Source organism: Camellia sinensis, chromosome 10 (genome assembly GCF_055761805.1).
Source record: "Camellia sinensis isolate YWXY chromosome 10, ASM5576180v1, whole genome shotgun sequence".
Taxonomy (NCBI): domain Eukaryota; kingdom Viridiplantae; phylum Streptophyta; class Magnoliopsida; order Ericales; family Theaceae; genus Camellia; species Camellia sinensis.
The window spans coordinates 146,889,443-146,961,531 of NC_138970.1; the positions used below are offsets into that span (position 1 = coordinate 146,889,443).

Below are 72,089 nucleotides of genomic sequence, written 5' to 3' on the forward strand. Positions count from 1 at the left end.
AAATCAAGATTCTAACCTCAAGACACGGATTAAACAGCTCAAACTCTAAAGATCAAGCTTGGGATCTAGCTCTCTTACTCCAACTTCCTCTTCTCTTCCTAGAGCCTCTCTCTCTACCATGCAAGAGATATGACACAAAATGATATAATTCTAACTCTGCCGGCTGACTAAACCCTCTGCTGGGACACGTGGCAACGGCTGGTTAGATCTCCTCAAAAAAGTGACAGAATGACAAGACAAGTGTATGACAATGTGTATATAACAAGTAAGGTAACATGGGTACTCCGACATGTAAATATCTCGGCTAGGACAAAGCTTCGGCAAGTAAGGTCTCAATGATCTCGTCTAGGAAGGACAACACTTGGCCTAGCTATCACGACCCAAACCCGCCCCTATGGGTTTAGCACCGTAACCGGCCAGTAATCCGAGATTACCGAAGGCCTGCTTAACAGTAATACAGAGTACAGGGGCTGGCGGAAGCCAATACAGTAATTAAACAATGTCCAATGAGCTGTAACAGTCTGCATGCCAAAAAGACTTATTATTCAAATATATATATACAGTCGAACAGAACAGTATGCACATATATACAATCATTCAGTCAGGGACCTAATCCCTATTAAACAGTACAGTACAGTAAACAAAACAGTTACAGAGACAGAAGGGGAAACTAAACACCCCTAAGCCATAACTTGACAGGCTCGGAACCTCGTATTGAGGCACATAGGTTGGCTTGACAAAACTGGAGTTTACCCCGACGCTTTTAGCTGCGGTCTGGTGCCTGTACACCTACATATATATATAAGCAGTGAGCTAAAGCCCAGTGAATAACACAATGCGTAAAGGGGGTTAAGAATGAATGTCCTTACAGTAATGAAAACAGTTCATTAAATCAGTATTTCAGTCGTTCAGTCAATGCAGTCATATGTGGTACATCCATTAGCATAGCAGTACAGTAAACAGTAGATCTAAAAAGACCGAGCAGTAAATGATGGCCATCAGTCAGTAACAGTAGTGGTTCCAACAAGGGAACCGACAGAGATCTCTGTAGCAGTATCAGTAAATAGTAGGTGCTAAGAATGCCACAATACAGTTCAGAATATAGGACATACATTCATTCAGTTAATAGTAATCAGTTCAGAAAGCAGTACAGTTCAATTGTTGAGAAGATAATCATTTTGAACATATCTTTACACAGATGTTACTCACAGAGTTCTGGGCTACAGTAAAGCTAGAGCGTGTCCCCAGTCGCCAACCCTACACAGTTACAGATTAACACACACTAAGCTACACAGTTGGGAAAGATAACAGCTTAATCCCTAATGCCTCGGTGTGTTTCTACATCTATATCCTCCTTAGGATGTCTTAAACTAGGCCTAAGGATGCCTAGAATGAGATGAGGATGTAAAGATGCACTTTTAAAAGCATTTTTAGACTTTTCGGAAAACAAGGGTCACGCTCGAGCGTAGGCTACTCCGCTCGAGCGGACATGCAGACAAAGGTTTCCGCTCAAGCGTAGACTTACCCGCTCGAGCGTTCTGTAAAACAGAACAAAAGTGCTGGATAGATGAAAATCACGCTCGATTGGGCGCTCGACACCCGCTCGAGCATGAGACACAATGTCCCGCTCGAGCGTCAATTAATCCGCTCGAGCGGACTTCAAAACAGAACAAAAATGCTGGGAGCACGATTTCCACGCTCGAGCGCCAGTCACCCCGCTCGAGCGTGAGTCCAAATTCTGGAAATTCTAGATTCGAACCTCAAGCTCAAAACCAAGTTTTAAAACATAAATTTCGATCCTCTTGGGCCAATTTTCCAGAAAACACATCAAAACTCATACTATAACATGATTCTAAAGCTCAATTGTAAAATCAAAGCCTAAGGGTGTTTCAACTAAATCCAATTCAAACCAATTTCATGAATACGAAAAGCACGCAAACATGCATGGATTAAAACTATTTCAAAGCTTCAATTTGATGCTCTAAGGAGCCAATTGTTCCAAAACAAGATGAAAACATGGACTTAACATAGCCATGAGCATGCATGAGACAATTCTCCATGGAATCAACTCAAATTCAACAAGTCAAACATGCATGCATGGAATGAGTTCCAATTCAACATTAATGAACCAATTCATGCCTTAAATCACTAAAGGCTCAAGAATTATGCAAGAATAAGTTCAAATACACAATAAAGAAGGTCAATGATTTACCTTAGGTCTTGGATTATGGGTCAATGTTGCTAACAACCTTCAATTCTATCTAGATTCAAGCCAATTCACAATGAAACAAGTTGAAATCAACTCTTCTAGCTCCTCTCTCTCTCTCTAAGGTCGGTTGTGTGCAAGAAGTGGAAGAAGAAATGTTTTGTTTGAGTGTATGAGGAGATCAAAAGGGGTCAAGTAGTGGGCCACTCTAGTGGCAAAATGGTAAATAAGACCAACTATGCAATTTAACTCATTTTAATCTAATTTAATCATACCTAATCAATTTTCAGATAAATATGCTATAAAATCACATAAATTACGATGATCATAAAACACTAATCGATTTCCGGTTCGGCCGCTGATAAGGCCTTCAATTAGCAATTCAAACATAAAAACACAAACAGATAATCAAACAATCAAACAGATAGACATACAATTGAACAGATATACTAAGTCAATTCAGTTTCAATTTCAGTCAGTCAGTTCAGTAGTTTATTCAGTTCACTTATCAATCATAATCAGTTCAGTTTAACGGTAATCAGTAGTTTATCGGTAAACAGTAACGAGGGTTGTTACACTAGCAGTGCCACACCTTGGCCTAGATGTGCCATACCTTGGCCTAGGTCGTACTAGTCCAGGGACAAGATCACTTTGGTATAACATCTCGGCCTAGATAATACACATCTCGGCCTTGGTGATAAACACCTCGGCCTAGATAATGACATCTCGGCCAACATGTCAGGGTGAGGATGGAGATCAACCAATGTGGTTCCAAGATGGTCCTAGGTGTAAGAAGTTCAAAGGTGTAACCTAGGCTTAAGATGACCTTGACTAAACTCACACCAACCAAGGAACAAAACATATAAGCAACACTTAAACGAAACTAATCAAAATATGCAAGGATGCAAACCTAATCAATACAAGGATCATGCAAAAATGTACGTAAGAATGACAAGGATAAAGTGAGGGTTGCTACAACAGTGAAGATACACATTCATACAAAAGAGAACTTACTAAATAGAAACATTCAACCAATCATATATCCATAGGATGCTTTCAGAAGAGAAGTTTCAGAATTTTTTATGCAAAATACAATGAAGTTGTTAAGAATATTTTAGTGAAATCAGATGAAAATGCAAAATGCAATGATGTTGTAACTACCTGAGGAGTGGAGATGTGGAGAGTGGGACGTGGGAAAGTGGATTTGGTTGTTTTAATTTACAATTTTACCCCTAATTAAAACTGATGTAAGTGTAAGAAATTAAGGTCATTTTAGGAAAAATTGGAAAAAATTCCTGAGACGTGGCTTCATGACACCAAAACTGCTGTTCCCTTTTAATAATAGAATAGATATATTTTAGAGGAACTGTACACAATACATATACATGTGTATATTAATTGCTGCCATGAGTTGAAAGTCTTGCAATAGAAATAATGGTTGATAATGGTGTTGGTATTTTTTTCATAATAATATTAGGAAAATATATAAAATTAAATTAAATAGAAATGAGAAGGTAATTGTTTTTTATTATTAAATAATGAAATATAGAATAAACTACAGAACTAAAAATACATGAATGAATTGGATTATATCATGAAACATATTACAAAACGGATTTATATAGACATACAAAATAATATATAAGAAATAATTTCAATCTAAAAGTTTGAAGAATAAAGGATAAGAGACGCAAACTGAAACCTGTGTAATACCACAGTTTCTTTAAAATAGACTCACCGTCTCTTAATGGGTGCTGAAGGTACACTGGCGTCTGTCTGCCAGAATACAACGGTCGAAACAAATTCATGCAGAAACACCTTCCGAATAGTTTCGACGAACTTGATAATAACAGCTCTCTCTCTCTCTCTCTCTCTCTCTCTCTCTCTCTCTCTCTCTCTAATAGGAATCAAAGAAGGGGCTAGCAAAAAAGATAGGAAAATTTTTCTTTGGTATAAAAATCATCTCCAACTTTATTATCTCAAAATACCATCTCATTTTCCATAAAAAAAAAAAATCTCTTCAAAATTATCTTACTAAGTTGGAGGGGAAAGTCTCTATTTATACTTGTAGAGGAGAACCTTAACATCAATAAGGCTATCAAATTAACCAAGGCCATACAAAGGTTCAAAATTCAAGGTCATTAATAGAGTCATCAACTCCATCATCAAAATATGAGAGTTACAAAAGTCTAAAACTTTTCATGTGCTTAACATATACAGATAAATATGTATATAATGATGTTTGAATAATTCAAACAAATAGGTCGCAAAATGGATACAGGTGTTGAGTCACAACCCGATCCAAACCCAATCTCAAATACATATATAAGCACAGCCCAGTCCAAGTTCAAGATTAAGTCCAAGTCCAAGATCAAACCCAACACCATGCATAAGCACAAGCCTAGGTCCAATCCAAACAAAGATTAAGTTCAAATCTAAGCCCAACTTGTATTAATGCCCACTTTATGAGACAATTCTCATTCACAACCTAATGGTTTCGGCTCATTATTTTTGTATTGCAATCTTCTCACTTAAGAGAATACAAAATCACTCAGACTCACTTTATTCAGCGACTGGGTCCTATTTTAATTTCTCATTAAAGTTGTCAAAAAATCATTATCTTCCAACGAACGGGTATTCTATTTCTATGAGAATGATGATCGTGCTTCGAAATAGAAAAGGCAACAGTGAGGGTAGATGGGTTGGAAGAGGAGCAACGGTGGTGAGGGCCCGTCTTAAGATTTTCGGGATCAAGGCAAAATCTTAAAATTGGAAGCCCTTTAAATATATATATATATATAAATTATTTATCCAAAATTTTAGCTTAAAGGTGTATAATGTAAATTCAAAATTAATTTAATACAAACCATAATTATTAAAAAATATTGTAGATAAATGATAATTAAGTGCTTGTAATTTTGTTTACTAATACTGTGAAAACCCCACATTTAATTATTCTTAAAAGAAAATAAATTAATTAATTTTATCTACAGTCTATCTGAATTGTATATTAGTGTAAAAGTTAGTTTTAAATTAACCAAATTCAATCACTAACAAAGACATTATTAAGAATAATAATTTTGTGGGTGTTCAATATTTGTTGTTTGTAAATTATTTTAATTAGGATTCAATATGATAATTATTCTTAGTAAATACCTTAGTTAAAAATCTTAGTGTATCAATTTTCAGAAACCCACACAAATACAAATACAAATACAAAAAAAAAAAAAAAAAAAAAGGGAATCAAACCTTTGCAGAAATTCGGTGGAGGCTTTCCACATGTTGGTTTGCATGCTTGTTTAGGGAAGAAGAGCTGATTATACTCTTGGAATTGAGGGAAAGAGAACTTAGAATGAAAAGAAAGAAAGAGAAAGAGAGAGAGATATGTGCTCAACAAGCATTGTATATATATATATATGTATATGCATGCAAGCCTTCATTGTATATAGATGTGCATGCAAGCATTCGGTGAAAAAAAAAAAAGAAAAAAAAAAGAGAGAGAAATCCCTGAAGTAACCAAGCTTAGTAATAGGAGAGGAAGAAGAGTAGGAGATTAAGGAAGCCAAAATTCTCAACCATTTTGTCACCCTATTACTAAGTAAGAAAACCCTCTCAACCCTCTCATTTTTTTTATATTTGAGATTTTCAGATTATATACATATGATAAAATGTCTAAACTTGTAGATAGAATTTTATTTATAATTGTATGAAAATTTATGATGGTACATCAAATTTGGACTTGCATGTGTAGTTTATGCCATTAAAAAGATTATTGAAGATGTTATTTGGCCCTTTAAATCTGCCATAAAGTTGTATGAATTTTTAGAAATTTTTATACTCAAATTTTGAAGATGATTTCTTCTACAAAGTTATTGATAATGATGTCTAGTTCACCCAAAAAACATTTCAACAATTATTGAGTTTTGTACGAATTTATAAATATTTTTAACCAAATCTGGAGCTATAGGCAGATTTTATTATGTGTTTGAAAAATCATTAAAATTTTTATATTAAACCAAATCTGATAATTTCTAAGAAAAAAATGAAATTTGAGAAGTCTAGTTTCATAATAAATTTTTAGATCATGGAATTTATTTATAAATATAAGTATGAAATTAATTTAAGAAAATGTGATAAATCTGTGTCATAAACACTCTTGGAATTTTTAAGAATTATTTATAATTTATTTTTGGAAAATTCTTTCCGAAAAATGACAATAACATGTTTATTGAGTATTTTGTATATTTATATGAATTTTAGAGTTGTATAAGTAATTTATTTTTAATTGTAATTGCAAGATATACATTCTGAAAATTTTGACAGATTAAGGAGGAATCAAAAACTATCTCTTCAATTGTTTATTTATAACTTATTTTTGGGAAATTCTTTCTAAAAAATGACCTAAACATATTTATTGAATATTCTGTACATTTTCACGAATTTTAGAACTGTATAAATAATTTATTTATAATTTTTATTACCTAAGGTATAACCTGAAAATTTCTGGACAGATTTAAGATCATCACTTCAATTATTTATTTGGATAAAAAATCAGTTATTGTGTTAGTCTAATTCATCAAATATTGTAAATTAGTAATTCATGAATGGGTGTATTATGGTTTATTTAATATTGTGCTAGTTTAATCTTATAGATTAAAAGTCCACGCATATGTGTAATTATGATTTATTTCTTTTTTCTTTTTTTTTGGTATCTACATTATTATTTCATACCATAGTTTAAATAAATTATTTATTTAAATTTTGTACAATTGTTTATTATTGTGTGACATATGTAATATTTTATGTCGGGATTCTAATGAGTTGGTATAACATTATTGGTAATTAAAATTTAAATTTTTGTGAATATCTCAACAAGTAAAGAATCACGAAATTTAACCAATGATACATTAAAATGTAAAAGTGACAGGGTGAGCCCGGTTTAGAATCTTGCGCAAGTGAGTTGCGAACCCTAACATGGCACAGGAAGGTATTTCGGCTCTTATCGATGTAGGCGATATAAGGTTGGTGGTGCGGGTGTCACAACATAGACCGTTCCCTTGGGGCAGACCGTGATGTCACGACTTGGGTACGTAACTTTGGTACGTGGGCCTCATTGGTAGTTACAGTAAGTAACATTTAAATATTTGACCAAGGGGGAGTCAGAATTGCCCGTGGCCATTGCTTAGTGGTTGAATGGAAATAGTGCTCCGCGGGGAGTTACTAAATTTATCTGAAAAACTAAATCTATGAAAACTTTAAAAAAAAAATGTGGACATATTCCTTATGATGAAATGCTGTCTCCGTTTGTTATATTTTTATTTGATTTATTATTATTTATTGTTATTATTTCAACTGATACCATTTATTTTATGCTTACTAAATGTTACTAGTTATTCTGTTATTACACATTATTCATGAATTGTGAGTATTATTATCGGGATGGGTATTTTTGGGTTATAGTATCTTATTGAGCTCGTCACTCACTGTAGACGTCCCCGAACGCCCCGGGGGAGGAACAAGTCCCCCCCGTTCTGTTCGATATTGGGCTCACTACAGTTCAGGACTCTAAAATTGTCACGGTTCGTAATTTGAACCAAATAGTCCAAATCCGGCAAATCGTTTTGAGAAAAACAGATTTTTTTGAAAGAAGTGCCAAACATGGACTGCTTTGCCAGATACAGAGTCGCCACCTAAATGTTTTATTTTGGAGAAATTTAGGAAACCCTGACTCGTTTGCCTAAGGCCACGTGTCTGTCATTACCAAAGTTGCCTCGGCTCGGGAACTTGGGTACGATTAGGGAAGGTCACTTCGTGAGCACCCCCGCTCGCCCGATCAAAGATCGGCCTCTACTAACCATGATATCTATTTTTGAAAACATTATGCGTTCTTATTCCGGTTATTAGCCTAGATTACTATGTGATGCGCACAGCATACAAGTATAGACTGGATCGCCTGAATTGGAACAAAACATTTCCTGTTTGTTTTTGAAAGATGGTTTGCTACTCGTAAGTAGGCTTAAAATGCAGATTTTGCCACCCTCAAGTGGGCTTAAGAAAAGATGGTTTTGCCACTATCTAGTGGGCTTAAAACTCACAGTTGATGATTTGTTCCAATCCAAATAACACAACCTTCACACACAGGCATTCAGGCAGTTATATCACATAAGCAAATAGCCTCATGGTAAGCATGCTATTCATGGCAGTCACTCACACGCATGCAAGGATGCTAAAGCATAAAACTTACCGAGTACTCCAAGCCAAAACAGAAACTAATTAGAAATCCATACATGATCCTAATTATGCAGAAATGCCTAATGCAACACATGCAAAAATGCAACTATAGCAGGCTCGGCTATTCTAAACATGGCATATGAAATGCTACAGCTAACATGTATTCAACTTGGAATTGAAAATACAATGCAGTTAGTATGATGCGCCGAGCCCGGTGCATGCAAAACAGATGAATGAATGCAAACATGCTATCATACTGTATGCTAATTGAAACATGCCCTAATCTAACCATCATAAGCTGGTAAATAAAAGGGAGAAAGACGTGGGGTTGGAAGACATACATCACACACACACACACTTATTACAATATTGCCCTCGCGCAGAGGGTCCGAAAGAATAATACAGTCCCAAATAATACAGTCCGAATAAATAATACAGTCCAAATATGTACAAAAATCCTAATTAATTAACCAATTAAACTAGGAAAACAATAAACTGGCATGCAAGCCAGGGACTGCCTTGACTCTTCTTCGGATGATGAATGATGCATGCTCGGGTTGCCTTTGCACGGAAATCCACTGCGATGCCCCAATTAGCCTCTGTTTTGCAATGATTTCTTGGAAAGCGCGCCAAGCCCCGGAAGACTGCTGATTCTTGATTTGCTGCAACAGAGAGCAGGAAAGGGACATGGCAATGTATTTTCACAAATGTATGCATGCCTCGATCCTCGTGCCACCAATCACGCATATCGATGCATGATGGCCGAGGAGTCAAATTGCACGACTCAATATGAAATGAATGCACATAAAAAACACAACAAAGCCTAAACTCCATCATGGATAATCCGGAGTGTCGGCGACCAGGAATTGAGACACGTTCCGTCACTCGGAGTACGAAACGTACCTCGTTTCCCGTGCTCAGGCTAACTCCTATCCCAAGCACTATGCAATATGCATGATATGCGTGAAATGCAACTAATATACAACCTAACATGCAACATGCTATGAAATGGCATACACGATGCACGAGATAACATGGCATACACAATGCGCTAACATACAACCTAGCATACGTAATGCTATGAAATGAAATGGCATACACAATGCAATATGGGCTTACACCAACATGAGTGGACCTCATCCACACTCACATAAGAGGCCATAAGATGAAAATGAGACACTCGAGATGCGTGCACACGTGCACGCAAACCGATGACCGACCCTAAGGCACGAAATGCCACTCTAACAAGACATGGCAAAACATGGAATATGGCATACTAACATGCAAATTTCAGCAGCAAAAAGTGATATAAAACAGCTCCGAAACATGAAAGCATGGCACTCGAAGCATGGAATGAGACCCGAAATGCAAAACTAGGCATACGCAATGACCTATAGCTATACAAAGCATGCATTTTTTGATCATGAAGCATGAAGACAAATTCAAGATAATCCCAAAATAAGCATGTTTACAGTTTTAAGCAAGACCAAACAATGAACACAAATAGGGCTAAACCAATATGAAAAAATGGCCCTAAATGTGAGATAAAGAAGCAAGTCACAATTGCAGGCCCTAAATGGCCAAGAACCCTTCAACAAAGTTGAATAGGGGCTCAAAATTAAGCACTTTAAAGTTTACAACAGGCCACGAAAACAAACACAAGTATGGCTAAACTATTGTACAAGAAATGGGCCAAAAAGGGGATAAAGAAGCAAGTGAGGGTTTCTGGTCTCAAACACAGGAGGGCCCTTCAACAAAGTTGAATAGGGGCCCAAAACATGATATTTTTCAGTTGGTGGCTAGACCCAAAACAGTGTACAAGCATGCTCAAAATGCTATGCAAAATAAGGCCAAAAAGAGAGCTATAACACAAAGTATAAAAAGGATACCTCAAACAGTGAAAGACCCTTAATAAAACATGAAGAGGGGGTCAAAATAAGGCCACTTACAGTTCGGACCAGATCCTAAAAAAATAAGCACAAGGGGCTAACAAATCATGCAAAAATATGGCCAAAAGTGAGATAAAGAGGTAAGTGACAGATGGAGGCCTCAAACAGTAAAGAGACCTTCAACAATATTGAATAAGGGTTCAAAATAAGCCACTTCACAGTTTAGCTCGGAGCCCAGAAATGCTTAAAAATAGGGCTAACATATCATGCAAGAATAGGCCCTAAAAGAGAGGTAAAGAACAAAGGGGGAGAAGAAGACTTCAAACAGCAAAAAGTTCTTAATCAAACATGAAGATGACCTCAAAATATGATCTTTTTCAGTTTGGATCGAAATCCAAAAATACTTGCAAGTAAAGCTAAACAATCATGTAAAAAAGTGCAAGTTTAAGGGAAATAGGGACTCACCCTTGAAGAACAACTTTCCAGCAGCTTTTAGTCTGAAAATCTGAGCTTTCAACCTCTTCAAATGTCCTCCAAGGTACTGAAATGAGTAATGGAGGTGATAGGCTAGGGGTTGTAGTGTAAAAATGGTCCAAGAACAAAGGGTTTTAGAGCTTGGAAGAGAGGGAGAGAGAGGTTGTGTGTATAATGCTTCAAACAATTTTTTTGTAACCCTCAAACACAGCTGGGAGCTGTTGGTTTTATAAGCAAAAGAGGTGGAAAAGAGGGGGGGGGGAAATGGGGGGGAAATTGAAATTCAAATTTCCCCCCAAAAAGGCCAAAAAGTGGGATATAAAGGCAAGTGATAGCTGTTGGACCCAAATGGCCGAGAACCCTTCAACAAAGTTGAAGAGGAGCTCAAAACAAGACACTTTTTAGTTTATGACCAAGTCTGAAACAGCTCACAAGTAAGCTTAAAATACCGTGCAAAAAAAGACCTAAAAGAGGGGTAAAGAAGCAAGTAGCAGTGGGAGATCTCAAATAGCAAAAGGTCCTTAATCAAACATGAAAAGGACCTCAAAATATGACTAACTCAAGTTTGGGTCGGAGCCCAAAAATGCAGAATGAAGGTTTGGGAGCCAAAACACGCAGTTTGGGGCCCCGAAAGTGGGCTGTTAGGCACCGGAAGTTGTGTCCGACCACGAAGTTGGTCTCTCGGACCGCAGTGTCCCTCAAAAGGGAGTAAATAAGATGCATGCCAAAAATTGGAGCAAACGGAGGTGGTTAAGCGGTCCCGAACCGAGGCACACGGCCAACGGCTCCGAAAAACCGGAAACCGGACTCCAACGGGCAAAACGGCCTACGACCACGAAACGCAGCCTACGGCCACTGAGAGATGATCTACGAGACCTCTCTCTCCCTTCAGGAAGAGAAAACAGAGAAAACGGAGCCTGGTTCGTAAACCGAGGCAAAGCACAAAAGAGTCCGGAGACAAGGCTCGCAACCGAGACTCTGAAACTTCTGAACGAGCACAATATGCAATATCACCGAGCGCTCAACTGGTGATGTCTGAGTCTCAAGGTCGGTCAAAAATGGGGTGTCTACACTCACTGACATTTCCGTTGCCCTGGCGTTTTATGCTAGGTACCGAAGAAACCGAAGGAGATACTGAGGCCTTGCAAGGCGACACTCAGCCTTGATTAGCTTGAAGAGTGCCCAAGTTCCATGAACCATTTCCTAAAAATTTTAGTTTTTTTTTCTAGTTTTCTTTTTATATTTATGTCATTTCGGTTATGTACTGAGACTAAGTTGTGATGTAAGAACTTTAAATTCTGGGTTGTTAATTAATGGATGTTAGTAATCTTGGTGGCAATATTGATTTTAAGTTTCTAAATCTTATTATAATGTCCTTCAATTTGGGGCGTCACAACATGGTATCAAAGCTTAGGTTGAGAAACCCTTGAGACCTTGGAAAACCCTAAGCTTGCTTGTTAAATAACTTATTAGTGGTTATAGTGAGCATTTTTAGTTACTACGTAAAATTTTGATTTTTGTAGATGGCAAACGAAAATCAAAATGGATGGTTGGAGGAAGAACCTGAGATGTTAGATGAGCCTATTGACTAGGAAGAGGATCCAGAGGAGGATCCAAAAGAGGATCCAGAGGAGGACCCAGAGGAAGAGCCAGAAGAGAACTTGGAATTAGAGGAAGCACTTGAGATGTTAGATGAACCTAGTGGCTGGGAAGAGGATCCAGAGGAGGACCTAGAAGAAGAGCCAGAATAGAACTTGGAAGAAGAGTTCGAAATAGGAGTTGAGGGTGACTCCGATCCTGAGTCTGACTCTGATCAGGAAATGGTGGAGTCTGATCCTGAACCCTCGATAGAGGACGGCCCTGAGGCGGCCTTGAGGCATATAATGGTGCCGCCCGTCCTGCCATATGGAAAGGCAGTATTTGTGAGGGTTACCCCTACTAGGATGTGCTATTGGAGGAGCTCACCTAGAAAAGATATGTTTATCGGGCCAGTCCAGATAAGAGAATATCTGGACAATAATTTCTATCGAGTATGGAACCTACCTCTGCAATATGTCACAAACAAGGGCGATGCGTTTCTACTACAAGATATCCGGACTACCAATCCTCTTTTCGGTTACGTTGTCCGAACCCTAGACCCATTGGTGAATTTTTATAGAGCTGCTACGTATCACGAGATTCCTACCTGCGTGATTAGGCGAATGGTGGGTTAGAATGGGGTGCGGATGGTCCTTGTCGCTGGGAGTGTTATGGGCTACCCGATGAGGCATGGGAGTTTGAGGAAACAGTGCGTCAACGTTATGCGTATTTGCTTAGTTAGGAAATGACAAGTGTAGAAGTTAGGACAACAACAAATTTTGTAGCACTTAATTGTAATAGTCCTAGCTTCTAACTTAGGGTTTTTGGTTAAAAAAAAAAAAATGAAGTAGACAGGGGTAGAATGAATTTTTTGTGTTTTCCTTTTTCTTTTATGAATGTACTGATCTTTTACTATCATTAATAAAATCCTAGTATTTAAAAGTTTGTGTATTGGACTATTTTGCTGGCATTTTATTTTTAAGCAAATATATATATATATATATAATAATTTAAATAAATAAATAAATAAATGGTGTAACCATAATATTCTTCGTACAGAAGATGGCAGGAAGAACTAGAGCAAATGGATCCAATGACAACAACAAAAACAACAGTGACGTTATGAATTTCGTTCTGGCAATTACTAATGAACTAAGAAACCAACCCAGGCGTGAAAACAACAACACAGAATTAATAGCGAAATTTCAAAAACTCAGGCCCCAAAAATTTTCTAGAGAACCCAATCCCTACGTGGCTGAGGCATGGATAAGGCAAGTGAAGAAAATATTGGAGACACTAAAGATTCAGAACGAGCAGGACCAAGTGTCCCTTGCTTCATTTCTCTTTGACGGGGAGGCCGATTTCTGGTGGACAATGGTTAAGGAAAGCCGTCAGGTGGCAGACCTCTCTTGGAGACAATTCGAGGAATTGTTTATGGAAAAGTACTTCCCAAACTCAGTAAGGCAGGAGATGATCCAAGAATTTCTCCAACTGAAACAAAGAGGCATAACTGTGACACAGTATGCCAATCAATTTGAGGCCTTTCTCGCCATGCCACAGCTATAGTGGCAAATGAAACAGATAAGATAAGGGGCTTCGAGTGGGGACTCAACTCGGGGATCCGAGACAAGTTGGTTGCAGTGCAGCTACCTACTTATGCACAGGTAGTAGATAGGGTTCTTACCTTAGAAAGAGAAAAGATGGACACTGCAAGGACTCAAGGTCAGCAGTCTAGAGCTAACCAGCGAAGAAGTGGAGGACCCTCAAGGAACAACAGGACCCCTACTGCCTCGGCACCTTATGCTAGGGGGCCACAACAACAGCAAAGGTACAATCCTGAACAGCGTAATAGGGAAGGGGCTAGAAGGTGTTATGAATGTGGCCAAGAAGGGCATTTTAGGAACAATTGCCCTCAGAGGTCAAGCTACTACGTCAATCAAGGGGAGGCCACTCAACGAAACAAATGCGTACCAACTCAGGGAACGCAAACTGCGCAAAATTCCCAATCTGGCAGAGGTCAGTCGCCAGCTAATCGAAATGTGGGGCAATCAAGGACTCAATAACCAGGAGATGCCAATGCAAGGAAACCTTGGATGCCAAACCAGAGTGCCACCGGAAGAGTCTTTGCACTCCAAGAAAGAGAAGACGATGGAAATCCTTCAGTGATTCAAGGTATACTCATCCTTATGAACTCTTGTGTACAAGTCTTGTTTGATTCTGGAGCATCACACTCTTTCATATCTGCTTCATGTGTTGCAACTTTGGGATTAAAGCCTGAACAATTAGAAACACCTATGAGTGTAGCTTCACCGCTAGGAGGTCAAACTTGAGTAGATCTCGTATGCAAATCATGTGAACTAGGAGTCTCTAGCTTACGTTTAACTTGCGACCTACGAGTCATGGAAATGTCAGATTTTGACGTTATCCTAGGAATGGACTGGTCATCAGCCCATAGAGCCACCATTGATTGCTATTGAAAGACAGTGACAGCTTACTCTCAGGATAGAATGCGATTCCAATTTAAGAGGGATAAACAAGATTCCCTATCACTAACATTTGGAAAGTCAAAGTGGCATGATCACCTAGCTGGGTGGCTAGCCAGCTTAGTTCTGGAAGACAAAGATTGTATGGAACTAGGGCTACCTCGTGTGGTGTGCGAGTATACTGATGTGTTTCCAGAGGAGTTACCAGGACTACCCCCAAAACGGGAAGTGGACTTTATCATTGAACTACAACCTGGTACATCACCAATCTCAATGGCACCACATCGTATGGCACCAGCTGAATTGAGAGAGCTAAAGACACAGTTACAAGAATTGTTGGACAAGGAATTTATAAGGCCAAGCATGTCCCCGTAGGGAGCACCAGCCTTATTTGCTAAAAAGAAAGATGGGACACTTAGGTTGTGCATTGATTACCGACAACTCAATAGAGTCACCATTAAGAATCGGTATCCACTACCTAGAATTGATGACCTTTTCGATCAGCTTAGAAGGGCAAAGTATTTCTCAAAGATAGACCTCAGGTCTAGGTATCACCAATTGCCTGTTCAGGAAGCAGATATTCTTAAGACTGCGTTTCGAACCCGTTACGGCCACTATGAATTCGTAGTGATGCCATTCAGCCTAACCAATGCACCGGGCGTGTTCATGAGCTTAATGAACAAAATATTCACGCCTTACTTAGATCAATTTGTGGTAGTTTTCATAGATGATATTTTGGTGTACTCCACGTCTGAAGGAGACCATGAACAACATTTGAGAATAGTACTTCAAACTTTAATAAAGAACCAATTGTATGCTAAGGCTAGTAAATGTGAGTTCTGGATAGGGGAAGTAAAGTTTTTGGGTCACGTGGTATCTGAAAAGGGAATATCAGTAGACCCAACTAAAGTAGAAGCAGTGACAGAATGGAAACAACCTAAGAACATATTTGAGATTCGTAGTTTCGTAGGATTGGCCGGTTACTATCGAAGATTCATTCAAGACTTTTCAAAATTGGCCAAACCAATGACACATTTGACTCAAAATGGGGTAAAGTTTGAATGGAACAAGTCTTGTGAAAATTCATTCCAAGAACTCAAGAAAAGATTGACGAGTGCCCCTATTCTCATAGTGCCAGAACGTGACGTTGGGTACAACGTGTATTGTGATGCTTCCAAAGAAGGTCTGGGGTGCGTATTAATGCAGAATGGCAAGGTGGTGGCATATGGATCAAGGCAATTAAAGAACCATGAAAAGAATTATCCCACCCATGACTGGGAGTTAGCAGCTATAGTTCACGCACTCAAAATTTGGAGACACTACCTGTATGGTGAAAAGTTTGAGATATTCACCGATCACAAAAGCTTGAAGTATCTGTTCACCCAAAGGGTTTTAAACATGTGTCAGAGACGTTGGATGGAGTATCTCAAGGATTATCAATTTACCCTTTCCTATCATCCCGGCAAGGCCAACATAGTGGCAGATGCCCTAAGTCACAAGAATAGAGGGATTGTTGCTAGTTTAGCACTTAGAGAATGGAAAATGGTTGGAACGCTCAACGAATTTGGGGTACAATTGGGGGTTCAAGATGAAGAGGCTTACCTTGGTGCTCAGATCGCTACGCCTAAAATTTCGAGCGAGATATTGGAATCACAAAAGTACGATCAGGGGGTAGCATTCATCAAGGCACAAATGGAATCTAGTGAAGCCATGCCTGATTGGGAAATTCACACTGATGGGAGTTTGAAATATCAAGGTCAAATGTTCGTGCCAAGCGATAACTCACTAAGGGAAAAGGTATCAAGGAATTCCACCATTCAGTGTTCGCAGTACATCCGGGAGGTACTAAGATGTACCAAGACTTAAAATGCCAATATTGGTGGGGCGGAATGAAAAGGGATGTAGCAAAGTTTGTGTCTCAGTGCCTGATATGTCAACAAGTAAAGGCTGAACATCAAAGGCCAGCAAGAACACTTCAACCCTTACCAATTCCAGAGTGGAAATGGGAGCACATAACCATGGATTTTGTGACGGGTTTGCCTCGGTCACCACAGGGACATGACGGCGTGTGGGTGGTGGTAGACCAATTAACTAAGACAGTCCAGTTCTTACCGGTCGGGTCATCAGATACGTTGGATTCACTCAGTAGATTGTTCATCAAAGAAGTGATCAGATTACACAGAGTGCCAGTTAACATCGTGTCTGATCGTGATCCTCGATTCACTTCTCAATTTTGGCAGAGCTTGTAGAAGGCAATGGGAACAAACCTATGCTTGAGCACAGCATTTCACCCACAAACCGATGGGCAGTCTGAAAGGACGATACAAACCTTGGAGGATATGCTTCGAGCTTGCGTTATGGATTTTAAGGGAAGTTGGGAGAAACACCTACCTCTCATTGAGTTCGCTTACAACAATAGTTTCCAAGCTAGTATTGGAATGGCACCGTATGAAGCACTTTATGGGCGACCTTGTCGGTCACCAGTCTGTTGGACTGAAGTAGGGGAAGTAACCTTGTTAGGACCAAACTTGGTTCAGGAGACCACTGAGAAGATAAAACTGATCAAACAACGACTAACCACAGCCCAAAGTCGACAAAAGAGCTATGCGGATCAAAGGAGACGACCCTTAACATTTGAAGTAGGGGATCATATTTTTCTCAAAGTTCAACCTCGTCGAGGTGCTACACGATTTAGAAAGAAAAGGAAACTTGCACCTCGGTATGTGGGACCCTTCGAAATCCTGAGCAAAGTAGGAGAAGTGACGTACCGTTTGGCTTTACCACCTCAACTGGCTGGAGTACATAATGTTTTTCACATCTCTATGCTACGGAAATACGAGCCACACCCTTCTCACATTATCAATTGGGTGGAAATTAATCTTGATAAAGATGTGACATTTGAAGAGAAGCCTGTCAAGATTTTAAATCGTCGCGAAAAGAAATTACGAGGTAAAACCATACCATTGGCTCGAGTTCTTTGGAGACATCGTGGGACGGAAGAGTCAACGTGGGAACGAGAAGATATGATACGTGCCAATTACCCTCAGCTTTTTTAGTCTAAAGGTACGAATTAATTTCGAGGACGAAATTTTTTTTTAAGAGGGTAGATTGTGAAAACCCCACATTTAATTATTCTTAAAAGAAAATAAATAAATTAATTAATTAATTAATTTTATCTACAATCTATCTGAATTGTATATTAGTGTAAAAGTTAGTTTTAAATTGACTTAATTCGATCACTAACAAAGACATTATTAAGAATAATAATTTTGTGGGTGTTCAATATTTGTTGTTTATAAATTATTTTAATTAGGATTCAATATGATAATTATTCTTACTAAATACCTTAGTTAAAAATCTTAGTGTATCAATTTTCAGAAACCCACACAAATACAAATACAAATACAAATACAAAAAAAAAAAAAAAGGGAATCAAACCTTTGCAGAAATTCGGTGGAGGCTTTCCACATGTTGGTTTGCATGCTTGTTTAGGGAAGAAGAGCTGATTATGATCTTGGAATTGAGGGAAAGAGAACTTAGAATGAAGAGAGAGAGAGAGAGAGATATGTGCTCAACAAGCATTGTATATATATATATATATGCATGCAAGCCTTCATTGTATATAGGTGTGCATGCAAGCATTCGGTGAAAAAAAAAAAAAAAAAAGAGAGAAAGAAATCCCTAAAGTAACCAAGCTTAGTAATAGGATAGGAAGAAGAGTAGGAGATTAAGGAAGCCAAAATTCTCAACCATTTTGTCACCCTATTACTAAGTAAGAAAACCCTCTCAACCCTCTCATTTTTTTTATATTTGAGATTTTCAGATTATATACATATGATAAAATGTCTAAACTTATAGATAGAATTTTATTTATAATTGTATGAAAATTTATGATGGTACATCAAATTTGGACTTGCATGTGTAGTTTATGCCATTAAAAAGATTATTGAAGATGTTATTTGGCCCTTTAAATCTGCCAGAAAGTTGTATGAATTTTTAGAAATTTTTATACTCAAATTTTGAAGATGATTTCTTCTACAAAGTTGTTGATAATGATGTCTAGTTCACCCAAAAAACATTTCAACAATTATTGAGTTTTGTACGAATTTATAAATATTTTTAACCAAATCTGGAGCTATAGGCAGATTTTATTATGTGTTTGAAAAATCATTAAAATTTTTATATTAAACCAAATCTGATAATTTCTAAGCAAAAAATGAAATTTGAGAAATCTAGTTTCATAATAAATTTTTAGATCATGGAATTGATTTATAAATTTAAGTATGAAATTAATTTAAGAAAATGTGATAAATCTGTGTCATAAACACTCTTGGAATATTTAAGAATTATTTATAATTTATTTTTGGAAAATGCTTTCCGAAAAATGACAACAACATGTTTATTGAGTATTTTGTAGATTTATATGAATTTTAGAGTTGTATAAGTAATTTATTTTTAATTGTAATTGCAAGATATACATTCTGAAAATTTTGACAGATTAAGGAGGAATCAAAAACTATCTCTTCAATTGTTTATTTATAACTTATTTTTGGGAAATTCTTTCTGAAAAATGACCTAAACATATTTATTGAATATTCTGTACATTTTCACGAATTTTAGAACTGTATAAATAATTTATTTATAATTTTTATTACCTAAGGTATAACCTGAAAATTTCTGGACAGATTTAAGATCATCACTTCAATTATTTATTTGGATAAAAAATCAGTTATTGTGTTGGTCTAATTCATCAAATATTGTAAATTAGTAATCCATGAATGGGTGTATTATGGTTTATTTAATATTATGATAGTTTAATCTTATAGATTAAAAGTCCATGCATGTGTGTAATTATGATTTATTTCTTCTTTTTTTTTTTTTGGTATCTACATTATTATTTCATACCATAGTTTAAATAAATTGTTTATTTAATTTTTGTACAATTGTTTATTATTGTGTGACATATGTAATATTTTATGTTGGGATTCTAATGAGTTGGTATAACATTATTGGTAATTAAAATTTGAATTTTTGTGAATATCTCAACAAGTAAAGAAATACGAAATTTAACCAATGATACATTAAAATGTAAAAGTGACGGGGTGAGCCCTGTTTGGAATCTTGCGCAAGTGAGTTGCGAACCCTAACATGGCACGGGAAGGTATTTCGGCTCTTATCGGTGTAGGCGATATAAGGTTGGCGGTGCGGGTGTCACAACATAGACTGTTCCCTTGGGACAGACCGTGATGCCACGACTCGGGTACGTAACTCTGGTATGTGGGCATCATTGGTAGTTACAGTAAGTAACATTTAAATATTTGACCAAGGGGGAGTCAGAATTGCTCGTGGCCATTGCTTAGTAGTTGAATGGAAATAGTGCTCCACGGGGAGTTATTAAATTTATCTGAAAAACTAAATCTATGAAAATTTTAAAAAAAAAATGCGGACATATTCCTTTTGATGAAATACTGTTTTCATTTGTTATATTTTTATTTGATTTATTATTATTTATTGTTATTATTTCAACTGATAACATTTATTTTATGCTTACTAAATGTTACTGGTTATTCTGTTATTACACATTATTCATGAATTGTGAGTATTATTATCGGGATGAGCATTTTCGGGTTGTAGTATCTTATTGAGCTCGTCGCTCACTGGCATTCCCGTTGCCCTGGTATTTTATGCCAGGTACCAAAGAAACCGAAAGAGACACCGAGGCCTTGCAAGGCGACACTCAGCCTTGGTTAGCTTAAAGAGTGCCCAAGTTCCATGAACCATTTTCTAAAAATTCTAGTTTTTTTTTTCTAGTTTTCTTTTTATATTTGTGTCATTTCGGTTATGTACTGAGACTAAGTTGTGGTGTAAGAACTATAAATTCTGAGTTGTTAATTAATGGATGTTAGTAATCTTTGTGGCCATATTGATTTTAAGTTTCTAAATCTTATTATGATGTGCTTAAATTTTGGGCGTCACAAATACACTCACCCTTTCACCAAATGTTTATTAAATCAATGGAGAAACATTTTGTTTATCAAATTTGAATTTGATGAATATTCAAAAAGATAAAGCATTGAAAAAATTTTCATCAAATTTGATGAAAATGAAAATTTGCGGTAAGAGAATAATTTTTAGAAAGATTTTGAAATTTTTTTGGTGAAATGGTTGGAATAGTTTATATCAAATCAACTTTTTTATTCAAATTTAGAATCAAAATGGATGAAAAAACTAATGAATAGTTGGAGATGCTCTAAGGATCTTTAATTTCGATTGCAAAGTTGAATTAGTTAATTTGGGTTTTCATTTTTAAACCTATTAATGTCATAGGAGTTAAAACTTTTTAGAGGCGCTTAAAATTTAACGAAATTTGGGGGGGTCCAAGGTGGCCATCTTACTCGCCTTGGGCCAAGGCGGCCCTGACGGTGGTCGAAGAAAGAGACGGTGACGATGTCATTAATTGTTAATTTTCAATGATAATTTAAAAATTGTCACAAAAAATGTCACTAATTATAAATTTTAATTACAATTTAAAAAAATCGTCACAAAAAAAATCATTAATTTTTAACCTTCAGCGGCTGGTTAAAAAATTCGTCATAAAAAAAGTCACTAATTGTAAGTTTTAGTGACAATTTATAAAAATTGTGATAGAAAAAAGTCACTAATAGTTAATTTTTAGCAACATATGTAAAAAATCGTCACAAAAAATTATTTTTAGCGACGATTTTAGTAGGATTTATTTTCAATAAGATTTGATGAAAATTAAGTCCAATTATTATGAGAGTTGGGGTTCCTACTGTGAGGCCTATTGAGGGTGTGTCCCGAGTCTTTTTAGATAATTCAAACCGTTCATATTGTAAGGTTCGTCGAATAGATCATTCATACAAAAATCAAGTAAATTGGACATTTGTGGCCTTATAATAAGTGCACATTTGTTTTTCAAAAAATAAACGAATAATATGATTTTAATAATTTTTTATAAAACAATTAGGAATTGATCATGTAGTTACAGATGTCTGATTAACTTGATTGTTTATATAAATGATATATTTAACAAGCCTTACAATATGAACGGTTAAGATTATCAAAATACACAGTCAAAAAATTTCTCTACAGGACCTCATAGCAGAGTTGCTATACCAAAAAATTTCTCTACAGGACCTCATAGCAGAGTTGCTATACCAAAAAATTTCCGATCCTGAGTCTGACTCTGATTAGGAAATGGCGGAGTTTGATCCTGAATCCTCGATAGAGGACGGCCCTGAGGCGGCCTTGAGGCATATAATGGTGCCACCCGTCCTGCCATATGGAAATGCAGTATTTGTGAGGGTTACCGCTACTAGGATGTGCTATTGGAGGAGCTCACCTAGAAAAGATATGTTTATCGGGCCAGTCCAAATAAGAGAATATCTGGACAATAATTTCTATCGAGTATGGAACCTACCTCCGTAATACGTCGCAAATAAAGGCGATGCGTTTCTACTACAAGATATCTGGACTACCCATCCTCTTTTCGATCACATTGTCCGAACCTTAGACCCATTGGTGAATTTTTATAGAGCTGCCACGTATCACGAGATTCCTACCTTCGTGATTAGGCGAATGGTGGGTCAGAATGGGGTGCGGATGGTCCTTGTCCGCTAGGAGTGTTATGGGCTACCCGATGAGGCATGGGAGTTTGAGAAAACAATGCATCAACGTTGTGCCTATTTGTTTAGTTAGGAAATGACAAGTGTAGAAGTTAGAACAACAACAAATTTTGTAGCACTTAATTGTAATAGTCCTAGCTTCTAACTTAGGGTTTTTGGTTAAAAAAAAAATGAAGTAGGCAGGGGTAGAATGAATTTTTTTGTGTTTTCCTTTTTCTTTTATGAATGTACTGATCTTTTACTATCATTAATGAAATCCTAGTATTTAAAAGTTTGTGTGTTGGACTATTTTGCTGGCATTTTATTTTTAAGCCAAAAATATATATATATATATATATATAATAATAATAATAAATTAAATAAATAAATAAATAAAGGGTGTAACAATAATATTCTTCGTACAGAAAATGGCAGGAAGAACTAGAGCAAATGGATCCAATGACAACAACAACAACAACAACAGTGACGTTATGAATTTCGTTTGGGCAATTACTAGTGAACTAAGAAACCAACCCAAGTGTGAAAACAACAAAGCAGAATTAATAGCAAAATTTCAAAAACTCAGGCCCCAAAAAATTTTCGAAGAACCCAATCCCTACATGGCTGAGGCACGGATAAGGCAAGTGAAGAAAATATTGGAGACACTAGAGATTCAGAACGAGCAGGACCAAGTGTCCCTTGCTTCATTTCTCTTTGACGGGGAGGCCAATTTCTGGTAGACAATGATTAAGGAAAGCCGTCAGGTGGCAGACCTCTCTTGGAGACAATTCGAGGAATTGTTTATGGAAAAGTACTTCCCAAACTCAGTACGGCAGGAGATGATCCAAGAATTTCTCCAACTGAAACAAAGAGGCATGACTGTGACACAGTATGCCAATCGATTTGAGGCCCTTTCTCGCCATGCCACAGCTATAGTGGCAAATGAAACAGATAAGGTAAGGCGCTTCGAGTGGGGACTTGACTCGGGGATCCGAGATAAGCTGGTTGCAATGCAGCTACCTACTTATGCACAGGTAGTAGATAGGGCTCTTACCTTAGAAAGAGAAAAGATGGACACTGCAAGGACTCAAGGTTAGCAGTCTAGAGCCAACCAGCCAATAAGTGGAGGACCCTTAAGGAACAACAGGACCCCTGCTGCCTTGGCACCTTATGCTAGGGGGCCACAACAACAGCAAGGGTACAATCCTGAACAGCGTAATAGGGAAGGGGCTAGAAGGTGTTATGAATGTGGCCAAGAAGGGCATTTTAGGAACAATTGCCCTCAGAGGTCAGGCTACTACGTCAATCAAGGGGAGGCCACTCAACGAAATACATGCGTACCAACTCAGGGATTGCGAGCTGCGCAAAATTCCCAATCTGGCAGAGGTCAACCGCCAGCTAATCGAAATGTGGGGCAATCAAGGACTCAACAACCAGGAGATGCCAATGCAAGGAAACCTTGGGTGCCAAACCAGGGTGCCACCGGAAGAGTCTTTGCACTCCAAGAAGGAGAAGACGATGGAAATCCTTCAATGATTCGAGGTGTACTCATCCTTATGAACTCTTGTGTACAAGTCTTGTTTGATTCTGGAGCATCACACTCTTTCATATCTGCTTCATGTGTTGCAACTTTGGGATTCAAGCCTGAAAAATTAGAAACACCTATGAGTGTAGCTTCACCGCTAGGAGGTCAAACTCGAGTAGATCTCGTATGCAAATCATGTGAACTAGGAGTCTTTAGCTTACGTTTAACTTGCGACCCACGAGTCATGGAAATGTCAAATTTTGACGTTATCCTAGGAATGGACTGGTTATCAGCCCATAGAGCCACCATTGATTGCTATCGAAAGACGGTGACTGTTTACTCTCAAGATGGAATGCGATTCCAATTTAAGGGGGATAAACAAGATTCCCTATCACTAACATTTGGAAAGTCAAAGTGGCATGATCACCTAGCTGGGTGGCTAGCCAGCTTAGTTCTGGAAGACAAAGATCGTATAGAACTAGGACTACCTTGTGTGGTGTGCGAGTATACTGATGTGTTTCCAGAGGAGTTACCAGGACTACCCCCAAAATGGGAAGTGGACTTTACCATTGAACTACAACCTGGTACATCACCGATCTCAATGGCACCACATCGTATGGCACCAGCTGAATTGAGAGAGCTAAAGACACAGTTGCAAGAATTGTTGGACAAGGAATTATAAGGCCAAGCACGTCCCCGTGGGGAGCACCAGCCTTATTTGCTAAAAAGAAATATGGGACACTTAGGTTGTGCATTGATTACCGACAACTCAATAGAGTTACCATTAAGAATCGGTATCCATTACCTAGAATTGATGACCTTTTCGATCAGCTTAGAGGGGCAAATTATTTCTCAAAGATAGACCTCAGGTCTGGGTATCACCAATTGCGTGTTAGGGAAGAAAATATTCTTAAGACTGCGTTTCGAACCGGTTACGGCCACTATGAATTCGTAGTGATGCCATTCGGCCTAACCAATGCACCGGGCGTGTTCATGAGCTTAATGAACAAAATATTCACACCTTACTTAGATCAATTTGTAGTAGTTTTCATAGATGATATTTTGGTGTACTCCAAGTCTGAAGGAGGCCATGAACAACATTTGAGAATAGTACTTCAAACTTTGAGAAAGAACCAATTGTATGCTAAGGCTAGTAAATATGAGTCCTGGATGGGGGAAGTAAAGTTTTTAGGTCAGATGGTATCTGAAAAGGGAATATCAGTAGACCCAACTAAAGTATAAGCAGTGACAGAATGAAAGCAACCTAAGAACACATTTAAGATTCGTAGTTTCTTAAGATTGGCCGGTTACTATCGAAGATTCATTCAAGACTTTTCAAAATTGGCCAAACCAATGACACATTTAACTCAAAAAGGGGTAAAGTTTGAATGGAACGAGTCTTGTGAAAATTCATTCCAAGAACTCAAGAAAAGATTGACGAGTGCCCCTATTCTCATAGTGCCAGAATGTGACGTTGGGTACAACGTGTATTGTGATGCTTCCAAAGAATGACTGGGGTGCATATTGATGCAGAATGGCAAGGTGGTGGCATATGGATCAAGGCAATTAAAGAACCATGAAAATAATTATCCCACCCATGACTTGGAGTTTGCAGCTATAGTTCACGCACTCAAAATTTGGAGACACTACTTGTATGGTGAAAAGTTTGAGATATTCACCGATCACAAAAGCTTGAAGTATCCGTTCACCCAAAGGGATTTAAACATGCGTCAGAGACGTTAGATGAAGTATCTCGAGGATTATCAATTTACCCTTTCCTATTATCCCGGCAAGGCTAACGTGGTGGCAGATGCCCTAAGTCGCAAGAATAGAGGGATTGTTACTAGTTTAGCACTTAGAAAATGGAATATGGTTGGAACTCTCAATGAATTTGGGGTACAATTGGGGGTTCAAGATGAAGAGGCTTACCTTGGTGCTCAGATCGCTACGCCTAAAATTTCGAGCGAGATATTGGAATCACAAAAGTACGATCAGGAGGTAGCATTCATCAAGGCACAAATGGAATCTAGTGAAACCATGCCTAGTTGGGAAATTCACACTGATGGGAGTTTGAAATATCAAGGTCGAATGTTCGTGCCAAGTGACAACTCACTAAGGGAAAAGGTACTTATGGAATTCCACCATTCAGTGTTTGCAGTACATCCGGGAGGTACTAAGATGTACCAAGACTTAAAACGCCAATATTGGTGGGGCGGAATGAAAAGAGATATAGCAAAGTTTGTGTCTCAGTGCTTGACATGTCAACAAGTAAAGGCTGAACATCAAAGGCCGGCAGGAACACTTCAACCTTTACCAATTCCGGAGTGGAAATGGGAACACATAACCATGGATTTTGTAACAGGTTTGCCTCGGTCACCACAGGGACATGACGGCGTGTGGGTGGTGGTAGACCGATTAACTAAGACAGTCTGGTTCTTACCTGTCGGGTCATCAGATACGTTGGATTCACTCAGTAGCTTGTTCATCAAAGAAGTGATCAGATTACACGGAGTGCCGGTTAGCATCGTGTCTGATCGTGATCCTCGATTCACTTCTCAATTTTGGCAGAGCTTGCAGAAGGCAATGGGAACAAACCTATGCTTGAGCACAGCATTTCACCCACAAACCGATGGGCAGTCTGAAAGGACGATACAAACCTTGGAGGATATGCTTCGAGCTTGCGTTATGGATTTTAAGGGAAGTTGGGAGAAACACCTACCTCTTATTGAGTTTGTTTACAACAATAGTTTCGAAGCTAGTATTGGAATGGCACCGTATGAAGCACTTTATGGCCGACCTTGTCGGTCACCAGTCTGTTGGACTGAAGTAGGGGAAGTAACCTTGTTAGGACCAGACTTGGTTCAAGAGACCACTGAGAAGATAAAACTGATCAAACAACGGCTAACCACAACCCAAAGTCGACAAAAGAGTTATGCGGATCAAAGGAGACGACCCTTAACATTTGAAGTAGGGGATCATGTTTTTCTCAAAGTTCGACCTCGTCGAGGTGCTACACGATTTGGGAAGAAAGGGAAACTTGCACCTCGGTATGTGGGACCCTTCGAAATCCTAAGCAAAGTAGGAGAAGTGGCGTATCGTTTGGCTTTACCACCTCAACTGGCTGGAGTAGATAATGTTTTTCACATCTCTATGCTACGGAAATACGAGCCACACCCTTCTCACATCATTAATTGGGAGGAAGTTAATCTTGATGAAGATGTGACATTTGAAGAGAAACCTGTCAAGATTTTAGATCGTCGCGAGAATGAATTACGAGGTAAAACCATACCATTGGTTCGAGTTCTTTGGAGACATCGTGGGACGGAAGAGTCAATGTAGGAACGAGAAGATATGATACGTGCCAATTACCTTCAGCTTTTTGAGTCTAAAGGTACGAATTAATTTCAATGACGAAATTTTTTTTTAGGAGGGTAGATTGTGAAAACCCCACATTTAATTATTCTTAAAAGAAAATAAATTAATTAATTAATTAATTAATTTTATCTACAGTCTATCTGAATTGTATATTAGTGTAAAAATTAGTTTTAAATTGACCCAATTCAATCACTAATAATGGTGTGTTTGGTAACGTTTACGTTTTCAGTTTATATTTACAAAAATTTTATAAACTGGTTTTTGTTTATTTTTTGTTTATTTTTAGAAAAACATAAACTACAAACGCGTTTGGTAATTGACAAAATGTTTAAAAAATTTTAAAAATATAAAAAAGAGTGAGAAATGGCAAGTGGTGGCAAGTGGCAGCGGAAGACGATGGTGGAAAGTAGTGACGGTGGGTGGTGGGTAGCTGGTAGTGAAGGGTGGGTGGTGGTGGTGGGTGGGTGGTTGACGGCGGCGGGTGGTGGGTGGTAGCGAGTGGGCGGTGGTGGCGGGTGGTGGTGGTGGTGGTGGTGGTGGTGGCGGGTGGTGGTGGCGGGTGGTGGTGGTTTGTGGGTGGGTAACGGTGGCGGGTGGTGGGTGGTAGTGGGTGGGTGGTAGTGGCGGGTGGTGGGTGGTGTTGGCAGGTGGGTGGTGGATGGCGGGTGGTGGTGGTGGTGGTGGTGAGTGGGTAGGTGACTGTGCCGGGTGGTAGGTGGTAGCGAGTGGGTGGTGGTAGCGAGTGGGTGGTGGTGGTGGTGGTGGCGGGTGGTGGTAATGGGTGGTTGGCAGATGGCCAGTGGTGGCAGGTGGGTGGTGAGTGGTGGTGGCAAGTAGGTGGCAGGTGGCAGGTGGTGGTGGTGGTGGTGGTGGGCGGTGGATGGTAGTGGTGGGTGGTGGGTGGTGGCGGGTGGATGGCAGGTAGGTGGTGAGTGGTGGTGGTGGTTGGCGAGGGGTGGCAGGTGGGTGGTGGCCGGTAGGTGGTCGGTGGTCGGTAGGTGGCTGGTGGTGGCCAATGGTGGGTGGTGGTGACAGGTGGGTGGTGAGTGGTGGTGGCAGGTGGTGGTGGGGGGTGGGGGATGGGGGGTGGTGGCGAGTGGGTGGCAGGTAGGTGGTGGCCGGTGGGTGGGTGGCGGGTGGTGGTGGCGGATGGTGGTGGTGAGTGGTGGTGGCAGGTGGGTGGTGGGTGGTGGTGGCAGAAGACGGTGGTGGAAAATGGTGGCGGGTGGTGACTAGTGTTGGATAGTAAAAAAAAAAAAAACTGAAAACTCAAAATGAAAACACATTTTTTGTGTTTCCATTTTTTGGTCAAATTTATAAACTGAGACCACTGATTTATAAATCAAAAATTTTACCAAACAAGTTTTTATTTGAGTTTTTAAAATTTTTGTAAATATAAATAGAAAACTGAAAACGTAAGTGTTACCAAACGACACCTAATAAAGACATTATTAAGAATAATAATTTTGTGGGTGTTCAATATTTGTTGTTTATAAATTATTTTAATTAGGATTCAATATGATAATTATTCTTACTAAATACCTTAGTTAAAAATCTTAGTGTATCAATTTTCAGAAACCCACAAAAATACAAATACAAAAAAAAAAAAAAAAAAGGAATCAAACCTTTGCAGAAATTCGGTGGGGGCTTTCCACATGTTGGTTTGCATGCTTGTTTAGGGAAGAAGAGCTGATTATGCTCTTGAAATTGAGGAAAAGAGAACTTAGAATGAAGAGAAAGAAAGAAAGAGAGAGAGAGAGAGAGAGAGAGAGAGAGAGAGATATGTGCTCAACAAGCATTGTATATATATATATGCATGCAAGCATTCATTGTACATAGGTGTGCATGCAAGCATTCGGTGAAAAAAAACAAAAACAAAAACAAAAACAAAAAAAAAAAGAGAAATCCCTGAAGCAACCAAGCTTAGTAATAGGAGAGGAAGAAGAGTAGGAGATTAAGAAAGCCAAAATTCTCAACCATTTTGTCACCTTATTACTAAGTAAGAAAACCCTCTCAACCCTCTCATTTTTTTTATATTTGAGATTTTCAGATTATATACATATGATAAAATGTCTAAACTTATAGATATAATTTTATTTATAATTATATGAAAATTTATGATGGTATATCAAATTTGGACTTGCATATGTGTAGTTTATGCCATTAAAAAGATTATTGAAGATGTTATTTGGCCCTTTAAATCTGTCAAAAAGTTGTACGAATTTTTAGACAATTTTATACTCAAATTTTGAAGATGATTTCTTCTACAAATTTGTTGATAATGATGTCTAGTTCATCCAAAAAATGTTTCAACAATTATTGAGTTTTTTACGAATTTATAAATATTTTTAACCAAATTTGGAGCTATAGGCAGATTTTATTATGTGTTTGAAAAATCATTAAAATTTTTATATTAAACCAAATCTGATAATTTTTAAGCAAAAAATGAAATTTGAGAAGTCTAGTTTCATAATAAATTTTTATATCATGGAATTGATTTATAAATTTAAGTATAGAATTAATTTAAGAAAATGTGATAAATCTGTGTCATAAACACTCTTGGAATTTTTAAGAATTATTTATAATTTATTTTTGAAAAATTATTTCTTAAAAATGACAATAACATATTTATTGAGTATTCTGTAGATTTATATGAATTTTAGAGTTGTATAAGTAATTTATTTATAATTGTAATTGCAAGATATACATTCTGAAAATTTTGACAGATTAAGGAGGAATCAAAAACTATCTTTTCAATTGTTTATTTATAACTTATTTTTGGGAAATTCTTTCTGAAAAATGACCTAAACATATTTATCGAATATTCTGTACATTTTCACAAATTTTAGAACTGTATAAATAATTTATTTATAATTTTTATTACCTAAGGTATAACCTGAAAATTTCTGGACAGATTTAAGATCATCACTTCAATTATTTATTTGGATAAAAAATCAGTTATTGTGTTGGTCTAATTCATCAAATATTGTAAATTAGTAATCCATGTATGGGTGTATTATGGTTTATTTAATATTGTGCTAGTTTAATCTTATAGATTAAAAGTCCATGCATGTATGTAATTATGATTTATTTCTTCTTCTTTTTTGTATCTACATTATTATTTCATATCATAATTTAAATAAATTGTTTATTTAAATTTTGTACAATTGTTTATTATTGTGTGACATATGTAATATTTTATGTTGGGATTCTAATGAGTTGGTATAACATTATTGGTAATTAAAATTTGAATTTTTGTGAATATCTCAACAAGTAAAGAAACACGAAATTTAACCAATGATACATTAAAATGTAAAAGTGACGGGGTGAGCCCGGTTTAGAATCTTGCACAAGTGAGTTGCGAACCCTAACATGGCACGGGAAGGTATTTCGGCTCTTATTAGTGTAGACGATATAAGGTTGGTGGTGCGGGTGTCACAACATAGACAGTTCCCTTGGAGCAGACCGTGATATTACGACTCGGGTACGTAACTCTGGTACATGAGCATCATTGGTAGTTACAGAAAGTAACATTTTAATATTTGACCAAGGGGGAGTCAGAATTACCCGTGGCCATTGCTTAGTGGTTGAATGGAAATAGTGCTCCGCGATGAGTTACTAAATTTATCTGAAAAACTAAATCTATGAAAAAATTTTAAAAAAAATGTGGACATATTCCTTATGATGAAATATTGTTTCCGTTTGTTATATTTTTATTTGATTTATTATTATTATTGTAATTATTTCAACTGATAACATTTTTTTCATGCTTACTAAATGTTACTGGTTATTCTGTTATTACACATTATTCATAAATTGTGAGTATTATTATCGGGATGGGCATTTTCGGGTTGTAGTATCTTATTGAGCTCGTCGCTCACTGGTATTCCCGTTGCCCTGACGTTTTATGCCAGGTACCGAAGAAACCGAAGGAGACACCGAGGCCTTGCAAAGCGACACTCAGCCTTGGTTAGCTTGAAGAGTGCCCAAGTTCCATGAACCATTTCCTAAAAATTCTAGTTTTTTTTTTCTTAGTTTTCTTATTATATTTGTGTCATTTCGGTTATGTACTGAGACTAAGTTGTGATGTAAGAACTTTAAATTCTGGATTGTTAATTAATGGATGTTAGTAATCTTGGTGGCAATATTGATTTTAAGTTTCTAAATCTTATTATGATGTCCTTAAATTTGGAGCGTCACAAATACACACACCCTAAAAATGTTTATTAAATCAATGGAGAAACATTTTGTTTATCAAATTTGAATTTGATGAATATTCAAAAATATAAAGCATTGAAAAAAATTTCAACAAATTTGATGAAAATGAAAATTTGCGGTAAGAGAATAATTTTTAGAAAGATTTTGAAATTTTTTTGGTGAAATGGTTGGAATAGTTTATATCAAATCAACTTTTTTATTCAAATTTAGAATCAAAATGGATGAAAAAACTAATGAATAGTTGGAGATGCTCGAAGGATCTTTAATTTGGATTGAAAAGTTGAATTAATTAATTTGGGTTTTCATTTTTAAACCTATTAATGTCATAGGAGTTGAAACTATTTAGAGGCGCTTAAAATTTAACGAAATTTGGGGGGGGTCCAAGGTGGCCATCTTACTCGCCTTGGGCCAAGGCGGCCCTGACGGTGATCGAAGAAAGAGACGGTGACGATGCCACTAATTGTTAATTTTCAGTGATAATTTATAAATTGTCATAAAAAATATCACTAATTATAAATTTTAACTACAATTTAAAAAAATCGTCACAAAAAAATCATTAATTTTTAACCTTCAGCGACTAGTTAAAAAATTCGTCATAAAAAAAGTCATTAATTATAAGTTTTAGTGACAATTTATAAAAATTGTGATAGAAAAAAGTCACTAATAGTTAATTTTTAGCAACATATGCAAAAAATCGTCACAAAAAATTATTTTTAGCGACGATTTTAGTAGGATTTATTTTCAATAAGTTTTGATGAAAATTAAGTCCAATTATTATGAGAGTTGGGGTTCCTACTGTGAGGCCTATTGAGGGTGTGTCCCGAGTCTTTTTCGATAATCCAAACCATTCCTATTGTAAGATTCGTCGAATAGATCATTCACGCAAAAATCAAGCAAGTTGGACATTTGTGGCCTTATAATAAGTGCACATTTGTTTTTCAAAAAATAAACGGATAACATGATTTTAATAATTTTTTATAAAACAATTAGGAATTGATCATGTAGTTACAGATGTCTAATTAACTTGATTGTTTATATAAATGATATACTCAACAAACCTTACAGTATGAACGGTTAAGATTATCAAAATACAGTCAAAAAATATCTCTCCGAGACCTCATAGCAAGGTTGCTATACCATAAACCACAGTGGCAACCTTTAACTCACTATTATGACCTATTAATAGTTTACTCCAATTTTTTTTTTAATTTTTTATTGGCCTCATAAAGGAAAGAAACAAATCAATCAGCATCCTGGATGTCCAAGGCTACAAGATTGTGAATGTCTTCAGGCACTTCTTCGACCCAGGCTTGGAAGGCTTACATTTGGAGAGCTTTGTGGGCCACGCAGTGAGCAAACTTTGTGGCCCAGAGGGCATCTAAAATCTCAATATGTTAAAGTTAGGTTTTTTTAAAGAATTAGGGGAGGTTATTCTGATCATAAATGGTTGCCATTACCATATATACACGCCAGAACAATTTGTGATTTTGAACCTTTTTTTTTATTTTTTTATTTTTTTTACTAGCAAGAGAAATTTATTGGTGAGTGTATTGAGGTTAGGGTTTTGAAATAAGAAGAAGATGAAGGGGCAAATTTGACCTTTTACAACTGGATTAGACTTTGGCTGTTTTGCTTTCCATTTCAACTACGTGTTCCATCAATTCTGTCAATTTTGATCAAATAAATAACGCTAGGAGGTTAAATGCGAAATGGTTAAAATTATAATAGGTCTCTTTGACTATTTTAAAATGGTAAGAGAGTAAAGTACTCCCAAAATAAACAATAAGGAGGTAAATTTTACATGATGGATCTACATTCTCAAAAATTTGAAAAATATCATTTATTATATTAAAAAATTTTAAATTAATTAAAATTATAAGAGTTTGTATCCTTAAATTTTTTGTAGATAATTTCAAAATTATATAGAGTAGCCCTCCAATTTTTTAAACTATAGAGTAGCCCCCAAAGATATAACCTTGGATCCATCTTTTACCCGTTTATTTTTTATGGGGAGCTAAATTAATCCCAAACAATAAGATTAGGTATTTAGAAAATCACCTAAAGAATCATAAACATACACATCAACCATGATGGTTACTATTGTTCTAACAAAAAAAATATATACCGGAAGTTTTAAAGTTCCTGACAAGATTTTATATTTTAAAATCATTATATAATAATTTTGTAATCAATATTATTAAAATACATTATTTTTAATATATGTAACCAATTAATCATTTATATATTGATCTCCAGTTACCCAGATTTTTTTCTTATAATAATAGTGAAATATTATTTTAGATATATATAGAGGTAAAGTATTATGGGTTGAGTGTTCAACAAAGTTGACTAGGCCAATTGGATATTCAATGGAGTGCACGAGGTGTTTAAAGTGAAAATTTTCATATGTATTTGTGAATATGAGTTTCATTTGCTTTGTATTTAAGAGAAAAAAAGTATGAAATAAAATTATATGCAATATTTTTTTCTATATATATACTTAAAAAAAAATTTAAAAAAATCAAAGTGTTCAATTGAATACCCTCCCTATGGTGTAAAACCGCTCATGCACATCAAATCTGTCATTATAAAGATTATTTCACTCATATTACTCTGCTTGTATTTTTAATAGTTAATATGTGTTATGTTAACCATTAAAGTGAATACTATGTAACAAAGAAATCAATTAGCCATTCTGCAATCAATTGGAGAGGAGAGGCAAAAAAAAATTACCACTGTCCTGTTGTCTTTCCATCTATTGTTTATTAACAGTAATATTATATATGTGAAATTTTTATCTGGAAATTTACTTAGAATTATTAATAGGTGGCCTAGATCCATTCAACACATGAATCTCACATTACACTAATTCTCAAAATAAGGATACAATTTTTGAGTTCATTTCATATCAAACAAAAGGTGATCCATACGTTTTAAGTACTAAAAACATGAAAAAATAATTCTAAGAAGTGATTAGAAAACAAATTGTATTATATTGATTTATATAATAAGATATTAGTTACACTTTTTTTTTTGTTACAGGAAAATCCTCCCTACCTTCCCGCAGGTCCAAGGCAACACCCCTTGCAGAGATCACCAGAGTGTCCTGTTAGCCGTTCCGAGCGAAGAGACTATAACCTGAGAACTTGTCGCGACCTCCTAAGACAAGCTCCGCTTAAATCAGGACGTCCTGTTAGCCGTTCCGAGCGAGGAGACTACAACCTGAGAACTTGTCCCGACCTCCCAAGACAAGCTCCGCTTAAGTCAAGACTCGCACAGCGGAGGAGCATTGAACCCACACCAAGTGCGAGTGCTAATTAGATAACTTGAGGTCCAACCTCCTAACCAACTGTGTTTCGCCCAGGAGATTGGCCCAAGAGCATTGAACGCGCACCAAGTGCTGATTAGACAACTTGAGGTCCAACCTCCTAACCAACTATATTTCACCCAGGAGATTGGCTCAAGAAGAAAGAATTGAACTCATGACCTTAGGACTTAAACCCCAAGTCTTAACGATAATGCCACCCACCCTTAGGTTGTATTAGTTACACTTATAATGAATTTGTTCACACACTTTATTTTCTGAACTAATTAATTTATAGAAAATTGTGTAAATTGAAACATGTAAGCATGGTATTTCTTACTTTTTGGGTAAAAAAAAACTTTGATATCATTTCACTTCCTGAGTACTGTGGATGTCCAAGACTTTACAATACTCAACATAGTACAAAATACAAGAACAGTGAATCATTTTCACTACCTAATAAAGAAAAAGAAAACATAGATCATACAAATTCAAACACTTACACTTGTATCAAGAAACACCTATATGAAAAATAAAATGGGTAACAAAAAAACAAAAAAAAAAATTTACACTTGTCTCAAGAAACAACTATAGGAAAAGAGAATGAGCAAGAGAAAGTTGTGCCCGCTAGTGTAGTTGATCAGAATTCATACATCTCTTCATTAGGTCACCAGTTCAAGTCTTATGACAAGTAATATTTTGTTTCTCAAGCTTAGAATACCCAAAAAAAAAAGAACTTGTCACACTAACATGGATGATAGTTCATGAGAAGAGACCAACCTTTTATAAATCTCCAAAACTAACTTTCCATCTACAATTTCATCACTAGAAGAGACCATCATTGGAAGCGATCGACCTTTGGGAATTCTTTTCCCTCCAAACAGGTCTATATCATTGTCACCCACCATGCGCACCATCATACCAACATAAGCTTCGTGAAACTTTGCCAGAAGCTTCATCGGCGAAAGCAAAGCAACCTTAAATCTCAGTTTTGGAGACAGTCTTATCTTCCATACCCGGCGGCGATTTTTGCTTCCACTTCCAAGCCTTGTGATCTTCATTCTCTTGTTATTAGTTGTGTTGTCAAGTCTTTGGTATCTCCTTCTCCTCAAGTACCTCTTGAGGTTTTGAAATGTTGTTGCAGGAGCAGTGTCCATTTTTTGTTAGAGAGAGAGAGAGAGAGAGAGAGAGAGGGTAGATCTGGGTGTTATGGGAAGATACAGGAGGAGACTTTATATAGAAGATGATGGCAAGTTGGAATGGAATTTATTGATGGGGTTTTGATATATATTTTTATATATATTGAATTGTTCGTGATTATAACATGATAACCAAGTTGAGAGCACCACTTACTAAAATCAAAGTGTTGTCTTAGATATATTGTAATTAATTGTCACAACATTAAGCTTGAAAAACAAATTTAATTTTTGATCTTGAGTAGCAAAGTGATTGAATACATGTGTAATTTGTCAGCAATTGTCAAGTGTTATTTAAACATTGTGTCAAAAAATTAGATCTAATTTTCAAGCCCAGTAATATGTCAATCAATTAGGATAAGAAAATGATATACAAGTTTATTTTATAGACCCACATTTTAGACCCAGTAAGGTGTCAATAAGATAATTGATTAATGATTATAAAATAAATGATAGAGAATTGATTTAGATATTTTAATAGAGTGCCATATTATTGAGTTTAAAAAGTATGTCAAATTTTTTGACCTAAACAGCAATGCTCTAAAATATTAAAGGTAACATTTTATCTCATATCTTCTCTAATTATCAATCAATCATATCACTTGGTTACACATCATTAAATTTATAAAAAAAAAATAGATCTAAAATATGAATTTATATATTATTTTTCAAATGATTAATGAGATTTTTTACTGGGTCGAATACTCGAGTTCAATTCTTAAGTCTGTATCATGCAACTTTCATTATCCTATTACTTTCCTATCTATTGTAAAATTTAATGTATGTATAAATTGACTTGGTTTTATTTATTACAATAAGTCTGTTGATAACGGAATCAACCCAACTATTCAAAACAATTCTAATTATACACTTCAAATAAATGGACCCGTCACTAAAACGATTGTTCCACTAATGTTGTACCACCTATAATTTATTTATTTATTGTGGGGAAATAATTTTTGAATGATAACACGTGGTTGAGGGGTCACCGAAGTGCCAGTCGAGGTGTCATGTGTCCTGGTCATGATATCGAGATGATCTCAGCTAAGCCGAGATTATCTGCGAAAATACCAGAATCTGGGATAATCGAATAAGGGACAAGAATCCTAGAATGGGAGAAGACTTCAGTTTGGGTAACAATAAGACTCTTAGAGAGTTTATCCTAATCCTACTAGCAGTTCAAGATTAGCAGTAATCCTAAGTCCAGTAATCCTAAGTCCATTGAAGCTAGGCTTCTATTGGGATTAGGTAAGTGTTGGCTATAAAAGAGAGGTACCCCATAGGTCTAAGGTATGCTTTTTATGCTCTGTTTAGTGAGTTAAGCACTATTAGTTATCTTTGAGAGATATTTTACTGACTTGATCGTCGGAGTGCCCCCGGGTGGACGAACCACCGCCGAAATCTCCTCTTTCTATTGCAGGTCATTCGTGCTTAATCTATTCTGCCAGTGTTCTCCAACTGAATACTTACTTGGCAATGTGGTCAAAAATTCGCTTACACATTTATTTATATATATATTTTTATGATTACTTTTATGGTTGACTTTATATTCATTAAATTATAAGTGGTTATTGACAACTTTAAATAGGAGGACAATATTCTTGCAATACAAGCAAGGTTTTGTTTAAAACGTGGGTCAATATTGCCAGGCTTAACAAGACAAGGACTAAAAGTGGAGAGGTTTATTATAGCAGAACTGCAGTGAGGGCCATGGAGGCTTATAACAAGCATATTTTGATAATTTGAACGGTTCATATTATAAGATTCATTTAATATAGTATACATAAAAAAATAAATTGATCAGATATTTATAACTCTATAACAAGACTATATTTTTTTTGTAATACAATAAATGGCTATCATAATTTTGAAAATGTTTTTAAGACACTTCGAACCCAATCATAGGGTTACACATATCTGATTAACTTAATTTTTTACATGAATGATCTGTTCGACAAACCTTATAATATAAACGATTCAAATTATTAAAATAAAGTCAGAAGTTCAGGACAAGCCCCCACAGGCCTCACAACAATTTATGAGCAGCAGAATGGAATCACTACCTTTTTTTTATTTTTATTCACTTGATAAATAGCATAAAAGTTTAACTTTGATAATGGGCAATCTTTGAAATCAATCCATATGGAAACAACTTTAATAACATCAAAAGAATAAAAACTCATATTTAATTTTTAAAAAGAATAACACGTACAATACAAATGGAGAATTGTAAATCCAAGTCAAAATAATTGTTTTTTTGCACACTCTGTTTGAATATGGATATTGGAAATTTGCCACATAACCAGACCAATAAATCCAAAAGGGAGATGGCAACAACTTTGTGACCATGGCCGGCCCTATAAAGGGAGGTAAGAAAGGTCACTGCTTAAAACTTCAAATTTTATTTAAAAAATACAGAATACTCGAATTATAAGTTTAATTTTAAAATTTCTGGAGTAATAATTTAGTCTTTTTTTGGAGGGGGTCAAAAGGACAAAATAATTAAAAAAAGATTATATTGCCCTAACCTATTGTCTTTTTGTATATTATACACCTATCTGTTCACGTATCACCACCAATTTGCCCATGTGTCACCTACTGTCCACCTAATTTGTCTATCTGTCCATATTATCACAACCGCTAGCTGAGACTGAGCCCGCCGTCAGCAACTTTTTGGCCATTTTTCGACATCGGCAATGATCTAGCGGTGTTGGTGTAAAAATGGAAACAAAATTTCTTCAAAACAATAATTTATACTTCTCACCAAATAATTTCATTAATCATGTCCTTATTTCCATAAAAGATTAATTATTGAACCAAATGCTTCATCCTTCTAGAATTTGACTTATCACCAATTATTTCAAAAATATCCCTGCTACACATAAAAAAATCTTTATTAGGTCCTGTTCAAAAAACAGTCTGACTTGTTCAAAAAACAACCAAAAAAAAAGTGCAATTTTCAATAGGGGTATAGATTTCTTGTGAAGTTACCTCAACCGTGAAAAATCTGTCTCATCGTTTTTATTTTATGTTTTCATATTTTAGGAAACACAATTTGTTTCGCGAATTGTTTTGGAATACTGTTTTCGAAAAGAAATAAAAATGAAACAGCTCACTTATCAAAAAAAAAAAAGCATCAGAACTTTGTTATTGAATATTCGATATCTGTTTTCAACAAAAAAGGAAAACAATATATGAAAAAAGGGGTGTTTTAAGCAAAACAAAACAAAAAAATAAAAAAACAAACAAGCACCAAGTTAGTCTAAAAAGGAATGGACCATGCTCACAGTAGCATCCTCTTGTGCTTTCCTTGCATCTGAAATACACAAGCCTCCGACAGTCAAAACCTTCAAAACATCACAGAGGACTGTTTGGTGCAGCTGTTGCTCGATAATTAAAATGCAAAAAATAAATGTGCATGCCTCTGTTCTTTCAGTTTATTTATATTATTTTTGGTTGTGTGTAGAAACAACACTAAACACTCTGACACGGATTTTTAAATTTTCAAAAATTAAAAATAAAATGAAATAATATAAGCAGCTCCCTAAACTATACCAAAAAACCGCAAAGTACTTTTCCTATAGCTTCACATTTCTCAGTGTTCATATCACATGAAACAGGCAAAGTAGCTCTTTTGCCTTCTTGGAAGAATTGTAAATCCAAGTCAAAATAATTTATTTTTGCGCACTGTTTGAATATGGATATTGGAAATTTGCCCCCATAACCAGACCAATAAATCCAAAAGGGAGATGGCGACAACTTTGTGACCATGGCCGGCCCTATAAAGGAAGGTAAGAAAGGTGACTGCTTAAAACTTCAAAATTTATTTAAAAAATACATAATACTCGAGTTATAAGTTTAATTTTAAAATTTCTGGAGTAATAACTATCTATTTTTTGGGGGGGATCAAACGGACAAAATAATTAAAAAAGATTATATTACCCTAACCTACATGTCACCACCAATTTGTCCATGTGTCACCTACTGTCCACATAATCTATCTATCTGTCTATATTACCACAACCGCTAGCCGAGGCCACGGCCACCATCAGAAACTTTTCGACCAGTGCTGGTGTAAAAATAGAAACAACATTCCTTCAAAACAATAATTTATCCTTCTCACCAAACAATTTCATTAATCATGTCCTTATCTCCATAAAAGATTAATTATTAGACCAAATTCTGATGCATTCATCTCATCTGTCTGACCAAAAAGCCAATGGAAAAGCACAAATTGTGATTTAGTTGGCCCCTCCCCCTAATTAGTTGACTATACTAAAAGTATAGAAACTTACTAAATGGCCATACACAATTGACAAAAAAAAAGCAACCAATCAACCCACAGCCAAAGATGTCATTTACGACAAAGCATTCGGATGAATGATCTCATTTTTTGTGAACATTACGATTCACATCAAAGCCAGGTCAATTCCTCCAGAAGGCCATAAACAACAAACGAAACAGAATGTCACTGTCAAATACGTAGTCAAAAATCCTCTATTACACAAATAAATCTACGTTAAAATGTACAACTATCCAAACTGGCCGAGTGAGAAGTTCGAAGTACAGGTCTGCTAAGAAAAACGAGCACACTTAAAACGGACCTTACGAAGTATGCACATCCGGGGATCAAATCCTTGTTTCTGTACAATCATAAGCATGGAGTCAGTGTCTTCTCCCACCTTCCATGTCATCTAGAATTGGGCTTGTGTCCCTCACATAAACTTCTGATGTTGCCATGCCTTGGTGAGATTGGAAATATACATTATCCATTTCTGTTGGGCGTGTGACGAGATGGTTGGTGTTGCTGGATGAGGGCTGAGCACCATTTCGGGAATCTGCCAACATTTGAAAATATGCATGTGGACCCCAACCTGAATCCAAAATCAAGAAAGGAACTAATGAGAGATGTGAATTACAGACTACCAATGCACATGCAACTGATTAGAAATACAATGGTTGAAATATATGCACTTAGAACTTTATGATTTGAATTGTTATAAATAACACATGATGTTTCCATTGTCCAGGGATGAGCTATGAGGGTGCGCTGGCTTTATGCCACATCATCAAGCAGTTATAAAAAAAAAAAAAAAAAGAAATAATTTCCTCACATTCTTTTGTATATTTGTCTTTAATTTAAACACCTACGATCAATATGAAATTGATTCATGCATCGCAGTTAGCTGAAAAAGCACGAAACCATTAAGCAACGATTACTACGGTAGTGCTATGCAGACAATATGGAAAATCAGACAAAAGATGAATAAGAAGTGTCAAACAGCTGCACAGAGCAAGCAACGCTCACCAAAGAAAATTATAGCTCCAAAAGCAGAGCAAAAACAAATCCTTGGTCAGCAGAATATTAGATGCTTTACAATAAACTCAAACACAGCATAAAGAAATTTAGCAGTGGCCTCAGAAGGGTGTCTTTGTACGATTGCTTATAGGGTTTAGGGTTTAAATGTCTGGTTTTAAAATTGAGGGGGGTAAGATGACAGTGACTCTTGAGGGGGATAAAATGTAATGAACCCCCCCCCCCCCCCCCCCCCGCCAAAAAAAAAAAAAAAAAACAAGTTACAGGCTAAATCAGAGCAGTGTAAAAGTTTCCACAAGTAATGTCCACCAGAGAGAGAGAGAGAACAAGTTCATGTAATCAAAGATAACAAAAGCTCCCCAGCCTCAAAACAAGAAACAGACATAAATATGAAGAGGAATTTTAAGAACCACCAAAGATAGGTAAACGTTTTGCAACTCGCCTTCTCTAGAATTGTGAAGAGGAGGTGACGCACCTGAGGACGTAAGCGACGAAGATTTTCAATAAATATTGGAAGTAAAAATACAAAACCAGTTTACAATTCAAGGAACAAAATCTAGAATGAAATAAACTATCAAGTAAAATCAACAGGGAACAACAGAGAAAGGAAAATTAAAAAGGCAAACGAATATTAGATTACACTCTTCAGCAGGAGTTCTGTTTTATTAACTTGAAGTCGATCTTATTTCAACCTTGCAATATACAATTTGGATAATATAATGCAAAATCTAATTAAAAAGGTGAACAAATATTAGATTACACTCTTAATCATTCATTTAGAGGACACAAATAGGACATCTCAACTAGAATGGAAGCCAAAAGATGTACAACTAGTAAATGAACAGTTACAAGCAAAATTCTAATTCAACTGTAGATTCAAACACCAGACAGATTAAAAAAAATGCAAGCATATCTTTTTCCCTTAATTTCAAAAGGGAATGGAATTTCTATTGAACGCATATCTGGATGTCAATTTACAAAGGTTGTATTACAACCCTATAGTTGTCAAGTGATTGCATGACTGTATATAACCTAAGTAGCTAAGAAGCACAGACATGGACACGCAAATTTTCAAAAAATAAAAGACACGACACACGGACTAAGGACATGTTCAAAACACATAATATTATATATCTATTATATGTCATGTCTTTTAATATTATACATTCACTTTATGTCAAATATTTAATTTTATCAAATTCATCAACCTTGAGTATGTTATTTCAGTAAAAAAATTAAAAAGTTAAATATTTTTTTTAAAATGGGACGTAGTGTATCCCCAACGTGTCCGCAACATGTCCCCAGTGTGTCCCGAGCGTCCTAGCATGTTTGACATGTGTCCCGATACGTGACCTCCAAAGAGGTGTCCATGCCTCATATAGCATAGACATGGACACACAACACGACACAAAAACGCCAACATGTCAATTTTCAAAAAATGCAGAAAACAACATGTTTGGAATATGTTAAAATTTTATATTTTTACAAATTTATTATGTCATATACCTGAATAATTATTCAAAGACAATGAAAAATATGTGATATAATATAACACTAATTACATGAAAAACTATATATTTCATAATTTAAATATTAAGAAATCATTCACATAATAATTATATTTTAAAGAATGTGAAACAATTATAAAAAATAGGCCCATTTGGTATCACTTATAAGTTTGCTTCTATAATGATATTTTTTTAGATTATTAGCTTAAAAGATTAAAAATAAGTTGTAGACCTGTTGTACAAATATCCAAGATGCCTTCAAAATTTATAATAAAGCAAAGTGATGGAACTATTTTGTTTACACATAATTAAGGCTTTCAAATAAGCTAAAAAAGCTAAAAATTGTAGCTTAAGAAAATGTGAAAAAGTCAAATAAACTATAATCTAAAATTGCTATTAAACACTATTCGTCAACTTTTTTTTAATCAAATAAGCTAAATAAATTGACTTATAAGTGCAATCAAACGGGGCCATTATAATTCACATGTATACATTTTCTAAATGTTTCAAAACAGAATTTAGAGTACACAAGTTGTGTTATGAAAAAAGTAGAACATTGTTATTATGAAAGATTCATCACATAGGATGTGTTCGGAGGGTTTAAAAAGTATCGCTAAAGTGTCGGTAACTATGAAGCACCGACACTTCAAAATAAGTGCCGTATCCGTGTTGGACACACGGACACAACGGCACCATATGGCGTGTCCTCTTATTTAATTAATTTGTTTCTAGGGGACACACTGGGAACCTAAGAAGCACGGACACTTTTAAGAAGGTGACGTATCCGTATCGTGTCCGTGTCGAACACCGACACTCTTTGGACACTCTTAGGACACGTGTCCGACACTCTTCAAAACGTGTCTTCATTTTTAAATTTTTTTAAAGACCTGGACACTCTTTGGATACTTGGAGGACACACATGTCAATCACATAAACACACGTGTCTATCGATTGAACACATGTGAAACTAATTATAAGTTTAAACAAAATAACTTAAGATACAATAATAAAATAAAAACCATATAAATTTATAAGAATTAGTGTTATATTGCATTTTTTATTATCTTTGAATGATATATTAATATATATAACATATAATAAATATATAAAATTACATATTTCATGCGTGTCCCTCACGTGTCGTGTCCTTCATTTTTTGAAAATTAACGTGTCAACGTGTCTGTGTCGTATCCGTGTCGTGTCACGTGTCCATGCTTCTTAGCTGGGAACACTTTAGGGTCACACTAGGAACATGTTAGCTTGTCTTTTCTCCCATTTTCTTTTGTGCTTTTGATAAATGTTGGATGTTGAATGTTGGTTTTTTTTTTTTTCTTAGATTTAAATACTTAATAAATCATCCATAAAAAAATATATAAACTGTAAGCGTTAATTTAAAAGTATTTTTTTTTATTTAAAATATAGAATTAGAGTTAGTTTTTGTTAATATTCATTGTTTTGTGGATGTAATATTAATCTAGATAGCAAATAAAAATATATGAAAACATATTTTATTGTCGCGTCACTGTTGTGTATATGTCCCCATATTTTCAAAACCGTTGTGTCCCGTGTCCACGTCTGCATCCGTGTCTGCATCTGTATCCGTGCTTCTTAGGTCGGTAAAGTGTATGATATCATAAATTCAATTTTTTTAATTAACACGCTTTGAAGAAGTGTTGGACACACTTTTATGCGTGTTTGAAAAGTGTCAGTATCTGACATGGGTGTCAAACACAACACGCTTCTTCCGCAGTAAGTATCCATGCTTCTTAGCAAATAACTTTGAAGTATGGAATGATAAGAAAATACCATCTACATCATGTGGGAATGGAAAGAATTGCAAGTAACAAAATGAAGCAACTGTCCATCCTGCACAAAGTTAAAAAAACACAATTAAAAAAATTATAATGATAAGCATACAATGTAAGCAACATAAAAATACGAAGGTAACAGACCTAGAAGACCTCCAGCAAATACATCTTGCCAATGATGCCAATAGTCATCTACTCGAGAAACTGCCACTAGAGCTGCAATAAGTAATGGCAGAAAAATGACACAAAGCTTTGCGATATGACCCCTACGATCAAATGCACGGATTTTCCCTGACAAGTACCACGAGAGAAAACCCAAGCCAGCAAAAGACCCTACATATATAACACAAAATCCATTAAGCATGTGTTTTTTTATGAAGAACATAAAGAACTATAGATAGAAAAACATTTATGACAACAATGACATCCATTATTTCAATATTCTAGATGCATGCACACAAGAAGAAAGAAAAAAAATTAAATTAAATTTAAAATTTAAAATTTAAAAAAAAAAGGAAGAAGAAGAGAAGAAGAAGATGCACCTAGAAAATCATATCCGGCACCTATGAAGCACAGACACGGACACGGACACGCATACAGACACTGACACGGACACGGGACACGTCAATTTTTAAAAAATGGGGACACGGACACGGCAGGGGACACGGCAGATTTTTTAATTTTTTTATAAATATTTTTATTTTAATACATATTAATTATTTTATTTATTTATTATATTTTTTAAATAATATGTTCTAATTAATTTTTTTATTTTATTTTATATACATGTTTATTTATTTTTATTAATATGTATAAGTATAGATAATATAATAGTTATATAATAATAACTGTGGCATCCTTTATACTATTATAATAATAATACTTTCAGTTTTTATTATAATATAATAATAATAGTTATATTATATATATATATATATATATGAATCCAGCAGAGCAGATTATAATAATAGTTATATATTATATACATATATGAATCAGCAGATTAAAGAAGACGCGACTGAGAGAGAGAGAGGAAGAAGCGATCGATCGCGATCGCGATCGCGAGGGAGAGAAGGTGAGAGAGAGAGCTCGTCGAAGTCGAAGGGCGACTGGATCGTCGAAGTCGAAGGTGATGGAGGTCGCCGGCGAGTGACTGGACTGGATCGAAGTCATGGAGGTCGCCAGCAAGTCGACTGGACTGGATCGAAGTCCAGGTTTGTTTCAAGACCTTTACTTCTCCTTTACTCTTCTTTTTGGCTCTCTGCGTCCAGATTTGGACACGCGTGTCCAGATTTGGTGGACACGCGTGTCTCCGCCGTGTCTCCACCGTGTCCCCTGCAAAAAAATAATTAAATTAAAGGGACACGCCACCTGGCGTGTCCCGTACGTGTCCCCGGCGTGTCCCCGTGTCAGACACTGCCACGGCATGAAATCTGCCATGTCCATGCTTCATATGGGTTCCCTGCCTTCTGAAGCACATGGTGAATAATTACACAGAAAGAAACCTTCTTACAAAGTTTAGTGTCCTCAAATGGAAGATTCATATTCGATGAGAACCAAATCAAAATTCCACTAAGGTCAACAGATTATTTCCATCCTTATGTAAACACCACTGATCAATAAATACAGTATATCCAACCAACACTATATGCATGAGGCAGAAAAATATAAATATGACAGTAAAATGAATTGCAAGTTATGTATATATACGTGTGTGTGTGTGTGTGTGTGTGTGAAATATCTTTATTACATATCAGCTTTGTTTTTAAAAGTGTCCATCTCCTATAAGCAAGGTTTTAAAAAGCGGCCGCAACCGTTACGTAATGCTGTTACGTAACGGTTTTGGCGGTTACCGCCACCCGTTACGGCCGCTTTTGCAGTGTGAATGAGATTCACAGGTGTGTCGATCATAGCGGCTGCCGTAACGGTCGTAACGGTGCTGTAACGGCCTGTTACACACCGTTACGTAACGGTTCCAAACTGTTTCTTCAAAAAAACACACAAAAAAAAGCTGAAACTGGGGCAAGAGGGATGGAGAGAAGAGGGAAGATAAAAAGAGAAAATAGAGGAGCAAGAGATAGAAAGAGAGAAAAGGGAAGATGAAGAACATGTTATTGATTTGTTGAAACTGTAAAACCTATGCTATTCTATTCAGCTGCTATCACTAAACCATTTTGTTTGTGTGTGTCTATTTATATGTTGTTTGAAAATAATAATAATAATAAGTGTGGTCATTATCTATTTAGCTTGGTAAAAATATGTATTTATATATATATTTAGGCTCTTATTTATTCTCTTACTTTTGTCATTGTTTATCTTATATATAATAGTTAGTGATTGATTTTTTGTATAATATAAAGTCATTAATTATTAAAATAAAATGTAAAAAACTCAGTTTATAGTGATTTAAAAATATGAAATATATTAAATCATACTTAAAAATTTTTAAAAATTGATCAATATTTATTTTTAACCCAATAAATATGATCATGGAAAAAAAATGTGTATTGGTAAGTTTTTTTCAAATTATGCGAAAAATAAAAAAATTCACGGTTCCGGTTACCGCAACCGTTACACTATGACCTTTACACCCCGCAACCGCATCCGCATCACCGCCACGGTTACGGCGACCGCAACCGCTTTTCAGAACCTTGCCACCACCCCTGTCTCCCTCTGTCAACATCCTCATCAGACACCCTCAGTCTCCGCACATTTCCACCATGGGTTTGCAGCCATAGTCTTTTCCCCTCTGGCTGAACCTGAATCCATCCGACAATATCCTACCCAAGCCATAGACTTTGCACGAGCTCAGATTTGTTCTTAACTCAAAGCTTCATTTACACGAACAAAACTGACAAATATAGGGTATAATAAGATTATACCCCCACAATAATACGACACACCTCCATATATATAGGGTATAAGTGGGTCTGTGTCAAATTTGTCATGTACAATAATAACATTTATTTTGTATTGAACCTTGCGATTTTCAAAGAGGGTACAGCCATGCTATAGTGGAAACTAAGAGCTAATATGGTAACTTCTTAGGCCAACAAAACTGTTATCTCCACCACCAAGCTTCAAATTACCTTGAAATCATGGACAACATTACTATTTTTGGCCATGTATATATACTGAAATTACCATTTATGTATTTTTTTTTTTTTGGGTTTTTTTTTTTTTTTTTTCTTGTTCAGTTGGATGGAACCGTAATATGATCTCTCATTTTTATTTTTATTTTTATTTTTTATTCTTGTAAATGGATTCGTATTCGAGGAAAAAAAAAAAGTAGGTATTGTGATGAGCGTGAGCTTAATCTCATCCTTGTTCATGAGGTAAGCCCACCAATCACATCAATTTGTTTATCTAGGTTGTGGTTATAAGTATTTTTTTAACTTATTTATCCATATTTATATTTTTAAGGAAAAGGCAAAGGCATGCAAACTCTAATGGAAAGGAAAAGGCAAGCTCCTCTGGCTTAAGAAAGGAAAATGCAGCATGTGAAGTGGTATGATTTTTGAAGAATTATTTCAAAGTTATTTCTTGGAATATTGAGCAAGTAAAGAAGAAAAAAATTCATACTATTTTTTTTGTTTTTTTGGGCATGCATGAACTAAATCTTGATCATCTAGAATGTATTAATTTTTTGTTAATTATACTTTGATTTTAATTTTTATTATTCCAATCGACTGACTATGTAAAGTGTTTGTTTAAGCATGCTAAAAAAGCTTCTGTTCTTTGTAAAATTGTATGTCTCGCATCTGTCCACTTTAACTTTGACAAAAAGAACATCACTTTAATTGTCTTTACTGGGTCAAAGAAAATTCCTGGTGGTAACCATTCCAAAGAAAATAGCTACTGGTGGTAAAATCTATGATAGCGAATAATCATTTTGAATTGAATTTCAGCAACATGTAGAATTTATAGAAAACATTTGTTTTTATTCTTGGGGAGTGCCATAGGCACAGGTAATTTGCTAGTATAATAACAAACTATGTGATTTTCATCTTTCTGCTGGTAGCCAATCATATTCTTATGTCCAAAGGACCTTGTTATAAGAGTTGCTAGCTACATAGGAACAAAAAAAGCCTCAATCCTAATGTGTTACGTATACTTTTGTTAACAAAATTAACAGAAATAAAAACAGAAGAAATAGGGGACAAAGACCCACTTCAAGGGGGCAGACCTCCAATTAGTTCACATTAAGGAGAACCAGACCTCCTGACTTCACAATGTAAGACTTCTCAAATAAGCAGTCTCCTCTCCATTCATTAACGTTGTTTTTATACAAGAGATAGTTACCTACTCAACTACCCATGTCCTATACAATAGGATAATTATGAAATCCCATAACCCATGACTTCTCCCACTACTTAATTAACAAGAGACACATAATGTTTTTTTATCAAAATATTGTACATATCTTTCCTTCCCCCTCAGATTCAACCTTGCCCTCAAGGTCGAAATACAAGTAATTAAAAAACCTCCTGGATCCCATTTTTTGAAACAAAAAATGTACAAACATACAATTGACTTTTTTCATATCTCTTAATTAATCAGTGGGAGAAGTCATGGTTAATGGGATTAGATAATTATCCTATTATATAGAACATCGGTAGTTGAATAGATAATTATCTCTTGTTTAAAAACAACATCAATGAATGAAGAGGAGACTGTTTACTTGAAAAGACTTCAATTGTGAAGTGCAGTAGGTTTGGTTCTCCTCAATGTGAACCAATTGGAGGTCTCCCCTCTCAAAGTGGGTCTCTCTTCCCTATTTCTTCTATTTTTATTTGTGTTAATTTTGTTAGCAAAAGTGTATGTAACACAATGACTGGGGGCTTGCTATATAGATTTATTTTTCCAGTTGGCTCTATTCCTTATGCTCAACTAACTCAAGGCTATCATGTCCTTTCTCATCACTTCAACCAAAGTTGTCCTCAACCATCCTCGTCCTTTTAGCCCTCTTGGATCAGGATCAAATCACTCCTTTCCAGCACATATTGTCACGTTGCACATGACCAAGCCATCTCAAATGAATGCAATGACTTCCCTTCATATGATCTTCAATCACTGCCTCCTCATAAATGCATTTATTTCTTAAATATCTATTATTATAACACCACTCGTCCATTTCAGCATCCTCATTTCATTTGCTCTAATTTTTTTAAAATGTTGTTTCTTTAATACCAATATTATGTACCATACAGCATAGTTCACCTTGTAGCCAACCTATAATTTTCCCTTCAATTTAGCAGAAATTATACATATGACATAGTACTGCGAGATGCATTTTTTTTCATTTCATCCAACCTACATCCTCCTCAATCTCCTTTCCTTATGGAAAACCAATCCAAGATGTCAAAAATTGTCAATCTGCTTGATGAATCATATTTTCCAAGGATGAGAAAAATAGTCAAGAGATTCATTTTCATCCACACTAGTATAATGACTACTGGCCTTGATGTGGAGGCCATCATCAGCTGTTAGAAGTGCCTTGTGATTAGAAAAAACAATCAGGGCATATCTGGAATGAGATTCCCACATTTAGTTATCTCTTGGACATCGAGTTTCGCCATATCTCTTCATTCCTAATTCTAATTTTGCTCAAATATCATTCCATTTTTTTGTTTCTTATTTCTTTTACTAAGCACCATATATTTTGTTTTATTCCTACTTAAACTAACAAAATTCTTAGATTCCAATGTATCCCCCTAAAATTATAAATAAATGTCCACTCCAACTGTAGTTTTCTCAATTAATTTACATTGAACTATGTGTCAGCAAACCATGTAGGAAAGGAAAACAACTAACTGATAGAGAAAGCTCAAGAGAACGATAACTTCTGAGGTAACTATAGATTGTTTTGGGAATAAGCTATTCTAGTAACTTTTTTGGCTTTTTGATGTTTTGGATTTTTATGAAAAAACGTGCAAAAAGCAGAGAAGAAAGAAAGTCTTTGACTTTTTGGTATAGTTCTTTGGCTTTTAGCATTTTTAGTGACTTTTTGGCTATTTTTTTGAAGTTCCCATATCATTTGAGCTAAAGGGTTTACACATAATCAAGAAAACACACACATATATATAAAGGAAGCATGCTCATAAAAGAAGGGTATTGCAAAATAAGCAGCACACTATACACACAATATTTAATCTGTTGAATGTAATTTTTTCTGCTTACAAGATGTATGCCCGCTTGGGAAACTTTTGTGCCCTTCCTTGATGACACTTTTCTCTCCAGTACACATAACATTCCTGGTGATATTTTCAAATACCTACACATACCACATGCCACACAGCATACTATTATCCAATCTACAAGGTAAAACCTTATTATATAAAACTGACATAACCGAACATGATAAGAAACTAAAGCATTTGATGAGGTCTCACCCCCTTGCCATCAGGGAAGCAACGCCAAAAGAAGTCTGGACGAGGACGGCCAACAGCATCTTTGATTGCATCAGTTATAACTCCAGTTATAAGTACAGAAAACAGAAGGCCTGAACATGCATACAAAATCAAACATACATCATTGCATTACAGTAAGATACAAATCGCTATAAGCAGCATAACAAAAATCTTTGAAGGAAGAACTCTACCCAATATGGCATGATGGAAATCATAAACATCCCTTCTAATGATGTAGTAGATAAGAATGACTACCAAAGGCAACAATATACAAATGACCTGTTACAGTAAAGGAAGAAAAGAACACTTTATTTTGGTGTGTCATAGAGATATATATCATGCACTATCTAACAGACCAAAGTTTTCCATGCATAATGAGTCTTACACTATGTTTGCATCTTGGATTTGTCAAGAGAAAGGAAAATGAAACTGCTTGTACATATTTAATTTTCTATGGACAACAAACAAAAAATGGATTTTTTTCCACAAATACCAACTCATTTTCTTCATATTTTGCTAACCCAACCAAAGAAAGAAAGGAATTAGCTTCTTTTTACTTCATTTTCTTTTTTTTTTTATCTTTTCCCTTTTCAACCTTTTTCCTCCACAATTCCAAGATCCAAACATAGCCTTCAAATACACATACCGGAACAGCCCAAAAGGGAACAGTATTGCCTTTCAGTGGGTACTTTAGATCAGTCAACATGTCCTCTCCCACAAAACGATGAAATGGTTCTATAAGATTCAAAATGACTTCCATCACAAAAAGAAGCAAAAGGATTAGCCAATCATGCATATGTATCCTTGCCACTTGAGCTCCATGGGATCTTAGAGTGTAAGCACCTAACTGAATCTCAGGCATTTTCACCAACTAAAGGAAAAACAAAATGTTAGTTGGTGGAAATTGCATTGCAAAACCTGAAGCAAAACTTAATAAGGGCAGAGGCAGAGATGGGGGGAAGACATCATATAAAACGATTCACACCCAACCTTGTTCCATAAATTTATGACACAGGCTATAACTATAAAATAAAATAACAACAACAACGTTTGCTATCTGTGCTTCCCATTTGAACACACAAGAATCAGTAACACATGACCAAGACAACTTTTTATGTATCAACTATTAAGCACAATTGCACAAATACAATTAATGCAATATAATAGTAATTGAATTACCAGCTATGTCTCAATTGACTTCGATAGGTAGAATTCGGACCAAAGCAGCACCAACATGAATTCATGATACAATGTAATGAAATGTGAATTCCAAAATGACTCATCCAAACCAAGCCATATGAACACTCGCAATATGATTCCGAGTTGTCTCTTGTGATAGAAAGTCAACCAGTGAGTGAATTCTGATGGCACTGGTTTTGGCTTAACATTTTTTCCCTATCAGAGACACCAAGAGGCATCTTTCCTATTCACTCCCTGCCAACATCTTTCACAAATATCAGAAATTGTGTTTGTTAAACAACCACTATTGCTTAATATTGTAGTAGCCGTGCCATGGCACTTGTATTATCCTTTCAGACAACATCATAATTGTGATGAGTTTTTTTTTTTTTTTTTTTTTTTAATGATTCCATTATGCTCATTTTTAATTTCATAGAGTATTTGATATTTTTAAATTTATATGTAACATATAGTTGCATATCACCCAACTTACCAATCTGATGCTTCATTTCACTGAAAACACTAACTGCCCAAACATTTAACCCATGTACAACTATATAAGCCAACCAAAGTCTATGGGATTGAAAATCATAGTTGAACTCATTCATTTGTATAATAGTATAATGTCAAACATAAGGTTTCACACAATATTCTATTCCACCATCTAACAAAAGCATGGTTTATACTAAACAAGAAAAAGTTTAATTTTCTCTCTATATTTTCCTAGAGCAAGATAATCAAATTCTACAATATAAAACCAACACCACTGTTGATCTAACCAACAACATTGGTATAGATAAATAGAAGTTATGCATTGACAAAAAACTAGAAGCCACTTGGCAAAATTTGATAAAAATTAGAGGCAAGAGGTGATTGCAATAGACACTTTTCCTATTGTTATCTCATGAATATAGAAATTAGGCTGTGAGGGCATTTAACTTATATTTAAAAAAATGGATCAGACTTGCAATCTCATCTCTATCCATCTCTGGTGACAAACTCATCCACCCTGCCATTGTTCTCTTCTCTCTTCTTCCCCATTTTCAAACTGACAACCTAGGGCTAACCTCAACCAAACAATCTCTTTCTCAACCACCACTAACCCACACTCATTCTCCCAATTCCTTCATCATATCACCCTATCCCGAGCTCTCTCCTTGCAAGTTGGGTTGTTGATTTTTGTGCTAATTGCAAGGTGGGAGAATCGAGGTTGGCTTTTTTTTTTATCCCCACGAAGTTTCCAAACACAATTTTGGGTTAACTATAGTCTAATAGCTGCATAGCCTCTTGTTGTGGGCAGTACATATGTTATACACAGTTTAGTATCTTGATGAATGATGCTTTTTTCTCTATTTTAACCGTTATAATTCGATTTTTATTTTTATTTCTTTTATTTTTGCTGATATATATCAAATAAGTCAAATACATAATCTTATTAGCTTCTCAAAGACTTGGGTGGTAATTTTTTCCTATACTTTGTCTATAAATAGCCATTCATGGCTACATTGTGAAGGATCTCCAACAAGTAAGATGAATTGATTTCTATCATTTCTTCTATCCTAGGAGTAGATGCAACTTAGATGAGAGTAGATGTAGTTTAATGTTTCTTGTAATTTGATTGTTCACTCAATCATTTTATTTCATCTTATTCTCTCTCTCTCTCTCTCTCTCTCTCTCTCTCTCTCTCTCTCTGTTATTTTCTTCACGCTTGGATAATTTGGAAGTCCTTGAAACTGTCAAGGCAAAAGAACAGTCAACACATAGCCTGATCATTGTTTGATTGGTAAAATTTGTATTAAGGCTCTATAGATTGAGGCCTAACAGAAAATTTTGCTAACACCTTTTCTGGAATTGCTTTATATGTATATCAATTGCTAATATCAGCAAACCCTAAACTCAGCAGATAGTTTACATACACAAAATCCTCAACAGTGTCCTACTGAAATTCATAAAATGCCTAAAAACTAGGGTTTGTAACAGTTTCCACAAGACCCAGTTTGCTTCCTGAGAAAACACAAGTGAAGTAAGAACTCAAACAGCTTAAATTTCCAACTTTGCAATTTGCGTTTAAATGAATCAACAAACTCCACCTCATTCATCCATAACACATAAAGAAACAACTTTCTTTCTTTTTGTGTCTCAGCGAACAAACAAACAAACACACAAACAGTAATTGACAAGAACTGACAAGTGAGCGCATCCCACAAACAAAATGCAAGAAGTGAAAATGAACATGAATTGTAAGATTCACATCACTCTCACTCACAGGTTTAAAGCTGTAGATTTTCAGAGTGAGAAAAAAAATGAAAAGGGAAACTCTTGATTTGAAGAAAAACCCAAAAAAAAGAAAAAACTCACCTGAAATAATCTGCGTTCACAAAGCTTTAGCAACAATGGAGGAGAGAGAATCTGAAAGCAATAATAGAGAGAGAGAGAGAGAGAGAGAGAGAGAGAGAGCTGGTTTTATCGGCAGAAGACAAAAGGCAGACACCGTAGCAGCAAATTTTTGACCAAAACCTAGAAGAAAGAGATTGGGTCACACTCAAATAGATTGGATTGAGGGCTTTAGATGACAAAACAGAGAGAGCAGACCATAACGGAAGTATTAATTTTAGAAAGTTAAAAAAGCCAAAAAAAAAACAATAAAACAAAAACTGTTTCTGATTTATTTTAAATAAACTAATGGCATTAAAAAAATAAATAAACAAAAAAGAAGAAGAAGTTGATCTTCTCACATCTCCATAATGGACTTTTCTTATGTGTACCTTACATATGATATGCAAGGCACATATACTCTTCTATTTTACATTTATATATTTGTATGTATTGAGTTATATCAAAATATTTAAAAACTTACACATTGGTGACCTGCTAAGCAGGTCACTTTCCAGGTAAATTAATAAAATAATATATTATATGACTAAAAGTGTAAATGGTCAGAAAAAATATATAAGTTTTCACGAAAGGCGTAAGGAATTTTAGAAAAAGGCATAACTGATTTCTGAAAAGTTATACATTTTTCTGAAAACTTACGCCTTCTGTGAAATCATTTACACCTTTTATGAACACTTACTCCTTTTGTGTAAGAATTTTTGGCATAAGATTTATACCTTTTGCTTCGAACATACACCTTTTGTGGAAGCCCAACTTAAAGCTTTTCGGAAGTCACTTATACCTTTTGTGAAAAAATAAATTCATCAAATTTACACCTTTTGCTTCAGCTTAAACCTTTTCGTGGAACTACTTATATTTTTTTTGAAAAGTTACTCCTTTTGTGAAATAATTTTTTCCATAAGATTTATACTTTTTCTTCAAACTTACACATTTTGTGAAAGAGTATATAAGCACAAAAGTATAAATGTTATGCCAAAAATTCATACACAAAAGGAGTAACTTTTCAAAAATGGTGTAAGCCTTTTCAGGAAAAGGTGTAAGCTTAAGCAAAAGGTGCAAATTTCATGAATTTTTTTTTCCACAGAAGGTATAAGTAACTTCCGAAATAGTTTTAAGTTGGGCTTTCACAAAAGGTGTAAGTTCAAAGAAAAAGTATAAATCTTATGCCAACAATTCTTACACAAAATGAGTAACTTTTCAAAAATGGTGTAAATATTTTCACGAAAAGTATGAAGGAGTAACATTTCAAAGCGTTGATAACCAGAAAAGGAGTAACAAAGGGTTCATTTCAAAATGTTCGTAAACACAGAAGGAGTAACATATGTTCATCTCAAAGTAGTAAACACAAAAGGAGTAACATTTCGAAGTGTTCATAAACCAATTGAGACAACCACTGAACAAATCAAAGGGTCGTGACCCCCGCTGACCACCCAAGCGTCGGTGGGCTCCAGTGCTCATAGCCTTCTGAGATCGGCACCTCCACTGGCACCGCCGCCGCAAATCAAAGGTTTTTTAAAAGATTGGCTATCAATCTTGGTCTCTCTGTGTCGATGTCGGTCTCTCTCTGTCGATCCCTGTTTATCTCGGTCTGTCTCCATCGATCTTGGTCTGTCTGTGTCCATGTGGGTCTCTTCTCTGTCGATCTCTGTCGATTTCGGTCCCTCTGTCGATCAATGTCCATCTAGGTCTCTATGTCTGTTGATCTCAGTCTATCTTTCTCTCTCTCTCTCTCTCTCTCTCTCTGTCCGCTGCTCTATATTAAAAACGGTTCTCTTTTACATTGACATACTTGGTTGGATTTGGGCTCGGAGTCGCTATTCCAAGCCCTCCCAGACTCGTCTTCTCTGAAACGGAGTTCTACTGGGAGAAAGGCCAAGCCCTTCGAAACGCCCTTCTCTCTCACATTGCCATTATCTGAACAAGACAAATACAGTGTGATTGGATTTTAGGAGCTTACAAAAAAAACGGAACTTAGACGTTTTGCGAAGTTACTTACATATCTTTGTGGCATAAGATCTATACGTTTTCTCCAAACTTACACCTTTTGTGAAAGTCCAACTTAAAGTTTTTTTGGAAGTCACTTATACCATTTGTGAAAAAATAAATTCATCAAATTTACACCTTTTGCTTAAGCTTATACCTTTTCGTGGAAGAGCTTATATTTTTTTTGAAAAGTTACTCCTTTTGTGTAAGATTTTTTGGCATAACATTTATACATTTTCTTCGAACTTACACCTTTTGTGAAAGCCCAACTTAAAGGTTTTTCGGAAGTCAGTTATACCTTTTGTGAAAAAATAAATTCATCAAATTTACACCTTTTGCCTAAGTTTATACCTTTTCGTGGAACTGCTTATATTTTTTTTGAAAAGTTACTCCTTTTGTGTAAGAATTTTTGGCATAAGATTTATACCTTTTCTTCGAACCTACACCTTTTGTGAAAGCCCAACTTAACGGTTTTTCGGAAGTCAGTTATACCTTTTGTGAAAAAAAAAATCATCAAATTTACACATTTTGCTTAAACTTATACCTTTACGTGGAACTGCTTATATTTTTTTTGAAAAGTTACTCCTTTTGTGTAAGAATTTTTGGTATAAGATTTATACCTTTTCTTCGAACTTACACCTTTTGTGAAAACCCAACTTCAAGGTTTTTCGGAAGTCACTTATACCTTTTGTGAAAAGATAAATTCATCAAATTTACACCTTTTGCTTAAGCTTATACCTTTTCGTGGAAGTGCTTATATTTTTTTTGAAAAGTTACTCCTTTTGTGTAAGAATTTTTGGCATAAGATTTATACCTTTTCTTCGAACTTACACCGTTTGTGGAAGCCCAACTTAAGCTTTTTCGGAAGTCACTTATACCTTTTGTGAAAAGATAAATTCATCAAATTTACACCTTTTGCTTAAGCTTATACCTTTTCGTGGAAGTACTTATATTTTTTTTGAAAAGTTACTCCTTTTGTGTAAGAATTTTTGGCATAAGATTTATACCTTTTCTTCGAACTTACACCGTTTGTGGAAGCCCAACTTAAAGCTTTTTCGAAAGTCACTTATACCTTCTGTGAAAAGATAAATTCATCAAATTTACACCTTTTGCTTAAGTTTATACCTTTTCGTGGAAGTACTTGTATTTTTTTTGAAAAGTTACTCCTTTTGTGTAAGAATTTTTGGCATAACATTTATACCTTTTCTTCGAACTTACACCTTTTGTGGAAGCCCAACTTAAAGCTTTTTCGGAAGTCCTTATACCTTTTGTGAAAAAATAAATTCATCAAATTTACACCTTTTGTTTCAGCTTATACCTTTTCGTGGAAGTACTTATATTTTTTTTCAAAAGTTACTCCTTTTGTGAAATAATTTTTGTCATAAGATTTATACTTTTTCTTCAAACTTACACATTTTGTGAAAGAGTATATAAGCACAAAAGTATAAATGTTATGCCAAAAATTCTTACACAAAAGGAGTAACTTTTCAAAAATGGTGTAAGTCTTTTAAGGAAAAGGTGTAAGCTTAAGCAAAAGGTACAAATTTCATGAATTTTTTTTTCCACAAAAGGTATAAGTAACTTCCGAAATAGTTTTAAGTTAGGCTTTCACAAAAGGTGTAAGTTCAAAGAAAAAGTATAAATCTTATGCCAACAATTCTTACACAAAATGAGTAACTTTTCAAAAATGGTGTAAATATTTTCACGAAAAGTATGAAGGAGTAACATTTCAAAGCGTTGATAACCAGAAAAGGAGTAACAAAGGGTTCATTTCAAAATGTTCGTAAACACAGAAGGAGTAACATATGTTCATCTCAAAGTAGTAAACACAAAAGGAGTAACATTTCGAAGTGTTCATAAACCAATTGAGACAACCACTGAACAAATCAAAGGGTCGTGACCCCCGCTGACCACCCAAGCGTCGATGGGCTCCAGTGCTCATAGCCTTCTGAGATCGGCACCTCCACTGGCACCGCCGCCGCAAATCAAAGGTTTTTTGAAAGATTGGCTATCAATCTTGGTCTCTCTGTGTCGATGTCGGTCTCTCTCTGTCGATCCCTGTTTATCTCGGTCTGTCTCCATCGATCTTGGTCTGTCTGTGTCCATGTGGGTCTCTTCTCTGTCGATCTCTGTCGATTTCGGTCCCTCTGTCGATCAGTGTCCATCTAGGTCTCTATGTCTGTTGATCTCAGTCTATCTTTCTTTCTCTCTCTCTCTCTCTCTCTCTCTCTGTCCGCTGCTCTATATTAAAAACGGTTCTCTTTTACATTGACATACTTGGTTGGATTTGGGCTCGGAGTCGCTATTCCAAGCCCTCCTAGACTCGTCTTCTCTGAAACGAAGTTCTACTGGGAGAAAGACCAAGCCCTCCGAAACGCCCTTCTCTCTCACATTTCCATTATCTGAACAAGACAAATACAGTGTGATTGGATTTTAGGAACTTACAAAAAAAACAGAACTTAGACGTTTTGCGAAGTTACTTACATATCTTTGTGGCATAAGGTGTATACGTTTTCTCCGAACTTATACCTTTTGTGAAAGTCCAACTTAAAGCTTTTTTGGAAGTCAGTTATACCTTTGGTGAAAAAATAAATTCATCAAATTTACACCTTTTGCTTAAGCTTATACCTTTTCGTGGAACTGCTTATATTTTTTTTGAAAAGTTACTCCTTTTGTGTAAGATTTTTTGGCATAACATTTATACATTTTCTTCGAACTTACACCTTTTGTGAAAGCCCAACTTAAAGGTTTTTCGGAAGTCAGTTATACCTTTTGTGAAAAAATAAATTAATCAAATTTACACCTTTTGCTTAAGCTTATACCTTTTCGTGGAAGTGCTTATATTTTTTTTGAAAAGTTACTCCTTTTGTGTAAGAATTTTTGGCATAAGATTTATACTTTAACTTCCAACTTACACCTTTTGTGAAAGCCCAACTTAAACCTTTTGTGTAAGAATTTTTGTCATAAGATTTATACTTTTTCTCCGAAGTTACACCTTTTGTGGAAAAAAAAATTCATCAAATTTACACATTTTCCTTATGCTTACACCTTTTCATGGAAGTGCTTACACCATTTTTGAAAAGTTACTCCTTTGGTGTAAGAACTTTTGGCATAACATTTATACTTTGTCTTCGAACTTACACTTTTTGTGAAAGCCCAACTTAAAGCTTCGTCGGAAGTCACTTATACCATTTGTGAAAAAAAATATTCATAAAATTTACACATTTTGCTTAAGCTTACACCTTTTCGTGGAAGTTCTTACACCATTTTTGAAAAGTTACTCATTTTGCGTAAGAATTTTTGGCATAACATTTAAACTTTTTCTTCCAACTTACACATTTTCTGAAAGCCCAACTTAAAGCATCTTCGGAAGTCGCTTATACCTTTTGTGAAAATAAAAATTAATGAAATTTCCATCTTTTGCTTAAGCTTACACCTTTTCGGGAACATATTTACACCATTTTTGAAAAGGTACTCCTTTTGTGTAAGAATTTTTGGCATAACACTTATACTTTTTCTTCCAACTTACACCTTTTGTGAAAGACCAACTTAAAGCATCTTCGGAAGTCATTTATACCTTTTGTGAAAAAAAAAATTAATGAAATTTACACCTTTTGTTTAAGCTTACACCTTTTTGGGAACATATTTACACCATTTTTGAAAATGTACTCCTTTTGTGTATGAATTTTTGTCATAACATTTACTCATTTTGTGCTTATATACTCTTTCACAAAAGGTGTAAGTTGGAATAAAAAGTATAAATGTTATACCAAAAATTCTTACACAAAAGGAGTAACTTTTCAAAAATGGTGTAAGTATTTTCACGAAAATGTGTAAGCTTAAGAAAAATGAGTAAATTTGATGATTTTTTTTTTCCCCAAAAGGTGTAAGTGACTTCCGAAGAAGCTTTAAGTTGGGGTTTCACAGAAGGTGTAAGTTCGAAAAAAAAGTATAAATGTTATGCCAAAAATTCTTACACAAAAGCAGTAACTTTTCAAAAATGGTGTAAGCACTTCCACGAAAAGGTGCAAGCTTAATCAAAATGTGTAAATTTGATGAATTTTTTTTTTCACAAAAGGTATAAGTGACTTCCGACGAAGCTTTAAGTTGGACTTTCACGACAGGTGTAAGTTGGAAGACAAAGTATAAATGTTATGCCAAAAATTCTTACACAAAAGGAGTAACTTTTCAAAAATAGTGTAATCACTTCCACGAAAAAGCTTAAGCAAAAGGTGTAAATTTGATGAATTTTTTTTTCACAAAAGGTATTAGTGACTTCCGAAGATGCTTTAAATTGGGCTTTCACAAAAGGTGTAAGTTGGAAGTTAAAGTATAAATGTTATGTCAAAAATTCTTACACAAAAGGAGTAACTTTTCAAAAATGGTGTAAGCCCTTCCACGAAAAGGTGTAAGCTTAAGCAAAATGTGTAAATTTTATGAATTTTTTTTTTCACAAATGATATAAGTGACTTCCGACGAAGCTTTAAGTTGCCGCTCACAAACGGTAAAAATTCTTGGACAAAAGGAGTAACTTTTCAAAAATGGTGTAAGTATTTTCACAAAAAGTATGAAGGAGTAACATTTTAAAGTGTTCATAACCACAAATGGAGTAACAAATGGTTCATTTCAAAATGTTCGTAAACACAGAAGGAGTAACATCAAGTGTTCATTTCAAAGTATTCGTAGTAAACACAAAAGGAGTAGCATTTCGAAGTGTTCATAAACAAATTGGGACAACTACTGAACAAATCAAAGGGTTCGTGACCCCCGCTGACCACCCAAGCGTCGGTGCCCTCCGGTGCTCACAGCCTTCTGAGATCGGCACCTCCACTGGCACCGCCGCCACAAATCAAAGGTTTTTTTCTCTCTGGCTATCGATCTTGGTCTCTCTGTGCCGATGTCGGTCTCTCTCTGTCGATCCCTGTTTATCTCGGTCTGTCTCCAGCGATCTTGGTCTGTCTGTGTCCATGTGGGTCTCTTTTCCGTCGATCTCTGTCGATCTCGGAGTGGCTGCTCTGTCGATCAGTGTCCATCTAGGTCTCTATGTCTGTTGATCTCAGTCTATCTCTCTCTCTCTCTCTCTCTCTCTCTCTCTCTCTTTGTCCGTTACTCTATATTAAAAACGGTTCTCTTTTACATTGACATACTTGGTTGGATTTGGACTTGGAGTCGCTATTCCAAGCCCTCCCAGACTCGTCGTCTCTGAAACGGAGTTCTACTCAAAGAAAGGCCAAGCCCTTCGAAACGCCCTTCTCTCTCACATTGCCATTATTTGAACAAGACAAATACAGTGTGATTGGATTTTAGGAACTTCCAGGTTTTGGGGGGAAAAAACGGAACTTACACGTTTTGTGAAGTTACTCACATCCCTTGTGAAAAAACTTACACTATTTGTGAAAGCTTACACATTTGTGAAATAATTTATTTTATAAAATTTAGACCTTTTCGTTGAAATACTTAGACCTTTTCGTTGAAATACTTAAACCTTTTGTGAGATGTTACTAATTTATTAAAAATCATGTCTATTAAAAAATTTACACGTTTTATTGGAACTTACACTTTTTCTGAGAACAGAACTTACACCTTTTTTGAAATAAGTTACATCTTTTCTGAACATGCTTACACCTTTTATAGAAATCTGAATTATATTTTCCTAAAATTTAAACCTTCAATGGGAAGTTACACCATTGTGACATAACTTTCATGTTTTGTGAAAACTACATACATGTTTTTGAAAATATACACCTTGCATGGAAGGAGTATTTGAATAAAATTTATACATTTTGTTAAAAACATAAACCTTTTCTGAATGATTACGCCTTTTTGTGGGAATGCTTACACCGTTTCTGAATGGTTACTGCTTTTGTGAATAACCTTTTTCATAAAATTTACACTTTTTATGGGATATTACAACTTTTCTGCTAGCAAAACTTCCACCTTTTTAAAAAATTTACACCTTCTATGGAAAATATGTTTTCAGCAAGTTTACACCTTATTTTAAAAGCTTATACCTCTTCTAAAAAGGTACTCCTTTTGTGAAGCAAACATGTTTAAAAATTTTTACACCTTTTAAATAGGAGTTACATCTTTGGTGAAGACAGTTAGACTTTTTTTGAAAATTTACATGTTTTATGGAAAATAAGCTTTTGATAAAGTTTGTTAAAAGAAATTATTTGACAAAAGGTATAACCTTTTCAAAAATGGTGTATGTTTGTCCGAAGAAGGTGTAAATGACCATAGAAAATATGTAAGTTTTGTTTTTCACTAAAGGTGTAACTTGAAATAATAAGTGTAAATTTTATGAAAAAGGTTTTTCCACAAAATGTGTAATTTTTCAAGAAGTTGTAAATATTTCCGAGAGAAGGTGTAAATTTTTAGGAAAGGTGTAAACTTTAGGAATAGTTGTAAACTTTGTGAGTTTTTACAAAAGGTACAAGTTCCCAAAGAAGACCAATTATCGAAACTGAATGTTTCGTTTTTACAAAAGATATAAGTTCCCAAAGAAGACCAATCCTAATAAAGCTAAATGTTTCGTTTTTAGAAAAGATCCAAGGTGTAACTTTTATTAAGAAAATTAATGTAAAGATATAAAGTTCCAAGGTGTAACTTTTATGAAGAAAATTAATTTATAAATGATGTCAGTTTTCATTAAAAGGTGTAGGTTGTCAGAACAAGTATAAAAGTTTAAAAAATGCCGAAGTGTTCAGAAGAGGTGTAAGTTCCGTCGGCCCGTCCGTCTCTCTTCCATCTCGGACCTCTCTATTTGTTTGTCTTTCTCTCTGCCCGTCTCTCCGTTGTTCCATTTCCCCGTAGCTGTAGGGTTTTACAGAGAAAAATATTTGAGTGCTGAGCTTAAGTTCTTGGGAAGGCTAGCCATGGAAGTGGATGCATAAATACTTTTTTTAAGTTGATTTTTGTCGGTGGAGCACAACCGCAAGGGTTAATCGAGCACCACCGTCGGTTCGTCTGATCCGGTTGGTATTTCCTTTATTTCGTGCTGGTACATTATCTGTCTACTTGTTTGTCTTCTATCATTCGCATATACCTTCACACCCAACCCGAAATCGACCCAATAGGAACTGTTCTGTACTCCATTTTCGTATTTTGTGCTATTCGAATAGGAACTCTTCCCTCTGCTAACCGAAATGGACCCAATAGGAACTATTCTGTACTCGATTTTTGTATTTTCTCCCTTTCGAATAGGAAGTCTTCTCTCTGTTATCAGTGCTGCAAGTTGAACATAGGTATCATAGTAGTTAGCAACAAGCATAAAAGGTGTTCTGCATTTACATGGTGAACTTGTTAGGTTGGGTTATATATAACGAAAGAAAACTTTAAAAAAAAATTTGTGTAATGTTGGTACGGGAAAAACAAATTTTTTTTTTTCGAGTAGCCAAAAAAGCAAAAATAAGAAACTCGATAAACAAACAATGACTAATCTTGTTTCCGCAACAGGTAGCACACTCGGTTGAATTCTGCTTTAAATTTTGTAGTACTCGGTGATTTTATATTGCCGGAACTTATGTTTAAAAACAATCTGTGGTACACGGACTCTTCAAAATAGATCAAATACCTGTGTCGGACACCTGAGAGTCGGACAAGGGTATGGGATATGTGTCGGATACTTTTCAACGGACACTTCTTATATAATTGTATAAAACACAATTATTATATGTGCAAATTATTGTGAAATTACTATAAATGTGATTTTGACACCGTGAGTTACATATAGTACCATTTTATGTCACATATTAGATTAAAAATATGATATTTTTTCCCCACACCGTGTACCATTGAATGTAGGGTTAAGATTTAATGAGTCGGACCTGTACATACATACCGCACTCGGCACCCGTACCCGAGTCCGTGTAACACAGTAAACAACTCTTTCTTTCAGTGCTGAAGTTCATGCATAGTTGACGGTATTCAACTTAAAACATAAGAAAGCCAATTGAAAGAGTTGAAATGAGGATGACGATTTCCAAATTTTGTAGAGAGCTATTCGTTCCCATACCCAATTCTGAATCAAGAGTTGAAGCGTTCACTTTCATGGCTAGCCTTTCCAACAACTTAAGCGGCCGGAGACGATGGCTGAAAACCAATACCTTCTCCCCACCTAAGTCGGACAACCCTAACAGATTAAGGAAGAAGTTTGCCTTCAGTCCTCCTCTAATATCCAACTTTTCTAAGATGTGGTCCATCCGGGCATCGTCAATGTCCTCTGTTTCTGTGGTTGACGTGTCTGTAGGTGAAATCTTTAGGAGGGATCTCAACTGTGTGTGCACATACAGTGTGCTCCTATCCCAGGTGATGTTCAACTGCTTAACGAAGTTGTTCAGTTCTTCAACTTCACGAACTGTCTTAAGGGTGAGGTGAAGAAATTAAGAGAAGTCAACAAGCCCAGCCAATTCATGAAGAAAATCTCATTTGTAGAAATGAACAACCTTGCCTGTCGTTGCACGTAACTTTTGAATGACGGTTACCTTTCTCTTGAAGTTATCATCTTGCATATATATACAACAGTTACATTTGAAGAGGAAGGTAGCTGTCATTCATGAGTTGCGGGCTGTCTGGACTTTATTGAGCGAGTTCATGAATGCGTGCTCTCATTTGTCTTTTTTATGACCTTTGTGCAAAATGAGAATGGATGGGTACGTTAGTAATATTTGTTGGCAGGCAGTGGCAGTCTTGCTTGTTTCATTGTCACATACAATTGATGAAACTTGTTTGTACGCCCGGAAAAGTATTCTTCTCTAATCTGCCCACTATCTGAGCACCCAAAGGTAATGGAGCATGGGCCAGGATTCACCCACCTCGATTCTCTGCAACCAAGTTGCTCAATAGGAAATTGAAGCCCTGAACTTGATGGCTGGCCTTGCCAACAACTTAAGCGGCCAGAGACGATGGCTGAAAACCAATACCTTCTCCCCACCTGACTCGGACAAGCCTAACAGATTAAGGAAGAAGTTTGCCTTCAGTCCTTGTCTAATATCCAACTTTTCTAAGATGTGGTCCATCTGGGCATCGTCAATGCCCTCTGTTTCTGTGGTTGACGTGTCTGTAGGTGAACTCTTTAGGAGGGATCTCAACTTTGTGTGCACATACAATGTGCTCCCATCCGAGGTGATGTTCAACTTCTTAACTACGTTGTTCAGTTCTTCAACTTCACGAACTATTGTAAGGGTGAGGTGAAGAAATTCAGAAAAGTCAACAAGCCCAGGCAATTCACGAAGAAAATATCATTCATAAAAATGGACAACATTGCCTGCCATTGCACGCAACTTTTGAATGACGGTTACCTTTCTCTTGAAGTTATCATCTTGCATATATATACAGCAGTTACATTTCAAGAGGAAGGTAGCTGTCATTCATGAGTTGCGGGCTGTCTGGACTTGATTGAGCGTAGAAATGAAATGCGTACTCTCATTTGTCTTTTTTATGACCTTCGTGCAGAATGAGAATGGATGGGTACGTTAGTAATATTTGTTCGCAGGCAGTGGCAAACTTCTTCCTTAATCTGTTAGGCTTGTCCGACTCAGGTGGGGAGAAGGTATTGGTTTTCAGCCATCGTCTCCAGCCGCTTAAGTTGTTGGAAAGGCCAGCCATTAAGTTGAGGGCTTCAATTTCCTATTGAGCAACTTGGTTGCAGAGAATCGAGGTGGGTGCATCCTGGCCCATGCTCCATTACCTTCGGCTGCTCAGACAATGGGCAGATCAGAGAAGAATACTTCTCCGGGCGTACAAGCAAGTTTTATCAATGGTATGTGACAATGAAACAAGCAAGACTGCCACTGCCTGCCAACAAATATTACTAACGTACCCATCCATTCTCATTCTGCACGAAGGTCATAAAAAAGGACAAATGAGAGTACGCATTTCATGAACTCGCTCAATAAAGTCCAGATAGCCCGCAACTCATGAATGACAGCTACCTTCCTCTTCAAATGTAACTGCTGTATATATATGCAAGATGATAACTTCAAGAGAAAGGTAACCGTCATTCAAAAGTTGCGTGCAATGGCAAGCAAGGTTGTTTATTTCTACGAATGAGATTTTCTTCGTGAATTGCCTGGGCTTGTTGACTTTTATGAATTTCTTCACCTCACCCTTACGATAGTTCGTGAAGTTGAAGAACTGAACAACGTAGTTAAGAAGTTGAACATCACCTCGGATGGGAGCACACTGTATGTGCACGCACAGTTGAGATCCCTCCTAAAGAGTTCACCTACAGACACGTCAACCACAGAAACAGAGGGCATTGACGATGCCCGGATGGACCACATCTTAGAAAAGTTGGATATTAGACAAGGACTAAAGGCAAACTTCTTCCTTAATCTGTTAGGCTTGTCCGAGTCAGGTGGGGAGAAGGTATTGGTTTTCAGCCATCGTCTCCGGCCGCTTAAGTTATTGGAAAGGCCAGCCATCAAGTTCAGGGCTTCAATTTCCTTGCTTGTTTCATTGTGACATACAATTGATGAAACTTGCTTGTACGCCCGGAAAAGTATTCTTCTCTGATCTGCCCACTGTCTGACTACCCGAAGGTAATGGAGCATAGGCCAGGATGCAGCTACCTCGATTCTCTGTAACCAAGTTGCTCAGTAGGAAATTGAAGCCCTCAATTTGATGGATGGGGTTTCATTTGGTTTTTGTGCCTGGGATGAGCACCAATTTCTCTGACAGAAGAATCGTGTCCTGATTGTTTAACCCCGTCATGAAATAGTTCAGTTGCTTCTTTGTCCTTTGTAGTCGGGCCTTCATAAAAGTATGTGCGTGTAGTCCTTTAGCCCTAAATGAAAAACATAATGTAGTCCTTCCTCTTCAATATTTGGAAAATTATGCATTTATCGCTTGTACACATAATTATTTTAATTGTAAGCTGTGTGAACGAAATGCAAAATTTTGATGTGTGTCCTTTCTTTTGTCTGTTTCAAAATCTGTATATGTGTTGGGAAATTCTGTGTGTTGTTGTCTGTGTTTACGCAAAATTTTAAGGTTAACAGCCACATGTTGCAGTCGTTTGTTTGTGTTCTTGTAAATATTGATTGGAATACTTTACAGGAGTTGTCGTCATTGCATCTGATGGATATTGGTCACCTCACACCAACAATGTTAGTTTTCTCCTTAAAGACTTGCTACCAGTTGGTTTCGGGCATATGTTTGTAAACAAACGAAATTCATCACCAAGGAATACGCTGATTTTTTTCCGGATCAATTCTTACAGCAGCCCTTGTACTTTTGTGTTTGCGTTATTTGTTTTGCACAAATTTTGAATGGCCTCGCTTTGCAGCATCAATTTTGAACTTTTGTTTCAATTATGTCCATTTGATTACAACTCTTCATTGTTTTGTATCAGAAAATATGCATATACGTGGCAACTGTACTTTTTGTTGTAGTCAACTTATAACTTTACTAAACTTACATAATCTCAATCAATTGACATTACAATCTTTGTTTTAAAAATGACAAACGACATTAGCAATTTGACCGAAAATGTCCACGAAATTTGAAACGGACTGTCACAATTTAGGTAGTTTAAAGTGCATCGATCCAAATTAGACAACGGACAAAATGTGTACACCACCCCTGTAATTTTCCCTTCAATCTAATTTGTATGATTTGCTCTTTCATAAGGGGAAGGAAAAGATTGAAGACAATTGCTGAACAACATATCCAAATGTCTGACACTATCGTTGGCTCTTGTCGAAAGCGGCCAGTTGCACCATTCATTTGTTACAGGTACTAGTTGTTTATTTTGACAATCTGGAATTACATTTTTCGTACTGAAATTACGCACCTCGTCGAAGTTCAGTTTGTGATGTTTCAAATTGATTTTGTTCCGCATGTCTGAAAATGTTTAAATTGGTGTCGATTCAGTCCCGGATGTACGAAAGCTGTCTTATGCCGATTTCGGGGCCAGCTTGACATAAAAACTTGCATATATATATATATATATATATGTAGTCATATTTCACATTTAGTGATGACAAGCTTGACGATGCTTGCATGCAGCCAGCAACAATTCAAGGAAATGCAAGGGCCAGACAACACTCGACGAAAAATGGTGAGTGTCGAAATCTGTATTCTCTATAATACACTATGATGGAAACACATCGCTGGGTTGCTATCCACACGTTGTATTGAATGGTCGTAGTGGGCTTCTGATTGTTTCGCGTTTGTAGGATTGTAGCATGTAATAATGTCACCTTCCTATTGTTTTTGTAAATTTCAATTCGTTGTAAAAGTCTAGCTACGTTTTGTCGCTGACTTTTTGCTGCAACTATTATTTGTATTTGCAATCTTATTTAATTACCAACAATGCACGCGGATTGCGTTTGGCATAAAGTTGTAGTTACAGTAATTTTGGACTCATAGTTTGTAACGCCCTCAAAATAAACCCATAATAACCATACCATTAACATGCATTCATAAAAGAAAATGAATCATTTGAGTTATTCATCAGAGTATTCTTATTGAAAGACATCACATGTAACATCCGGCAACATCAAAATAAATGCCCTAAGGGCTTACATCTTTCCAAGCTAACACTTGGACACAAAAAGGATGAGTACTAACTCATTTACAAGTTAAGCCCTAGGCTTGAATGTTTACATGAAATCTCAAAAATAACAAAATAAAACATATAACTAAAGACAAGTCTTCAAAATCCCAAACATCAAATCCTTCCAGGCTAAGTCCGTGGAGGTAGCTTATCACCTGAACCTGAAAATGATGTTCCCATAAAGGGTGAGCCACAGCCCAGTAGAAAAATACTAAACCAAATATAAGCATTGAATAAAGCTATAGCATTCAATAGATGGTTAACCAAGATAATCAATTTTATCATTAAACAGTCTCATGACCCTAATGTCTAATACATATTTCCCTTTCTAATATTATCAACATGGCTCAGAACCTGGCCAAACTTACAACAGTGAATTATATATCACATTCACATTACTTCCAATATCAACAAAACAAATGAGACTCATGCTCATATCAAAACACTTCATACTTCCCATTTGATACACATTTTAGTGCTGTATCAATAATCATGTAAAAACACTTCAATATAATAAGCACACATAAAAATGGTGCCAATGGAGTCCATCCCCTATCTCCTCCCAAACAAAAATCCGGTTTAGAGGTCCATCCCCTATCTTCCCCTAAACCGTGGAGTACATCCCCTATCTCCTCCCACACAAAACAATGTATGCAAATGCAATGCTCAATCAATACACGTATTTTCTGTATTAATGCAATAGTCAAATTAACGACTTACCCAATGTGATTAGTTTCAGTTATTCCTAATCCACATGCAATGTCTACAACAATCACGACTATCCTCCACCGATAGCCCAAAACAGTTATTTCTAGACTGGAAATAAATATAACAACAATTCAATAGGCGAGTGATTTATATTAACCAACTACACCATTTAATCAATAAATTCCCCAATTTCATGGATTTAACCAAATTCCCCAATTCCTTAAATTAATTACTCAAATCAATTTAGCAATTCAACTAGGTTTTTGTTCCCAAAATTTTCAAAGTGTCCCCAACCTATCAAAATGCCAAACTTAGAACAAAACATATAAATTGGAGTAGGAAAATCCCTACCTCGAAGAAAATAATCCGTATAGAGAAGATGGAGATGAAGACCAAAGACCAACGTGCTCCAAATCCCAAGTTTCTCAGATTAAAACGAAGCCCTCAACTTACTCTAACTTTTTAATAAAGGATCTAAGGTAGAAACTCACTCTAAGTAGATCAATCGAAAGAGAGAAGGTGTGTAGAGGGAGAGAGAGAGATAAAAACACTCCAGGGGCGGTTTTTAAAAAGTTATGAGGGAAAAGTAGGTCAAAAAGTGATCCAAAAAGTGAAATCACGGACTGATATAATCGACTCTACGCTCGAGCGTAGAAAGCCCCGCTCGAGCGTAAGACACAGAATCATGCTCGAGCGTGAAGAAAGCCGCTCGAGCGTCGATTGCACCCTTCCAGAAGTTTTGCAGGCGCTGGCACCCGCTCGAGCGTCAAACTCACCGCTCGAGCGGAGGAGCAAAAACAAGGGATCGCGCTCGAGCGTAAAAACTACCGCTCGAGCGGAAGAACTGCAGAGCAAAATACTGGGAGATGGAAAATCACGCTCGAGCGTCAAAATTACCGCTCGAGCGGAGAAGCAACAACGAAGGGACCGCTCGAGCGTTAAAACTTCCGCTCGAGCGTAAAGGCAAAAATCTGGGCATCACCTATTGGCATCTAAAATCAACCAACCTGTAACAGACCCGCCCAACCCAACCTATACTTCAAATACAAAGAGATTAAAGGACAACAACAACCAATAAGTAATGACAGGATCCACGGAACCTAAGTCCGGATACAATAATTTAAAGAGAAAAGACCGGGGTCACTATAATCTCCCCTCCTTAAAAGAATTTCGTCCCCGAAATTAAGCACAAGGTTTCGAAAACAAGTTTTTCTCAAATTCCAACAATATGATAACTCACTAATAAACAACTTGACCCAACACCGGCCATTCCATCTCTTAACAAAGAGGCATGCCACAATATGAAAAACAACCATATATTTCAACCTGCATTATCACTATGCAATTTTCTTTCAATTTCAACAATTTTCAATATATTCAATATATACAATGTTCCCTTAAACTTCCATTTCGAGGCAAGTTCCAAAATATTTCCATTAACCAAAACATTCTAAATGTTTTACAGCTTAAGACATATATAAAAAGCTTTAAAGTTCGACAATATGACAAAATCTAACTACAAGATTACAAATCAATAAACATGTCCGGATATTTCTCGCGGACTTCCAACTCACGTTCCCATGTGGCTTCCTCCACCCCGTGATGTTTCCACAAAACTTTCACCAAATGAATGGTCTTGCCTCGCAAGACTTGATCCCGCTTATCCAAGACCCTAACCGGTCTCTCCTCATACGAGACATCCTCATCAACTACTAAATCGGTCCAATCCAATACATGTGATGGATCCGGCTCATACTTCCGAAGCATACTCACATGAAACACGTCATGTACTCCGGACAACTGCGGCGGCAAAGCTAAACGATAAGCAGTCTCGCCAATCCTCTCAAGGATCTCAAAAGGACCAATGAATCGAGGGGACAACTTCCCGCTCTTCCCAAACCTCATCAATCCCCGTCTTGGTGATATCTTCAAAAAGACATGATCACTCACCTCGAACACCAAAGGTCTCCTCCTACGGTCGGCATAAGATTTCTGACGACTCTGGGCTGTAACAAGCCTCTTACGGATAAGCTCAACCTTCTCCGTCGTTTCCCTCACTAACTCCGGACCCAACAGAGGTGCATCACCCACCTCGGCCCAACAAACAGGAGACCTACAC

The 72,089-nt window shown here is 36.0% G+C and overlaps 3 protein-coding genes across 8 annotated transcripts; 1 reads left to right on the forward strand and 2 right to left on the reverse strand.

The window, feature by feature from the left end:
- Positions 1-23,229: 23,229 nt before the first annotated feature.
- On the forward strand, positions 23,230-24,693 carry LOC145800754 (uncharacterized). Its single transcript, XM_082890488.1, has 2 exons — positions 23,230-23,520; positions 23,587-24,693. Exons 1-2 carry the CDS (start codon positions 23,230-23,232, stop codon positions 24,691-24,693), a joined length of 1,398 nt encoding a protein of 465 aa, XP_082746614.1.
- Positions 24,694-35,360: 10,667 nt separating this feature from the next.
- LOC114293161 (uncharacterized) lies at positions 35,361-36,065 on the reverse strand. Its single transcript, XM_028237197.1, has 2 exons — positions 35,689-36,065; positions 35,361-35,364 (listed from the first exon to the last, which is right to left on the reverse strand). Exons 1-2 carry the CDS (start codon positions 36,063-36,065, stop codon positions 35,361-35,363), a joined length of 381 nt encoding a protein of 126 aa, XP_028092998.1.
- Positions 36,066-40,461: 4,396 nt separating this feature from the next.
- LOC114293159 (lipid phosphate phosphatase 2) lies at positions 40,462-55,072 on the reverse strand. Of its 6 annotated transcripts, none has more exons than XM_028237194.2 (10): positions 54,685-54,970; positions 52,327-52,581; positions 51,794-52,018; positions 51,339-51,426; positions 51,130-51,239; positions 50,918-51,011; positions 44,882-45,070; positions 44,736-44,795; positions 41,864-41,896; positions 40,462-40,978 (listed from the first exon to the last, which is right to left on the reverse strand). In XM_028237194.2, exons 3-10 carry the CDS (start codon positions 52,007-52,009, stop codon positions 40,770-40,772), a joined length of 999 nt encoding a protein of 332 aa, XP_028092995.2. In that variant the 5' UTR covers positions 52,010-52,018; positions 52,327-52,581; positions 54,685-54,970; the 3' UTR covers positions 40,462-40,769. The 6 variants fall into 6 exon arrangements, with proteins under 6 accessions (XP_028092995.2, XP_028092996.2, XP_082748682.1 ...); XM_028237195.2 differs by having other exon boundaries at positions 52,327-52,591; positions 54,685-54,744; XM_082892556.1 differs by lacking the exon at positions 52,327-52,581 and having other exon boundaries at positions 54,685-55,007.
- Between the last annotated feature and the right edge of the window lie 17,017 nt (positions 55,073-72,089).

Excerpts from the sequence above, each read along its gene's own strand:
- LOC114293161 (XM_028237197.1), bottom strand. The coding sequence starts at position 36,065 with ATGGACACTGCTCCTGCAACAACATTTCAAAACCTCAAGAGGTACTTG.
- LOC114293159 (XM_082892556.1), bottom strand. The coding sequence starts at position 52,009 with ATGCCTGAGATTCAGTTAGGTGCTTACACTCTAAGATCCCATGGAGCT. Across the intron at positions 51,427-51,793 it reads TTCCCTTTTGGGCTGTTCCG|GTCATTTGTATATTGTTGCC; the intron begins GTATGTGTATTT and ends TTACTGTAACAG. Across the intron at positions 44,796-44,881 it reads ATTTGCTGGAGGTCTTCTAG|GATGGACAGTTGCTTCATTT; the intron begins GTCTGTTACCTT and ends AACTTTGTGCAG.
- LOC145800754 (XM_082890488.1), top strand. The coding sequence starts at position 23,230 with ATGATTAAGGAAAGCCGTCAGGTGGCAGACCTCTCTTGGAGACAATTC. Across the intron at positions 23,521-23,586 it reads AGCTACCTACTTATGCACAG|TCTAGAGCCAACCAGCCAAT; the intron begins GTAGTAGATAGG and ends CAAGGTTAGCAG.